The sequence below is a fragment of the Lycium barbarum genome, chromosome 12 (genome assembly GCF_019175385.1).
Source record: "Lycium barbarum isolate Lr01 chromosome 12, ASM1917538v2, whole genome shotgun sequence".
In the NCBI taxonomy this organism is placed as follows: domain Eukaryota; kingdom Viridiplantae; phylum Streptophyta; class Magnoliopsida; order Solanales; family Solanaceae; genus Lycium; species Lycium barbarum.
The window spans coordinates 5,381,324-5,453,412 of NC_083348.1; positions in this window are offsets into that span (position 1 = coordinate 5,381,324).

Below are 72,089 nucleotides of genomic sequence, written 5' to 3' on the forward strand. Positions count from 1 at the left end.
AGAAGAGTATTTGTTAACTTCTTCTATATTAGATCAGAACAATTCATCACATAATAAGTCAATCAATATCAAACTTAGGAATTTCCAACCACACCTTATGTCTGAAGCCCTAATCATGTTTCTCCTGTCGACTTCACAGCATATACAATCAACTAATAAAAGTTTAAACTCAAGTAGACCATAACCTACCTCAAAGCCGAACTAGAACAATGCAATCACTCCACAATAGCTTTCCCCTTTCGCAAAGCTTCCGAACGTTCAAAGTCTAGCAATCATAACACTAAGTGAGTAATGGATCATCTACTCAAACAAACAATAATTTGGGGAAGAGAACCCAACTACTTCTATCATTTTCAAATGGGTGAACTATCACTAAGTGTGAATTCATCATAAAATCAACCCCAACCATCATACTATTCCTATTCATGGGTTTTCTAATCAATCCAACCCTTTTACAAGTAGTTTTCTTATGCCAAAGTTAACATCTTTATGAAACCCTGAGTCTCAGTATATTATATTTATCCATTAGAACTTGAATTTATACCCTAGGAAATGATAATCTATAACCTTATATGAATAAACAATAATAAAATCACTAAAACTAGCTTTCTTAAGTTCTAGGGCTTTAGTCCTTTCATTCACCATTAGCGAACCTTAAACTAATCATGGAACTTAATAAGATGATGGAATGAACAAAGTAAAGGGTTCGGACTTACCTTTCAAGAGTATTTTAGCCCTAGCCTTAAGAAATTCTCCACAAGACTTCTTGGGAACTGTTTTGGAGTTATGTGGGGAATGGGTTCGGAAAAAAGAATATAAAACGTTGATTCTGCCTCTCGTCTACCCTTGCAGCGGTCCTGCTATAGCAGGAAATGTCCTGCTATAGCAGAAAATGTCCCATTGTGGCGTACCTTATTAATTCCCCCTGCCCTGCGGCTGCGGTCCCCTACCCCCTATGGCGGACTCACTACAGTGGTCCCACAACTGATGCAGCGGTCCATTTTGACCAGTAGCTCGGGTTCTTTCCACCAGTTTTCACCCAAAAAACCTAACACCAATCCGAGGCCCTACAGACATGTCACACCCCAAATCGAGGGGTATGATGGGCACCGACTTTATCGGTCGAGTACCACCTGACGTACGTTCCACATACTCAACTTATAACAACTACGATTAATCATATGACATATGTGTAACATGAAAGGGGTCACTTGCACGGAGAAAAGACCTAAGACAATAACATACATATGTATACGCAAGCCGACGAGGCTTCCACTAACACGAACATATGATCACATGGCCGACAAGGCTGCTACAACCACATCAGTACCAAAACTAAGGCCGACGAGGCCACACATAACATCTAAACATATAACAATTTCAATGAGCCTCTAAGGGTAAGCAAGTACGTAACATAACAGTCGAGACACCATACCCAAAGATATAGATAAAACATGTATATCATAGCATATCAAAACCGAGCAAGTTTGGAACAAGTGGAGCTTGCTGACTATCCGCTGAACTGTGCAAGCTTAAACAAAGGGACCTGCAACATGAAATGCAGCGTCCCACAGGATAGGACATCAGTACAGATAAAATTACTGAGTATGTAAGGCAGGAAATAATAACATAAGTAAGACATAGATATAAAATAATCGAAGTAACCTGAGCCAACTGAGGACGTGCAATATGCAATGCATGAGTTTAAAAATCACATGCAAGTATATACATATAGTACATCATATCATCCTCAACCCGCGTCCGGGGAGCATCATCATCGTAACATGCTCACTGCAATAGTGTGCACATCTACGTGCCTGCTCGACCGACTATAGTGCGGCGCAGTGTAGTAAAATAATGAATACATATATATACAATGCATGAGGAACTAATAGAAATGACATCTGGGCCTTTCGGAGTGACGTAAAGTCGATAACCTCCGAATAATGTTATGGAAACTCATATTAACATCAAGAAACCATTTAGTGAAGGTAATTTATCATAACCAGAATCAGTCAGATAATTAAAGCATTAAAATTTGAAGTACAAAGCATAAGAATGTAGTGAATTGTTATGGAATGCTCGTGTTCATGTTCTAGTTGGATTCGTGCCAAAAAAGACGGAAACGAACACCTTACTTACCTTATTTGTCTTCTAGTAAATCCCATCAACCGTAGCTCATCTCGTGCCTTATCCTATAATAACGATAACGGTTCTCGTTAGGTCAAGGAAGTACTAGGTATATCATGTATATCGGGGTGGTATACTTGTCTTATAATGACTCGTACAACATTTCCCCTATTTATCTCACATTCTCCATATTCAACACATCCACAATCATATTAAATTCCCCCCACAACACGACTTATAAAATTACCAAAAAGTCCATACAACAACAACATTAAAATACGATTTCCCGCCATTAATTTCGTATTTCTCATCCCACAATTTAGCTATGATTTAGATTAACTCAAATTCATCTAGAGGAGGAGAATTATTACCTTATTTGCCAAGAAATCCTCTTCTTCATCTTACTTCACTTCGAAGAAAACTCGGATTCAACAACACGACCAAAATGGAACAACGAGATCGAAGCGATGCACAAAATATGTATGTTGTTCTTGAGAAAAAAGATACTTTGCTTCTTTAATATTGTAGCTCATGCTGCTGCTTTGGGTGTTTAAACATATATTGTTGTCACTTCTTAACTATCACTTAACAAAAGGGAAGAAGAAGAGACATACAAACATATATATATATATATATATATAGCTTCTCCACCTAGCTGAAATGTTATAGAGAGATATATGATATATGTATGTATACTCTTTGATCTTGCACTTATATTTACTTCTCAAGAGATAAGACTTAAACCAAAGTGAGACATAAAATAGGTAGTGTATAGTGGGGTCGACTCTATAATGACTCATAATCATGGACTTGCCACCTAATCCTTGTATTTGCATAGCCATCAACCACTTATCCCCCTGATTACACATGGCGCCCATCAAATGAAAATTATCCATGTATTACTTATTAATGCCATAATTAATACTCTACTCTCACTTATCCCAACATTTAATTGATTACTCACATAATTAATTTCTTGATCTCAATCAATTAAATAGTAACCATTTTTAACACACTTTATGTACTCATTATTACAATCATGTGATAAAATACTAGGCCATAATCCTTTTGACACACACAATATATTATTTCCAACCATCATCATAACACTTTTAAGTTTGAATTTCGGGACTTCATCTTTTTATACACCGAGCTCTTCATTTGCATACTTGAATATGACCAAATTCCTCCGGGCTCGGGTAAATTTTCTTATGTTGCACGGTTCAACTTCCTAGTCCAAAAAAATACAGGGTATTATAGCTTTGACCGTATTTCATTCAAATAAATATTGAATGTCGATGAAACTTATTTTATTCGATTTGTTCGATGTTTAACTTATGACGAACTTATCGTACGACATTGTGAGGTGTAACAAGACACAAACCAAACATGCACATATACATAAAACACGCTACGGACTCACCCGCGGCCTCAGAATTCCCAACGGAGATCTAGTTTACTAAGTCACCCCTATAACGACCTAGCGGGTCGTTAGATCAGATACCAATTAAACAATTGTTCGTCCCCGAACGGACAAGGAAGAAAAAAATGGGAAAGGTACCTGACTCATGAAAAGCTAGGGATAGTTGTTGAGCATATTGGATTCGGTCTCCCAAGTAGCTTTCTCAACGGGACGGTTCTTCCACTGAACCTTTACTGACGCTATCTCTTTTGACCTCAGCTTACGAACATCTCTATGTTTAATAGCAATAGGCTCTTCCTCATAGGACAGATTCTCATCCAGCAAGACAGAATTCCAATGAATGATGAACGAACCATCGCCATGATATCTCTTCAACATAGAGACATGGAACACCGAATGCACACGTGACAACCCTGGGGGAAAAGCCAACTCATATGATATATCCCCCACATGATTGAGAATCTTAAACGGACCAATGAATCTCGGACTAAGCTTACCCTTCTTCCCAAACCTTATCAGACCCTTCAAGGGTGAGACCTTCAACAAGACTTGCTCTCCAACCATGAACTCAAGATCTCGGACCTTTCGATCTGCATACTCCATCGGTCTACTTTGAGCCGCCAAGAGCTTTTCCTGAATCACCTTGACCTTATCTAATCACTCCCTCAAAATACCTGTACCCCATGGCCTTACCTAAAATGCATCAAACCACCCAATAGGAGACCTACATCTCCTCCGATAAAGAGCCTCAAACGGGAACTTGTCAGTGCTCTAGTGGTAACTATTATTATTAGCTATGATTTAGATTAACTCAAATTCATCTAGAGGAGGAGAATTATTACCTTATTTGCCAAGAAATCCTCTTTTTCATCTTACTTCACTTCGAAGAAAACTCGGATTCAACAACACGACCAAAATGGAACAACGAGATCGAAGCGATGCACAAAATATGTATGTTGTTCTTGAGAAAAAAGATACTTTGCTTCTTTAATATTGTAGCTCATGCTGCTGCTTTGGGTGTTTAAACATATATTGTTGTCACTTCTTAACTATCACTTAACAAAAGGGAAGAAGAAGAGACATACAAACATATATATATATATATATAGCTTCTCCACCTAGCTGAAATGTTATAGAGAGATATATGATATATGTATGTATACTCTTTGATCTTGCACTTATATTTACTTCTCAAGAGATAAGACTTAAACCAAAGTGAGACATAAAATAGGTAGTGTATAGTGGGGTCGACTCTATAATGACTCATAATCATGGACTTGCCACCTAATCCTTGTATTTGCATAGCCATCAACCACTTATCCCCCTGATTACACATGGCGCCCATCAAATGAAAATTATCCATGTATTACTTATTAATGCCATAATTAATACTCTACTCTCACTTATCCCAACATTTAATTGATTACTCACATAATTAATTTCTTGATCTCAATCAATTAAATAGTAACCATTTTTAACACACTTTATGTACTCATTATTACAATCATGTGATAAAATACTAGGCCATAATCCTTTTGACACACACAATATATTATTTCCAACCATCATCATAACACTTTTAAGTTTGAATTTCGGGACTTCATCTTTTTATACACCGAGCTCTTCATTTGCATACTTGAATATGACCAAATTCCTCCGGGCTCGGGTAAATTTTCTTATGTTGCACGGTTCAACTTCCTAGTCCAAAAAAATACAGGGTATTATAGCTTTGACCGTATTTCATTCAAATAAATATTGAATGTCGATGAAACTTATTTTATTCGATTTGTTCGATGTTTAACTTATGACGAACTTATCGTACGACATTGTGAGGTGTAACAAGACACAAACCAAACATGCACATATACATAAAACACGCTACGGACTCACCCGCGGCCTCAGAATTCCCAACGGAGATCTAGTTTACTAAGTCACCCCTATAACGACCTAGCGGGTCGTTAGATCAGATACCAATTAAACAATTGTTCGTCCCCGAACGGACAAGGAAGAAAAAAAAGGGAAAGGTACCTGACTCATGAAAAGCTAGGGATAGTTGTTGAGCATATTGGATTCGGTCTCCCAAGTAGCTTTCTCAACGGGACGGTTCTTCCACTGAACCTTTACTGACGCTATCTCTTTTGACCTCAGCTTACGAACATCTCTATGTTTAATAGCAATAGGCTCTTCCTCATAGGACAGATTCTCATCCAGCAAGACAGAATTCCAATGAATGATGAACGAACCATCGCCATGATATCTCTTCAACATAGAGACATGGAACACCGAATGCACACGTGACAACCCTGGGGGAAAAGCCAACTCATATGATATATCCCCCACATGATTGAGAATCTTAAACGGACCAATGAATCTCGGACTAAGCTTACCCTTCTTCCCAAACCTTATCAGACCCTTCAAGGGTGAGACCTTCAACAAGACTTGCTCTCCAACCATGAACTCAAGATCTCGGACCTTTCGATCTGCATACTCCATCGGTCTACTTTGAGCCGCCAAGAGCTTTTCCTGAATCACCTTGACCTTATCTAATCACTCCCTCAAAATATCTGTACCCCATGGCCTTACCTAAAATGCATCAAACCACCCAATAGGAGACCTACATCTCCTCCGATAAAGAGCCTCAAACGGGAACTTGTCAGTGCTCTAGTGGTAACTATTATTATTCGCAAATTCTGCCAATGGTAAGAACTGATCCCAATGGCCACCAAAGTCAATCACACAAGCTCGGAGCATATCCTCTAAGATATGAATAGTCCGCTCAGACTGGTCATCTGTCTGGGAATGGAAAGTTGTACTAAGGTCCAATCTAGTACCCAATTCTAAATACAAAGTCTTCTTGAACCGGGATGTAAACATCATGCTCTATCGGGTATGATGGAAATAGAAACCCTATGCAGACGAACAATCTCACGAGTATAAATCTGAGCCAACTTCTGAGCAGTATGGGTAATCTGAAACGGTATGAAATGGGCAGACTTGGTCAATCTATCAACAATGACCCAAATCGAATCAAACTTAGCGAAGGTCTTCGGAAGACCAACCACAAAATCCATCGCTATCCTCTCCCACTTCCACTGTAGAATAGGCATTCTCTAAAGCATATCCCCGGGTCTCTCATGCTAGTACTTCACCTACTGGCAATTCAAACACTGCGTAACAAACTCAACGATATCACACTTCATCCTAGCCCACCAGTAGTGCTGCCTCAAGTCACGGTACATCTTGGTAGCACCAGGATGAATGGAATATCTAGAACTATGAGCCTCTGCTAAAATTGTCTTAATCAAATAGTCAACACGGGGAACACAAACATGCCCCTTGATTCTCAAGACACCCTCATCATCAATCATGGCCTCCTTGGCCTCATCACGCAAAACTTTATCGTAAATCTTACTTAAACTCACATTCTCGAACTTTCTGCCCTTAATCTGCTCCAGAAATGATGATCTCGCCTCAACACAAGCCAACACTCTGCCCGAATCGGACACATCAAGCCTTTTGAAACTGTTAGTAGGAGTCTGAACCTCCCCGGCCAACGGACGGTTTGGTATGATCAAACGAGTCAAACTACACATGCTAGTTGTTTTCCTGCTCAAGGCATCTGCCACCACATTTGCCTTGCCAGGATGATATAAGATAGTAATATCGTAATCCTTAAGCAATTTCATCCATCTCCGCCGCCTAAAATTAAGATCCCTCTGAGTAAACACATGATGAAGACTATGATGATCTGTCTCGCAACGAGCACCATATAGCTAGTGCCTCCAAATCTTCAACGCAAAAACCACAACTACCAATTCGAAGTAATGAGTAGGATAGTTCTTCTCATGAATCTTCAGCTGTCTGGAAGCATAAGCAATCACCGTCTTTTCCTGCATCAAAACAGCACCCAACCCAGAATGAAACGCATCATAATAAACAACAAAGTCCTTGCCCTCCATGGGTAAAGAAAGAATAGGAGCTGTAGTCAATAAAGTCTTGAGCTTTTAGAAGCTCTCTTCACACTCTTTGGATCACTGAAAAAGGTACTTATTTCTGAGTCAAACGGGTCAAATGTGAAGCATTAGAAGCAAACCCCTTCACGAATTGTCGGTACTAACTGGCCAACCCCACAAAGCTACGAATTTCTGTCACTAATGTAGACCTAGCTTAATCTCTCACTGCCTCAATATTTTTAGGATCAACCATAATCCCTTCCTTCGAAACCACCTGTCCCAAGAAGGACACGGACGCAAGCCAAAATTCACACTTACAGAACTTGGCATACAACTCCTTGTCTCTCACAACCTATTTTCACTAAGTCGTGCGGGCATCTACCTTTCCCACCTCGGTAGGCGAACCCTTATCCCAACAATCATAAACATAAGTGAAGCAGAAGAAAATAAAAATAATGTAAGCCTCACGATAATAATATAAATTGCGGGAAGTAGTGAAACAGAACCCCTGTACCGTGTCTAGTCATACAAGGGCTCTACTAAACTATAAGTCTGAATAATACATAAAATTCTCAATTCATGTCTCGAAATAGGAAGTGAGACAAACCAATAAAGAGGAATCTTCAGGCAGCGAACGTTAGCATGCTCACCCTGAATGGACTCAACAAAAAACTTGAAAATCAACCACGAGGAGATGAAGTGTGTCACACCCTAATTCCGCTAGGGTGTGATGGGCACCCGACCCTTACCTAGGGCCGAGCGAACCCTCAGACTCTTGCTGCACATAAAATCATGACAAACTTTTCAGATCAAATGAGATGAAATACATCGTAATTTTTTTTTTCCAGAAATATTCTTTCACGTAGCTTCCAAGCATAACGAATCAATAATCATACAAAATTCAGTACATAACACAGACCGACATTTTGGCTGACGGAGCCGCTTACAGACTGACAACCAATACCCACGACGCTGTCTGCAAAGTCTCTAACGTAATCCAGAAAGCATAACATACCAAATCTGACTCGGCAGCACTCCGGGAACAAATGGAGCTTGCCATCTGCACTGGAACATCTTCTATACTGTCTTCAACTCACCTGGGAGTACCTGCGCGGCATGAAACGCAGCCCCCCGAAAAGAGGGGGTCAGTACGAAATATGTACTGAGTATGTAAAGCATACAACACAGAAAGCAAAGTCACAACTGAAATACGATATATAGAAAGCGAGCACAATAGCCAGCATACTAAGGAGTCGTATCCGGCGTACAACAGGCAAAAGAAGTTCCGAAGAAATCAACACGGCAATCGGGATGACAAAATGTTTGCTTTCTTTTGGAAAACATCTTTGTTTCACACACATAGAAGAATCAACGCACAATTTCCGCGGCCATAAGTCCAGCGGTCACAATCACACATACCGCGGTCAAGTATCCAGCGGTTTTCTATCACAAGTTCGACATACCGCGGTCAAGGGTCCAGCGGTCTATGTCGGCATAATCACAAGTGCGGCAGACGCGGTCAAGGGTCCAGCAGTCAATGCCACACGTCCGGCATGACGCGGTCAAGGGTCCAGCAGTCAATGTCGGGCACGCCGCGGTCGAGGGTCCAGCGGCCAATATCACATATGCGCATATTCACATATCCGGCCCGGGACTCGGTAACACAGAAGATAACCAGACAAAATGCCAAATTATCACTTTCCAAACATAATCACACATGCCAGGATCATGCATCACACAGGACTCAGGTATACCAAAATCGTATATCGGAAAATAAAGAAAATAAGTAGTTTGTCCAGAATCTCAGGGTAAGATTTTTAAAAACGCTTTAGATGTCAAAAACATTTTATAATGCTCATGAAGGTGGTCATAACACCTATCATATAGTGAACATCATAATAACCAGGAGTTACCTGCGAACTCCAGACAAGAGTACATTGGCTAAAGCCGTACATCACATGTCAGGGTTTCGGTCCCCACAATTGGGTCAATAATCATTAAAATCCGTCTCGGGATAGATAAAATATCTCCCGTTTAGTAGTCGGAACAATAACCATGAGTTCCCTTGACTTACCGTACGGGAATAAGACAAACAGAACAATAAGAGAGGCATCGGGGATAGCGGGCCAAGTCGAGGCGGCGGACGAGAATCACGCCCATTAGACTCTACGGAGTCATCCAAGAAAGTTTTAGAATGATCGGGTTACATTTGTAAACGTTTTGGAAGTCCAACCACTTTTCTAGTAAAATGCACCTTTTATAATTCAATTCTATTGAATGAATAGTAACGAGAACTAATCTCGGGTTACGATGAGCAGGATGGTCCCCGAGGCCGAAATCTCAACCTAGTAGACCTAGGGCATGCCAAAGAAGGAAAGGATAAGCTTTACATACCTTTCGCGCTACTCACGCTTGTCCAAACTCAATCTCCGTTTCGCCCAAAACCTACAAATGGTCATTTTTACCAATTGTCAACTATAAGGCTTTTGGTATTCAATCTTTAACTCATCACTTGTCTACAAAAATTTGGGCAGCATTTCCCCTATAAACTCGTCTATCCGAATTTCCAATTGCTCTCCTATTGACACAGAAATACCAACAATAACATATGGACACAACCATATCTTCAATTCTTTTATTTCAACAAGAACAACAACATATCAAAACAGCCCCCAACTGTAACATAACGATGCCCGAAATTCTAACGAACACTTGCAATACACCAAGCAGCCCATATGCACTTCTTATACCTTATTTCATGCAATATTTTCAGAAAATTTCAGGGAAATACAACAGCAGCCACTCGACACCACATCATCTACTCATGTGCAATAAAACCACATTATTATCTCTATAATCCTTACAACAACCCACAATAATTTAACTCCAACTCTAACCATTAAATTCCTTCACTCTCCTCACATATCCATGATTACAACAACCAAAATATTAATTCAAATCAGTCCATAAATTTCAATTAAAACAGCCCCTCACCCATAAATTTCAACAAAACAACAAACGAGTTTATAATGTTGTTTTCTCCGTTCTAATTCGTTAAAACTCTAAATAAACACTTTAATAACATAAAAGGAATTTTATAAATACCTTATCAGAAGCTCCACCACGAAAATTGCATCCCCCAAGACCAATATTTATCTCAAATTGAAGGCAACGCAACGTACAACGTTTTTCTCTTCATGAGCTTCGGGATTCGGAGCTCGGATTTTGATCAAAATGGCTTCCTTAGCCTAGGATCTCTCTCTCTCTCTCTCTATAATGTTTTTGGAGGATATTAGCTGAACATGATCAGCCCTCAAGTGAATTTTCCATATATATTAACGTTAATGGGCCTCATGGGCCGAAACATTAGTGTTTGGGTCGGGTCCAAACTTGCTGCCCTGCCAGCCCAAATTGCATCGTCATTATTTCCTTATCCAAATATCATTTTGACGAGCGGTTTGTTGCGTTGGAAACTAGACTCGATGAACTTCATTTTAGGATTTTGAACCACCTTAAAACTCCTAATATACTAGGAGATATGCCCCCAACAATATGGGCTAAAAATCTGCTCCGAGATTTTACTGAAGTTGTTCCGATTCATTTTGTTTAGATTCGTTTATCTTCTAATCCTCTTCCAACTCTCATGTAACCTCTTATACATACATATACATACCCATATACATACATAACAATCCATACACGTCTCGAAGGGTCCGGAGAATCACCATAACCTTAAACGTAACTGGAGAACTTACGAAGCTTCGACGAAACTCCAATCGCAAAAATATATTCATATCTTTTATCCATCTTCTATATCATTACTAATAATCTCAAATACTTTAAAAGGGCACTCACATTACCTCATATACGCTCATAACGCGATTTCAAATCCTTTAGGTTACGATGTCACCTCGGGATACTTAAGGCAACCATATATATAACGATATTCTTACTAACTCGATTAATTTTCCTTGAACTTTCTTAACTCATTTTTTCTTGTCTTAATTAAAATAGCACAGACTCTTACGGGGTGTAACAAAGTGAAACCTGGCAGTGCTCTGCATCCATAAAAGAATGCTATAAGTGTAAGTCAGTACAAACAACAAGTACTGGTAGGTATCATAGGCCGACTCACACTAGCTAACGTATATGAAGACAATAAAGTAAGAATAATACGTAAACAGTAAAGTACATGTCATTACTAAACAAGTATCCACAATACCAATCACAACCTATGTTATAGAATCTAAGCCCAAATGTTGCAAGCTTCAGAATAATCACCCAAGACCAAACTATGACTACAGTATTCCGTTCCCATTTAGTCACATACAAGGATCCCCACACAATCCATATCAAATTCAAATCACGCTAAGCACATAAAAAAGACAACAAAATGCAATAGAAATATATGCCAAGTCTCAGTGCATCAACCCTGAATCTATCAATCACAACCAAATCACGCATCTAAACCAAATTGTGCCAAGTCTAAGAGATTTCAATCCCAAGTCCATATCATAATCAATCAAGAGAGATGATAATATGTAATGCAAGATGTATATGATATGTATGCAATGCATATACTCGTACACATGTACTCCGACAATGAAACCTGAAGTCCTGGAAGCACAACCCATAGGGGACCCACGAATTCCATGTACTGGTTACTCCGCACACAGCCCAGAGGTGACTCAATGTGCAATACTAGTCACTCCGCACACAGCCCAGAGATGACTCAACATCCAATACCAGTCACTCCGCACACAGCCCAGAGATGACTCAATATCCAATATATGTCAGATAGATAAGAATTTCCACATTAGTCACTTTGACACAGCCCAAAGATGACTCAACGTGCAATACCAGTCACTCCGCACACAGCCTAGAGGTGACTCGTACCAATATGTTTTAATGCATCTGTATTTCCTTCTCATTTCCCATCATTAGTACCATATCAAGGCAATATCAATATATCATGGAAATGAGTATGAATATAATGCAAGTGTAATAACAATAAACCAAATCAATCCCAAATAGTACCGCACATGGGCACACAAGTAATATTAGCAATAAGGCCACAACAGATTCACAGTTCTTATCTCAATATCAACAAAGTAAGGTACCACAGTATCATAATCACGATATATCACTAACCATCAATATCCTATATCTCAACGTGGCGACGAGCCAACAAGTATATAAAACATACAAGTCAACAACGCAACGGGGTGGCTAGCCTCCAAATCATACAACAAGGACCAACCTAAGGCAATAGCCATCCCAAAATTCATACCCGAAGGTTTACATGCATTCTCCGACAATATCATCTAAACATACGCTTCGCTAATCGAAATCTCACCATAAGGTAAACCGTAACCAACCTAAAAAGCCGAACAGCAAACTCGAACGATCAAACCTTAGTCTTGCCCTTCCTCTGTGCCTCGTTACAGTGAACGTCTAATCATACCTGAATAGGGAATTAAAATCAAGAAGAATCAATACTCCCAAACTTATTTCTTTTTAAGTCCCAAACCCTTGCTCATGGAATGGGGAAAATGTGGGAATTCGAAGGTCAATCATAAAATTTGTACTCTAGGTGATCAATTCCCATCAACAATTAGCCAATTTAACTCATAGATTTGAGAAATTCAGATTCTAGAAGAAACCCCCAATTTTGGGTATAAACCATAACTTTAATTTCACAAATTAGGCACTAAAATTGGATGATTCATGTTAAAATAGTCATTACCCATCAATTCCATGCTTAACAAAGCTAAATCCACAAATAAATAAAGGTTTTATAATCACAAGTCCATTAGAGAAGTAAACCCCAAAACCCACTTAGTTCTCATGATTTTAGAGACTCTAGCATGAATTAATGTTAAACTAGGTGGAATAATGAATCATGATTAAGGAATAGTGCTAGAAGGACTTACCTCAACGAGTTTTCCCCAATAATCTCTAGAAAAGCTCCCAAAATGCTCTTATGCTGAATAGGGAAATGAATGGAGGACTTAAGGGTTTTATAAGAAATTATATGCAGAAACTGCCCGTCGCCCGCTTCCGCACTCACTCGACTGCTATAGTAGTCCCGCTTTAGATCTACAGGTACCGCTTCTGCAATCCCTCAGGAAATATAACACACCGCTATAGCGGCACCATTGCTGCAGTACTGGTGTCGCCACAGCGATACACCAGAACCAATAATATTCATAACTTTCATAAACTCAGTTCAAAATCCCGACTATCACCCAAGACTATCTGTTCACAAATCAAATATGCAACTTTACATAAAAACACGCTACGAACTCACTCATGGCCTCGGAATTCTCGTCGGGGTCTTGTTGACCAAGTCAACCCCCGATACCTCAAAACTAACTTTCCAACCCAAGTCCTAAAATGCACCCGAGTGAATTGGGACCCGAACCGAATGTACACACGGGTTCTAAATAACCATTCGGACCTCTCAGAATTTATGAATTTTTTATAAAGGTCAGTTGACCCAAAAGTTAACTTCGAGTCAAACATTTTTCAGTTTAAGTCTAATTTCACAAAAACCAACCTATTTCGCATCCGATGACCTCGGAAATTGTACCACCCATCCCCGTAGGTCAAATATACGATGGTAAAGCTTGGGAAAGGGTCAACGGAGTCAAACTAGCCGTAACGACCAAGCGGGTCGTTACATCAGATACCAATTAAACAATCGCTCATCCTCGAGCAACAAGGAAGAGAACGGGGAAAGATGCCTGAGCCCGCAACAACTAGTGATATCTCGAACACATATCGGGCTCCTCCTACTAGGAAGGATTCTCATCGCTCAGAACTGAATCCCAATAAATGATACAGGAACCATCAGAATAGTACTTCTTCAACAAAAAATCATGGAAGACCGGATGAACACCTGACCTGTCTGGTGGGAAACTAACTCGTAAAACATAGGGTCAATACAACAGGTAGTCTTGAATAGGCTAATACACCTCGGGCTCACTTTCCCTTCTTCCCAAATTGCATGACACCCTACATGGGTGTAACTTTCAAAAGAACCTGCTCGCTCACTTTACCAGTCACAACTCTCTAAACTTAGCTCAAGCTCCAATTCTCATATCTCCATATTTGAATTTCCCTCAAAACTGATTCTCAAATAAATGAATTGCTTTTGCTCGAATTCTCTAATTTGATAAACCCGTAATTCTGAACACAATCAATAGGTCCCAAAAACAATTTCCCCAAACCAACGCAATCCTTCGAAATATGGCCACAAACTATAGCCTATTCAACCGGGAAGATATTCTGATTCCTCTAACCTTTCCATCGCACTTGCTAAAGCCCTTTTTTGCACCGCGATTTCTTAGAAACACATGAACACACACACCACAAACCTGAAACCATGACTTATTCTCGCTAGAAAGAATCCTTGATTCATCTGAGTTTTCTATGCAATTCCATCAAAACTGATCTTACTGACAGCCAACTTAGCTAGTTCCAAGTCTTCTTAAACCTTCAAATCACAATACAGGAACCATACCATTGAATATCTCGTCTAACAAAGTCCGTCAGAACCCAAGTGATCACTATAAAGACCTCTCGCACAACAGTTCCTCCTCAAATTTGTACTAAGCTCATAGTAAACCATTATTCTACCTAAGTAACGGTTCTTAGAAAATATCATCAATTCCACTAGAAAACCCTGAAAAAGCTCGGTAAATATCATACCTCAAATATGAGCCGAAACGCATCGAATCCTTAAATATCTTCCGGGAAAAATAAACATAGAACATTAAGCTTAACTCGAACAACGTTGACCCTGAATGAATGCATAATTCTCGAATACCACCAATAGTCATTTGAACTGACTTCGAATTTTCGAAACCAATCACAGTCCTATCACACATCTGTGGTGGCCAATTCTAATCTTTTCCTCACGCATAAAAAACCATGTATGTCACCCTCGGCTCCAAAAGCTAAGTCCTATCCAAGCTGTCAACTTAGTACCAAAGAGCTGTACCTTACGATTCCATTCTTCATGTTTCTTAACCTTTACCTAATACGCAAATCTGATACACTTCGAACTTTTCGACGTAAAAACTGTAGCCTCATGCAATGTACCTTTAACCATCAAATCTCCCATAGTATCACCTTGATATGCCCGTAAATTGTTTGAAAGTATCCAATCTTACAACTGGCGCTCTAAATCTCACGCAATTACTCCCAAGTCTTTAATAACGAAAAGCGCTTAGCCAAACTGTCCAGTCAATATTACTTGCAACATAATATATTACCACGAGTACGGTCTCATCTCGAGAATATAACTCTATCCCTCCCATAATAGGGATTTCCACAATTTCTTTCTCTTAAGCCATATTACTCATCTACTGAAGAGTGTGACGAAGTTACCCAACTGTGCACTGCACAAGCCACTTCCATAAGCATTAACATGTTGGTTACCTGAAACTTGTTTCCCACTAATCGTTGATCACAAATCCTCACGACACCTCGTCATATCGCTTGGTCCATTTCTGTAGATATCCTTCTCTAAGCATACTCAACAATCATACTCATCTAAAACGTGTAGGACAACATCACCACCATCTACTGACCCAAGTAGTCCCGAAAATGTACCTTATTCTTATCGATTCTCGATCAACTATGCCTTTTCTTAGCTCTTTAATTCCTTAATTCCCATCAGATCACAATCACTGCCACCGTCCAATCATCACTCGAACCCATCCATAGCCTATCGGATAATCTCAAGTCTCGCACACCAGCCATCCATCCTGGAGATAAGATCAGACCACACACTCTACACATTAGAGTTTCCTTAGCGCTTACAACTATAAACCGAACACTCTCTAAATCCAGCTTATCACATAACAGTCTTACTAATATCCTCATGTATCCCACTGAATCGTCCTTGCCCGAATTGTCTTACTCAATCTCCGAAATGTTATCCTAAACTTAACCTAGTTAACTCATCATTGATCTACCATTTCAAGCGTCTTTATTTACTAACCCCTTACTCGAACTCCTTAACGTTGCTAGTCGTCGAAGAATCACCTCTTACCTCATTTATCGAATTTGAATACCTCTAACCACTCGCATGACTATCCCTTTTATTCAATCACATAAGTCGAGTAATAACACCACTAGTAGTGGGATCTAGTCAAATTTACACAATAAATAGAAGGCCCCCAACCTTAGTCCAACATTAGGTGCAACACCTGATTACCTCTTGAGTACTAAACTTTTAAACTGGCCCAACACTGATTATCGTTCCATTAGTTAATCACTGGCCCTATTAGCTCATGACACAATTGAAAATTCCAACTCATCCTTAAACTCTCAAGCCCACTCGTCACTGAACAATCACAACCAAGCTCTTACATCACTAATTCTCGTTTCAATGATTTCCTTTTTGCCCTTAACCTCAAAGACACCAATCAACCTCATCGGTCACACTTTTTACTGAAGATTATAATATAATGCCCTCGCAATCCAAACATGACTCAAGTACCCATACTACCTTACCTCAAGTCTTACGAACTTTAATCCCCTGAACTAGATAGCAAGATGCCTCATTATAATCCTTTAGGTCATGTATTTCATTTCAGATCACTTTTATCACTATCAACCAACAAACACTCAAATCCACTCGATCCTTTAAACTAATCATCCCTTTAAGCCGAATGAACCGCCAATAATATCAATATTTCCCCCCAAATCTAAGTGAAACAACCAGTAACTCCTCAAGTCATTAACTCTTCACATTCGCCCATAATTGAAGTCATTTCCATCAGTCGATTACTAGCTCCTCAGAAGCTACAACTCAGTCAAATTTACCGATGAAATGATGTGCCCATAGCATTCACATAATAACAGAGTAGTCCTTTAACATCTACGAGTTAATAACAAGAATGACTCTTTAGCACCATATCCACGAGATATCACGTGAATCTGCAAGTACAGTCTCTACCAAACCCTACCTAATCATTCCCACGAAATTCAATCCTCCATAGTAACTATAGCCATATCAGCACTACCATCAGTACCATTCTGTCGCGCAGAAATTCACCTACCCTTCCACAATAGAAAAAAAAAATGTGCCCTCGTACATCCCACAACCCTATCCTAACAGACATGGCAGACACCAATTTTCCCTTTCTAAATCGATCATCATCGAGCAAACCACTATTGTTAAGCCATCAATTCACTTTGTCACTTCCGAGCACCCAACACTGAAGCATAGAGATCATATAACCCTCTGAACTATCTTTCCCATTTCTCATGATCCCCCACAATAAATGAGTCTAATCGCGACTCTACTCGACAACCGAGTCTAATCGCGACTCCACCTAATCGAATCCTTGGGTCATAATTAGAGACTGAACTTGATCATGTGTTCGAATCAGAATAAGACATCTCATACCATACCACAACACAGCATAGATCAACAATTAGCATCAGAATATAAGGACGGATTTCCATCTTCCGAGGATGATTAAGATAGTTTAGATACCAATTGGAATCGACTAGATACCAATTAGAATGAAGTCGTATGAAAGAATGAAAGAATTGGAAGTTTCCTAAATGTCTTATAGCCTCTCGCAAATAAAGTACGGAGCTAACCATATAGATCCACGAGACTATACCAGACACGCTCTTGTATTACAGAACGGGTAACCTAAGCCTCTAATACCAACTTGTCACGACCCATTTTTAATAAGTCGTGCGAGCACCTACTTTTCCGACCTCGGTAGGCGAACCCTTATCCCAACAATCATAAACATAAGTAAAGCGAAAGAAAATAGAAATAATGTAAGTCTCACAATAATAATATAAAGTGCGGAAAGTAGTGAAATACAACCTCAGTATCGTGGTCTGGTCATACAAGAGCTCTACTAAACTATAAGTCTGAATAATACTTAATAGTCTCAATTCATGTCTTGGAATAGGAAGTGAGACAAAGTAATAAAGAGAAGTCTTCGGGCAGAACGTCATCATGCTCACCCTGAATGGACTCAACAACAAACTCAGAAATCAACCATGAGGAGATGAAGTGAAACCTGGCAATGTTTTGCATCCATAAAAGAATGCAGTAAGTGTAGGTCAGTACAAACAAAAAGTACTAGTAGGTATCATAGGGCAACTAAGACTACCTAACGTATATGAAGACAATAAAGTAAGAATAACACGTAAACAGTAAAGTACAAGTCATTACTAGACAAGTATCCACAATACCAATCATAACCTATGTTATAGCATCTAAGCCTAAATATTCCAAGATTCAGAATAATCACCGAAGACCAAACTATGACTACAATATTTCGTTCCCATTCAGTCACATACAAGGATCCCAACACAATCCATATCAAATCCAACAACAATCCAAATCACGCTCAACACATAAGAGAGACAACAAAATGCAATAGAAATATATGTCAAGTCTCAGTGTATCAACTATGAATCCATCAATCAAAACCAAATCACGCATCTAAATCCAATTGTGCCAAGTCTCAGAGATTTCAATCACAAGTCCATAGCATAATCAACTAAGAGAGATGATAATATGCATGCAAGATTTATATGATATGTATGCAATGCATATACTCGTACACATGTATTCCAACGACGGAACATCACGTCTCGGCAGCACAACATAGGGGACTCGTGAAGTCCATGTATCGGTCACTCCACACACAGCCCAGAGATGACTCAACGTGCAATACAAGTCACTCCACACACAACCTAGAGTTGACTCAACATCCAATACTAGTCACTCCGCACACAGCCCAGAGATGACTCAACATCCAATACTAGTCACTCCGCACACAGCCCAGAGATGACTCAACATGCAATAACAGTCACGCCGCATACAACCAAGAGGTGACTCGTATCAATATGTCTCAAAGCATCTGTATTCCTTCTCATTTCCTATTATCAGTACCATATCAAGGAAATATCAATATATCATGGAAATGAGTATGAATACAATGCAAGTGTAATATCAATAAACCAAATCAATCCCAAACAGTACCACACAAGTAATATTATCAATAAGGCTACACAATAAGCATAACAGATTCGCAGTTCTTATCTCAATATCAACAAAGTAAGGTACCACAATATCATAATCATGATATATAACTAACCACCAATATCCCGTATCTCAACATGGCGACGAGCCAACAAGTACATAAAATAGATAAGTCAATAACGCAATGAGGTGGCTAGCCCCCAAATCATACAACAAGACCCAATCTAAGGAAATATCCATCCCAAACTTCATACCCGAAGGTTTACATGCATTCTCCGACAATATCATCTAAACATATGCTTCGCTAATTAAAGTCTCACCATAAGGTAAATCGTGACCTGCCTAGAAAACTAATAGCAAACTCGAATGATCAAACTTTAGTCTTGCTCTTCCTTTGTGTCTCGTGATAGTGAAAGTCTAATCATATCCATATAGGGAATTAGAATAAAAAAGAAACAATACTAACAACTTTATTTCTATTCAAGTCTATCACAACCCAATTTAGCTAAGTTGCGCGGGCACCTATCTTTCCCACCTCGGTAGGCAGATTCTCAACCCAATAATAGTAAAAGTATAGACAAATAATTCGATGAGCAGAAGAGATAAAATCACGTAAATCTAACGATGATAATATAGAAAATTACGCGGAAGTAAGGAAAATATACCCAGGTTCTAGTCTAATACAGACAAGAACATCTAATTAAAATCTACAAGTCAGAATATCAATAATACATCAAGTCTGAGTATATCTTGGAATAGAAAATAAGACATAAATAAAGAAGAATCTTCAAGCCAGCGGACGTCTCATGCTCACCCTGTAGACACTAAGCAAATCTTAGAGCGACTATCAGCCACGAGAAAAAGAAGCAGATCCAACTTGGAACTCTGCATTCATAAAAGAATGCAGCAAGCGCAGGTCAGTACAAAACCATAGTACTGGTAGGTATCATAGGCCGACTAAGTATAGCTAACATAATTCAAATAATAAAGCAAGAAAGCCAGATAAATCAACAAGTATAAGTCAAACACAATCAGAACCAAGTACACGTCATCACCTAGGTGGAAGCATCTAAACCCAAGTGTGCCAAGTCTCGATATATCCAATCCGAACCCAACAACATAAGTAAATCACAAGATCATCACATTTTAATCCATAATGCATTGCAATGCACTAATGTATGAATGCAAATGTAATGTAATGTTGTGTACACATGTACTCCGGACGAAAGTATCGACGTCCCAGTAGCACAACCCATGGGGGATTCGCGAAGTCCATGTATCTCACTCAATCCACAATTTCTGGACAACCATCGAATATCGGACTCTCACATCACTCCACTCAATCCACGATTTCGGGACAACCATTAGATATCGGACTTCTCATATCACTCTCATGCAAACTGAGCCCATCTTATCACAGTGTTTCATGAAGTATTAATAATGTATCAACAGTATATCATGAGAGGTGAGAATGCGTGCAATATATGAATCAACATCAATAATCAGATCAATATCACAAGTACCAAGCATGGGTACGCTAACCAAATCATGGAAGACTACACAAGTCATATAGAATACTATCCTTGTATCAACGTCAACAAGTGAGGTACCATAATATCATTAACAGATATATCAATAGTCTCTGATATCTACTATCAGTACGCGGCATCAAGTTAATAACACTAGAACAAATCAAGTCACAACACAACAGGGTGGCTTGCCCCAATCACACAACAGGGCCCAACCTAAGACAATATTCAACCCAACTTCACACCCGAAGGGTTACATGATTTCTCTGACAATATCATCTAAATATATGCTTCGTTACACGAAGTCTCACCAAGGGTAAGTCATAACCTACCTGGATGGCCGAACAGTAATACACCAACAATCACTCCTTAGCTGAGCCTCAAGATCAAGAAATTCTAGGCATATTCGAAATCTATATTAGAAATCATGAAGATCGATACCTATATTGCTATCATTCGAATTACGTCAAAACCAACCCTAGAATTTGGGGAAACGGGGCCCACAAGGTCAAAACAAGAAATTCGGGGGTAAATTATCCAATTAAACACTAGGTGATCAAAACCAATCAACTAATTGCTAAATTAACTCAAGGATTCATCCAATTTCAAAATCCAAGCAAAACTCCCAATTTTGGGTATAAACCCTAACTCGTAGGTTCAAGAATTCAACACTATTAAGGGAAGATATATGATTAACAACCTTAGATATATCATAATCTAGCATAAACCCAATTAGTTTCATCATTTAAAAGCCTAGATAGAAAATCCATCAAACCCACTTTTAATCTTCCATTACTAACAGACTAACAAGGAAGGGGGATTCTAAAATGATTAGGAATAATGAATTAGCAAGGAGATTAGAAGTACTTATTTGGGGAAAGGGTCAATAGGGTCAAACTAGCCGTAATCACCAAGCGGGTCATTACATTGTGTCTCAGCAACCCAAGAACCACTCTCAAGTGTTTTTCATCATCTTCTTTACTCTTCAAATATAACAGGATGTCATCAATAAACACTATCACAAAGGAATATAAGTATGGCTTAAAACTGCCATTCATCAAATCCATAAAAGCGGCTGGGGCATTAGTAAGCTCGAAGGACATAATAAGAAATTCATAATGCCCATATCTGGTCCAGAAAGCTGTCTTAGGAATATCCTCTGCCCAAATTTTCAACTGATGATAACCCGATCTCAAATTAATTTTTGAAAACATTGAAGCCCCCTGAAGTTGATCAAACAAATCATCGATATGAAGGATGGGGTATTTATTTCAGATAGTGACTTTATTTAACTAGGGGTAATCAATGCACATCCCCATAGTCCCATTTTTTTTTCACGAACAGTACAGGAGCACCCCACGGGGAGACACTCGGACGAATGAAACCCTTACTAAGAAGATCCTGAAGTTGTTCTTTCAATTCCCTCAACTCTACTGGTGCCATCCGATATGGCGGAATAGAAATAGGGCGGGTCCCTGGATCTAAGTCAATGCATAAATCAATGTCAAGGTCCGGTGGCATGCCCGACAAGTCTGCGGGAAACACCTCTGCAAACTTACGCACCACAAGGACTGACTCAAGAGATGGACCGTCAACACTGGTATCACGAATATATGCCAAATAAGCTAAGCACCCCCTATCCACTAGCTTTTTTACACGAATAAAGAAAATAATTTTCTTTGGGGAGGGACTAAGGTTACCCTTTCACTCAAGTTTAGGCACCCCGAGCATAGCTAAGGTGATTGTCTTGGCATGACAGTTCAGAATTACATGATAAGGAGTTAACCAAGTCATACCCAGGATAACATCAAAATCTATCATATCTAGAATCACTAAATCAACCCAGGTGCCATACCCCATAAGAGTGACAGTATAAGATCGAAAAACTCTATTTACAATCACAGAGTCTCTAACTAGAGTAGATACATGTATAGGGGCATCAAGAAAATCACAGGCCATATGAAGACCCATAGAGAAATATGTAGACACATAAGAAAATGTAGAACCCGAGTCAAACACAGAAGCCATCCGGTGACAGACTGAGATGTTACCTGTAATGACTGCATCTGAGCCCTCTACCTCTGTCCTTCCAGGAAAGGCATAACAATGAACCTGTCAGTCAGTAGCCTGCGCACCATTGTAATCAACCTGTCCTCTCTGAGCTCCGCCCCTATCGGGCTGAAGTCCACCTCTACCAGACTAAAACTCGCCTCTATTAGCTGGGAGCCACCTATACCAACCGTGCGACCGCCACATCCAGACTGAGCACAGTTACCCCCATAAAATCCTCCCCCTCTACCTGATGTTGAAGCTCTAGAAGCCTGAAACTGAGTACCCTGGCCACCTTGCCTAAGTCTGGGACAATTTCTCTTGAAATTCCCCGTATGACCACACTCGAAGAATCTGCGGTCTAGCGTCGGAGGCTGAATAGAAACGGACGAAGCCGAATAACTGCTATAATTTGGAGCTCTAGCCTGCAAACCCCCTGGCTGACTGGAATAGTGCTGACTGGCCCCTGATGGGTCTTCAACTAAGGCCTACATGGCCGACTGAATAGGGCATCCTGAATAGACCTGGGAACTCTTGCCCTTAGAGAAAGAGCAACTAAAACTACCACCCTTTCGGGCCTTCTGCTCCGCGTACTTGTTGTAACCTTCCTACCTAATACCCTCGACAGTCCTAACATGATCCACCACTTCCTAAAAGGAAGCACCTATTGCTGCGAGCTGAAAAGCTGACAACTAAAGAGCAGTGTTCAAACCTTTCACAAATCTCCTAACCCTCTCCTTCTCAGTAGGCAGAAGTTGGACGACATAGCGAGACAACAGATAGAACCAAGCCTCATAAGCAGCCACAGACAGATTACCTTGCTCAATATTATTAAACTCATCACACCTGCGGTCCCTCAAAATATGAGTAACATACTTGTCTAAGAACGCATGATAAAATTGAGTCCATGTTACCGGGGGTGGTCCCGCTGGCTTGCACTCTACAAAAGCCCTCCACCATAACTTGGCATCACCCAAGAGCTGGAAGGTCACAAACTCAACACCATACTTCTCCACTACCCCCATCTTATGGAGCCTCTCATGATAGTCCATAATGAACTCGTAAGCATCCTCAACCTCAGTGCGAAAGAACTCAGGAGGCTTCATCTTAGTGAACCTCCAGAATAAATCATGCTCATCCCCGGTCAACACCGGACCTCCCACTGGTCTAGGAAATGCCTCCAATCCTGGAGCCTTATCCAAACAAGAAGCCACAGCTGCAGCATGCTGTAACCCCGGAGGACGAACTCCGCCTTGAGCTGGATCACCCACTCTGGCACCCTGAGCACCTGGAATAGATAGTAACATACTTGCCTTTGTCAACCCTTCAGTAGGTTCAACACTCGAACCATCACGTCTGACAACACTGGATGAGCTATAATATCAAGCTGGACAGATTCTGCTGCAAACTCTGCTGCCTCATCTAGAATTACCTGAGGCTCAGGAGACTCAGCATGGACCTGACCAGCCACAGGAACCCCGCCCTTGGTTGGTGCTGCTGCTCCCCTGCCTCTGTCATGGCCTGGCCTCCACCACGAACTGCGGCCCCCGCGGCCTGCCCTCTACCATACGCTGCGGCCCCAGCAGCCGACACGAGTACCTTATTAGCTATTGCTGTCGCACGAGTCCTCATTATTTGTGAAAGAATAGAAAGAAGAGTCAAATACCAATTTGAATCATCCAGGTACTAATTGGAAACAAGTAACACAAAAGAAAGAAAGAATTTGAATTTTCGTAGCGTCCCATAGCCTCTCGAAGATAAGTACAGACGTCTTCGTACTGATCCGTAAGACTCTACTAGACGTGACCTTATACTATGAGATCGACGAACCTAGGGCTCTAATACCAACTTTGCCACGACCCAAGTAGTCGTGAGTGGCACCCACATAAGTCCCCTAGTAGGCGAACCATCTACTTAACCAACCACCCAAACAATTACCAATTACTTAACCCTTTAAAATAAATCAAGACTATAACAAAATAATACTCACCCAAATGTCTGGTCATGCCATAAATAAATAATCAACGCAGAAGTCTAACTATTATAACCCCAAAATCTGAAAGTCATCGTACAAGGACTCTAAAACACAAACTGTCTAAGAAAATAATAACTCGCTGAAATAAATAAGTAATGCCTGGAATAGAAATAGACATCAACAAGAGAAGATCTTCAGGCGGCTAGGCATGGATAAGAGCTCGCCCTCAAATCTGTTGGAAACTGGCCTTACGCTAAATATGAGGTCTGGTAGATGTCGTTGGATCAAAATCTACACTCAAAAGAATGCAGCAAGGCAGTATCAGTACAAACACTATGTACCGGTAGATATCATAGGCCGACTAAGATTAGTATCATGCATAAAATCATAAAATCAATAGAATAGACTGATAGGCACAACAACACATAACCATATGAAACTATCAATAAGAATCATCCAACACCAAAAATAATATAAGCCCACACAAATAGCAATCAATAAGAGTAACTCAACCCATGTCATTACCAACACAAACATAACGTACAAAAATATCCGTAGACACATGCTAAATGGTATTGTTTTCCCAAGTAGCCATATCCTGCAGGGGACCCATGGTGTCCATGTTACTGACCTCCGATCATGAGCCCATAATTAGGCCACATCCTCACCCCCTGTCAAATGTGCCTTTTCATATTTATATGTTCTTTCTCATTTCAATGTATTTCTGTTCTAATAATCAATAGGGAATGTGAACAATCAATAAATCAATATCAAGGAACATAAGTCACCATGTCACAAGTCATATCAAGACTCAAAATCAATTCATCAATAGCATGAATAAGGGATTACTTCAAGTCAACAAGAAGAGTATCCATTAACTTCTTTTTTATCATATCATAACAATTCATCACATAATAAATCAATCAATGTCAAACTTAGGAATTCCCAACCATGCCTTATGTCAGAATCCCTAATCATGCTTCTCCTATCAATTTCATAACATATACAATCAACTACTCAAAATTTAACTCAAGTAGACTGTAACCTACCTCAAAGTCGAACTGGAAGAATGCAATCACTCCGCAATAGGTTTCCTCTTTCACAAAGCTTCAAAACATTAAAAGGCTAGCAATCATAACGCTAAGTGGGTAATGCATCATCTACTCAAACAAACAACAATTTGGGGAAGACAATCCAACTACTTATACCCTTTTCAAATGGGTGAACTATCACTAAGTGTGAATTCATCATAAAATCAACCCAATCATCACATTATTCCCATTCATGGGTTTTCTAATATATTCAACCCTTTTACAAGAAGTTTTTTTATGACAAAGTTACCATCTTTATAAAACCCTAAGTCTCAATACATCATTCTCATCTATTAGAACTTGAATTCTCACCCTAGGAAATGATAATCTATAACCTTAGATGAATAAAAAACAATAAAATCACTAACACACTCATTATTCAAGGGTTTCTTAAGTTCTAGGGTTTTAGTCCTTTCATTCACCATTAGCGAACCTTAAATGAATCATGGAGCTTAATAAGATGATGGAATGAACAAAGTAAAAGGTTGAGACTTACCTTTCAAGAGCATTTTATCCCTAGCCTTAGAAATTCTCCAAAAGAGTTCATGGGAAATATTTTGGAGTTATGTGGGGAATGGGTTCAGAAAAAAGAGTATAAAATGTTGTTTCTGCCTCCCGTCGACCGCTGTGGCAGTCGACTTCTCGCTGCAGCAGTTACGCTATGGCGTACCTTTGTAATTTCCCCCACCCTATGGTGGTCTCGTACCCACTACGACGACCTGCTACAATGGTCCCACAACCGCTGCAGCGGTCTATTTTGACTATAGCTCGGGTTTTTCCACTAGTTTTCACCAAAAATCCCAAAACACCAATTCGAGGTCGCACAGATGCAAACCAAACATGCACATATACATAAAAACATGCTACAGACTCACCCGCATTCTCAGAATTCCCAATGGAGGCCTAGTTTAATAAGTCACCCCCATAACGACCTAGTGGGTCATTACATTTTTTATTATTAGTTTTAGCGTGTTGTTTCTTAAAAAAGCTTTGGTCTATGTTATGTCATATATTATCTTTTACTTCTTCCGTCACATGTTGTATTTGACTGATCACAAATTTAAGAGTATATTTGGGCAAACTATTGAAATCAACTCATTTTGAGAAGTATTATCATCTTTTTATGCTTGTTGAAGAAGTGCCCGATCTAGATTGAGTTCATCTGAGTACTAAACACCGGATCTGACCTATCAAGTCATCTAACCAAAGAGATCAAAACCAAATATCGGGTCCAAACAAACTGAAAGAAAGAACACTTCGTCAAATATCGATAACTCATTGTGAAGCTACCTATAAATTATTTCATCAAAGGTAAAGTGAGAAGTTTAAGTTAAACTGCTTTTAAATAAGTATAAGTACACCTTCTTCTTCTTTAGACTGACAAAAAAATAGAGTACCCTCGACAAATTGGAACATAGAGAGACAATATCAAATAAGATTTTCTTTCTTCAATAGCATCTTCAATATATTCATGCTAATAGTCCATAGGCAGGGGCGGAGCCAGTAAGGGCCTAGGGCGTTCATCCGAACCCTCTTCGATGAAATATTACAAATATATACAAGGTTAAATTTATTTTTTGTGTATTTATAGTAGATGTTGAATCCCCTTGTCTTTTAATCGAGCTTAAATACAAGTACAAATTAACGAGTAGAAAACAAAAGAAAAGGGAAAAAATATAGATGACCTTTGTCACGGCCCAAATTACTAAGCCATGAAGGCACCAACTCCAACCAAGTCGGTAACCATCCACAACCCGTTATAACAATTTAATAAGGAAATTCAGGCAAAAAAAGTCATTTTTAAAGTCTTAATAAAGTTGTTAGTCATAAAACATAAGGAGAGTGTCACAACCCCAAAAATCTGGTGTCACTAGTACAAGAACCGACTAAATGAAAGTACAAATCTGGGATACAACTAGAAATACTATCCAAAAAAGGAAAAAAAACATAAAGTAAATGATAGAGGGAAAATCCAATGCTACGGATCATCTCATAACTCACCCCAAACTCTCCAGATGGCCTCCTCAATGACCAACATAGTCACGAGCTCCACTAGTGATGGGCACAGAATCTACACGCAAAAAGGGTGCAACAAATGTAGAGTGAGTACGAGAAAATAATGTGTACTCAGCAGCATCGTCGACCGTCCCTAACAAAAATGGAGATGAGGGTTGGTCTATGAATATTACTTCCAGATTTAACCACTATTCATCCATAATAATAAGCACAATAATCTCGGGTTACAAGCCTAGGTAAAAGCTTCTAAGTCCTCAAGTCCGTCAAGTAACCAAATGAGCATTTAAGACAAACCAGACAACAATTCAAGTAAGTCATACAACAAGGAACCAGTGAAATAACATGATATGCAAATGTTATATAATACAAGACGTTTTCCATCACCTGGTACACACACATTCAAATACTATGAATCGTGACCTGTGGGGGACTCGCAAGGTCTATATAGCAACCAAAAATCATTTCCCTTCGGGTTCCTAGCCTCTTTAGGCTTCCAAAACATCAAACTCAGCCCGTAGGCTCACATTATCTGTTACTTAGCCAATTTGGCTCATTTCATCAGCATCACTCCGCTCGGACCCTACACATGTATCCTGAAATGCATGTGAGATACTATAATAAGCATTAATATGACATGCACAATAAATAAGTAATCACGCTAAGCAATAAACACACAATCTTTAGCTCTTTTCCACTTTCAAACGAGTATTTAGGAGTGATAGGAATACATAATCACAAATGAGATAGGTAGTAAGCATAAAAGCAATAAATAAAGGACCTCATATCCCAATCACTGACACATATCAATCGATGCTATCAGCTAATGCCTAAAGCATGGCATTTAGATCGGACAATACAATGAAAATTACACAAATAACCATAACATGATACCGCTGCCCGCTACAAGTGCGCATCACCTCACAAGTATCGTGACCTTCTTAATTTCCCCATTATTCCCTCTTATTAATCCAATCAGACCAACCATCACACGTTAATTAAGGTCATAAAGTATCAGCTTGCCAAAATAGAAGTCCATTAGTCACAACGCAACCTTGCCCTTACGTAGAGCCTCTGAATGATCCCAATCTATCCAAACACAATATTTACAGAAGAATATGAGTCAATCGGTACCCATATTGCCACATAAAATATTCGGGTCTAGAAAATCAACCCAAACCCCCATTTTAAACCCTGAAGGTCAAAAACCGTAATTTCGTTGTATACTCGGTTCAATATGGTCAAATAATTATTCCAGGAAGTTATACGAATCCAATAATATCCATGTTGCAATATTTTAATTTCGGAGTTAAAAGTCACTCGCAATAGGATTCCGAGCCCCGAAGGGTAAAATGGAAAATTCGCCTCAAAATTAGTCTACCCTTGACCCAAGGAGTCTAAATTCCAAAAAGAAACAAAATCCAACCTCAATTTGATATTCAATTAAAGAAATCCCCAATTCCAACCTAGGGCTCATAAATCCAATTCCCCCAACCTAAAATCATGATTTCTATGATGAATTTCCCTAATAATCGATGATATAATAGTAAAAGGATGATTAGAGACTTACCCGATTGATGAGTCTTGCAAACCTTCTAAAAAATATCCTTAAACTGAGGTCTCAAGTCGAAATATGTGAATGAATGGTCTAAACTCAAAAATGGGGTTTTAACTTTCCACCCAGTCATCCATTAAATGCGATCGCGGGATCCATCCATATGATCGTGGGACCACAGAAAAATCCCCTCTCGTGATCGCGAGCAAGTGCCTCACGACTACATCGACCAAACGAACTGAAGCTCGTGATCGCGCCACATGGTATCGCGATCGCGATCAACAACACTAGCAGCAACTGAAACCAGAAAATTCTGGTTTTGCCAAATCCCGATCTAATACCTGAAACTCATCCAGAACACCCTAGATACAAACCAAAGATGCATTCAATCATAAACATGCTACGAACCCACTCGGCACTCTAAATTCCTAAAAGACTAGATTTTTAACAAAAGGTCCAAAATACCCCCCGAGTCCCTCAAAATAGAACCAATTACTCAACCAAGTCATAATAGACATTATAGAGCTAATGGAATCGATGAAACTTTCAAAAAGACTCATTTACCCCCAATGTTGACTTTGGTCAAATAATCACTTAAGAACTTCTAAAAATCCCATTTTCTTACCCAAATCTCATCTGAATGCCTCAAAAATTGTGCCAACCATCCCCACGAGTCAAATATACCATAAATAAGATAGGGGAAGGATTTTTTATGGGTAAAATAGGTAAAAAAACAAAAATGACCTAAGGGGTCGTTACATCATCCATCACTTAAACACATGTTCGTCCTCGAACATAAAAGAGAAATGAAGTACCTGAATCATTGAAAAGTTGGGGATATGTACTCTACATATCCGACTCTGTCTCTCAATTAGCCTTCTTGACCAAAGAATGCCTCCATTGAACCTTTACCGAAACAATCTCCTTTGACCTCAACTTCTGGGTCTGTCTATCTAAAAGAGCAACTGGCGCCTCCTCAAAGGTCAAGTTCTGATCAAAAAACACTGAATCACATGAGAACCATCGGAATGATACTTCTTGAGCATGGAAATATGAAACACGGGGTAAACACCCAACAAGTCAGGAGGCAAAGCCAACGCATAGGCTACCTCACCAATACGTTGAATCTCAAATGGACTAATGTACCTAGGGCTAAACGTGCCCTGCTTCCAAAACCTTATCACACCTTTGATGGGTAAAACCATTAACAGATCTCACTCACCCACCATGAACTCCAAGTCACGAACCTTCCGATCCGCATAAATCTTTTGTCTACTCTAAGCTGTGAGTAGTCTCTCCTGAATCAAATTGACCTTGTCCAAGGAATCCCGCAACAAGTCTGTCACACCCCAATCCTAATAGGGCATGATGGGTACCCGACCCCTTACTCAGAGTCGAGCGAACCCGCTGGTTCTCGTTATGTTCATAACCTCACTGGACTCTTAAATCACGAAATGAAATGCATAATGAAAGCTTTTCAAAAACATTCTTTTCGTCATTCTCAAATCAAGTAAAATCTGTAATCATATGAAATTTGTAACATAATTCATAATGATATGTCGGCTTGCAGAGCCACTTACAAGACTGACATGCTATATACGTGACTCTGTCTGCAAAGACTCTAACATAAATCAAGATACCATAACATAGATACTCTGACTCGGCAACACTCCGAAAGGAAATGGAGCTCGCCAATCCAGCTAGAACATCTTCTAGCAATATCCTCTACTCATTTGTATACACCTGCATGGCATGAAACTCAGCGTCCACAAGAAGGGACGTCAGTACGAGAAATTTACTGAGTATGTAAGGCATGAATAATACCATAAGATCATGGTAAGAGACGTAAAGCATAACATAGAGTAAGGAAATAACCTGTACCTCTGTCTGCCTCTTAAGGCGGATATCATGCATGCTAACTTTACCTTTTGAAACAACGTATAAATATTTACAAGTAAACTACCCGACCATATAGGTACGGTGTAATGTTGCCCGACCATATAGGTACGGTGTAATGTTGCCCGGCCATTTAGGCACGGTGTGATCATCATTAGCCGCGTCCAGGCCTCCCGCGTCCGGGGTAATCATAAACTGCCCACTGCAGTGGTGTGTCTGCCTGGCCGCCTATTGGACGACGTGGTGTTATACTGCCTGGCCATGTAGGTACGGGGTTATACTGCCCAGCCATGTAGGCACGGTGTTATACTGCTCGACCATGTTGGCATGGTGTTATTAAAATACATACATAATTATAAAGCATGCATGAGAGCCTAAGTGAAAGCTACAACTCTATCGGAGTGACGTAAGGTCGGTAACCTCCGATTTATGTTATGGAATAATCATCATCGATATATCTCACCTCGAAGGAACAATTCATGAGGTGAGACCAACAACAATGAGCAAATCAAGGAAATCATGAAATAAATTCGATAATCTCATAATAGCATTAAAATCATAAGCTTTGGAACTTCTAGAATCAAAATCATCGTCATCATGCGCATCATAGAAAACATCTCATCTTCTTTATCCTTATAAAGCATACTCATTTTTAGCATCATAAGAAACTCTTGGAATCATGAAACTTTAACTTTTGAGGATAAAGACATTATGGAAAACATCTCATCTTTAGTATCATAGGGAGCTTTTAAGAATCATGAGTTTCTAACTCTTGGAAATAAGAAGGTTATGGAAACGTATGTGGAATCACAACATAAGAATCATGCCTTTGAAAGAAGGGAGCTAGCCTTAACATACCTGGAAGCTCAGTTCTCGACTTTCCAACCTACCTCTTGTCTTGAAATCTACATATAAAACCATTCATTCTATTGTTGGGCTCGTTGTTATATACTTATCCTAAGCCTCCAAATAAATCTTTCTTGAATCTGCCGAAATTTCGGCAGCATCTCCTCTATTTATATGCCTAGCCCAAAATCTCAATTTAGCAGCCAACAACAACAACAACAATACCAACATCAAAAACATCATTTCCAACACCAATATGTACCATAAAACAGCCCACACGCTGCTTTCCAACTTCCATAACTAACAAACTTACTACACGATTGTTTAGCGATTTTATCTCCGTAAATAAGCCTTAAATAATACCAAAAGAGAAAGATTCATACCTTTTTTCTTGTTAAAACAGCAATATCCTCAATATCCACGCTAAAATCCACCGCAAAACAATACTAGAATCACAACCATGCGTTACCCGGACCTAAACCACCACTCCGATACTTGAAAATTTCTCACTTTTGTTTTCCTCCCTCTTTCTTCAATTTTTTGGAAATTTCTGGGCCAAATCTGGTGAAAAAAAAAGAGGGTCTTACCCTTTTTATTCGGGTCAAATCCGGGTCGGTTCACTGTAGCAGTACTGTAGCACGCATTTCTGTTCTGTCAGCTGAACTTGTAACGTCCATAATTCTCTACTCCGATGTTCTATCGACAAGAGGTTTGTTGAGTTAGAAACTAGACTCGACGAACTTCATTTTTGGATTTTGTTTCACCTTAAAACACTTCATAGGCTAAGAGATATGCGTCCCCCAATTTGGACCAAAATATTTTCACACAAAACATTACCCATCCTTTCTCCGAAGTCGTACTACTTCATTTCTTCCACTCATTTCCTTATAAAACCTTCCGCTATCTCTTATATACATCCTTCACTTATTAAATATACTTAATAATTCTTGCTCCTTATATTCCATGGTGGTTTTACTTAACCCTAACTCAACGTACTTATGTTTCAAATTTGGTAAGTGCTCTTCGAAGATACAGCGTGTAACATCCTTCCCCCCTTAGAAACATTCATCCTCGAATGTTTAAACTAGTCTCGTACTCTATCCGTGATCCCATTCTCGAGTACATCCCTTCATCAGATTATTCTTCCTTTAATGCTATCATAATCGATGCACTATTGCATCTATTTTCTACGACCTGATCATTTAGTTGTCCAGCTCGTGCTATTTTGTAGTCTCCCTTTACTGGGTGATCATACCATAGTAAACATCGTAGTTATTCCAATATCTTGTCAATCTTTGCCCCCTTCACTGGAATATCGTTCAATTTCTTTTCTTCTTCACGAATTATTTTTAATCCAATCTCAAAAGATACCCTTCAATCACTCTATTCCTTTGCTAACTAACCCTTAGATCTTATTAAACTCGCTTCTACAAAAATTCTCACTTCAAACTACATCTGTTTTTCATATCTGAGTGCGTTAAGAATCTTTGCACTCTATTCACTAGCTTTCTCCTTATGAGTCTTACCTTACGGTGCCTTCAAAACAAATCCACACTTCGATCTTCAATCCTTACTTTCCATTTTAAGCCTAATACGTTCCTTTCATCGATTCACTTAATGTCCATACTGAAATGTATAACGATAACAACTATATCATTTCCGTATAACTCTCACTTTTCGTTTTAGGGTCTATACTTGTCACATCTTAGGATTCGTCATTTCAATCTCTACACTTATGCTTTCCTTACTTGCTTCCCCCTTTTAGGGTCTTACTTATATCATTCGCAAATCCATTACCTCACCTTCAATCTTGAATTCATGTATCCCTTTCCTCAATTCCCTTATTATACTGCATCATATTCATGCCATTTCCCATAATTTATAGTTGCAGTAATTCATGTGTGAAGTAGTAAAATACTCATCTTACAGTTGTGTAATTCAGTAGTACAGCCAACGTAGCAATCCAAACAAGGATGTATTTTGCTTAGCTCAACCATTAATTATGAGTCAATGTGTACTTCCGCTCCAATTAACAACTCTATCCCATAGGGATACTCAAAATAATAGTATGTCTAACCGTCTATACCGTCCATGTAGTGTCACTTATCCCATTCTTCAATAGTCAACATTCACTGGTAGCGTCATCTTCCCCTTTTCTTTCCATCTCAAGTTATTTCTCTCTTTCCCGTAATCGACTTACAGTAACCGTAAATGCATTTCCCTTAAGCCACTATCTGTCTTATCAAGGATCTAAGTCTCATGCGCAACTAATACCTCTTTTACGTCATACTCTTTTATTCTTGTGTTGTACTCAGCATTGATTTCAAAGACAATCATAATCATATCCTTACTTGTTATTGGTGATAACCTTACTTTATCGCTTTATCGTCATGTGGTGAAATCGTAACTCATAGCCACATTTTTCTTTCCAGCTTATTCCTTTATGTACTTTACTTGTTCTGTCTTAGTATAGGGTATCCGTAGGAGACGCATCTTCCTTTTCTCATAATACGACTACTTCTTAAGCTTGTGTACTTCGCATGTTTCCTTTTCTTTCTATACCCATACTTACTCCGTTTTATAATTAATCCTTTATTCCTCGCACAAGGAACCCTATTATTAACTCGGTACCGCTTTGTCCTTCAAAATATATTACTTCTATACAATCCATTCTTCGCTTCCAACACTTATCCTACTCATTCCCTCTGATCCTTATTATGCTGATCTTTTTCCTAACAATTGTTCTATTTAGTCATTCATCTTTCCATAGTCTTAGTCCTTTACATCCAGCCAAAATATCATTCATGATCTCGATTCTCCGCCACTACTTTGCTATGTCACCTTTCTCTGATTTCTTTTTCGAGTTGACTTCCTCTTCCCTCATGCTTGCTATCACTCCTGTCATTGCGAAACCTCTATGTTGAACTTTCCCTAACAAGGTCTTATAAGCTTTCTTATCCACTGCTTCATGGCTCGCTTATTGGTTTCACACTTGCATTCACTCTCTATTCACATAGAACATGTCACCTCTTTAGTCGTTTCCTCGCTACACTTTACTTACTTTGTATTACAGTTCTTGCTACGTTCTCATTATATCCCAATCATAATCAATTCTATAGTGTACCACTTCTTGATCTCATTCGTAACACTGCTTATAAAACAGAATAAACCTCGTGGAGTAAGCATACTTAACCTATAACTCTTTCTGATTGACCCTATTACACTTACCACATAAGTTGTCTTACCAAGTTATTCACATTCGTTACAAACCTTTGTATTCTATGCCCCTGTCTATGTCATGCTGTTACTTCATTTTACTAATTGACTCGTCGTATTTCATTTGTGGTTATCCATCCCAATCGATACTTCAGTATCACACTCCATTAAAGTTAACATTTCTCTTTTTAAATCATATTTTAGTACTACCAATCTTCCTAATTTTCTCTGGTATTTCTCTTTACCATTAATATCATTTCGTGTAATCATCCTTACCTTCCTCTTTCCTTTCACTTCTGGTTATCTTTTAATGTTTCCTTTCCTTTTACACTCTAGTTCTGTCCTTGGTCTTCTTTGGATCTCGATTTCGTTATGTTCTACTTAGCTTACTCAATGATACTTTCATAGCTTGCCTTATGTCCTTTCACTCTTATCATTCCTTAAAATTCTAGCTTGAGTTTCCTTGCACTTTCCCTCAATTCATCTGTAATATCATAGGCGTATGTCCTTCGCTTATCATCCTACCTTTGGCCTCAACTCTTCGCATAGTCCCTTCATATTGTATCGCCTTATTAATGCAACTCTACTATTCCCCTCAATCCAACTTGTATACAACTATCTCCATAGCTTCGACATCTATAATATGTCAAGATTAGGCCGTATCTATATGCGGTAATACTCTTTAACTTGACTTAAATGTATAACTAATCCCATAATCCTTTCGATACTTTAATATCTTTGAATTTGTCATAATAACCTTTTCTTCGTATCACTCACCTTCCTCACAGATCATTCTTCAGGCCTTGCCAAATCCATAACTCCTCTAAAGTAACACATCCCACTTATTGTCTATCTACGATATTTCCTTTTCACGCTTCTTCCTGTTAGGTGTACCTAACCAAATAACCTGATTTTGAAAAATTCTGGCAGAGTCTCCTTTATAATTCTTACTATCCAAAACCCGCATGCAGCAAATACCAGCAATGCCTCACAGGGCATATATATATATATATATATATATATATACACACACACAACATATCCTAGCCACCCAGGGCTCCCAATTTCCGGTAAAAGAACAAAGATATCAAAACTTACCTCATATATCACACCTCGAGATGTACCTGATCCTTTAGCGATCTGCCCTGTTATATCTTCTTGTTTACCTTCCCTTTTCATTCTTCATCTTTACATCTCAATCATACATGCAATATTCTTACCTTACCTGACACACATCCTTCGTGCCATTGCTTACCTTTGTACTGATTCATTCAATTGTCCAGTTCACAAACTTATGACTGAACTCATCATCAAGAGATACATTTAATCAATTCCTCTACTTGTACTTACACTGACTTACCTCTATGTCAAACGATCCATTATATATATATATATATATATATATATATATATATATATATATATATATATATATATATATATATATTCTGAAAACGTAGCCCCAACGAAGTGACTTACCTCTGTCACTTCCCATATCATCGCTCACTTTCTCCCGTCGATACTGTGCTTCTGCTGAGATCAAAGGTTAGTATAAAGAATCTCATTTCCTATGACTTGGCTCTATCGCACGATCTTAGATGTGGAAGAAGAGTAACCACCCTAGATGCCCCGTAGCCTCCTGTTTATAAATGTGGCGCGCTTCACACCATAAACAAGACTCTACTAGACACGACTTTGCAGACAACCCCTAGGACGAACTGCTCTGATACCAATTTGTCACACCCCAAACCTGATAGGGCATGATGGGCACGCGATCCCTTACTCAGAGCCGAGTGAACTCGCTGGTTCTCGTTATGTTCATAACCTCACAGGACTCTTAAATCACGAAATGAAATGCATAATGAAAGCTTTTCAAAAACATTCCTTTCGTCGTTCTCAAATCAAGTAAAATCTGTAATCATATGAAATTTGTAACATAATGCATAATGATACATCGGCTTACAGAGCCGCTTACACGAAAGACATGCTATATACGTGACTCTGTCTGCAAAGTGTCTAACATCAATTAAGATACCATAACATAGATACTCTGACTCGGCAACACTCCGATAGGAAATGGAGCTCGTCAATCTAGCTGGAACATCTTCTAGCAATATCCTCTACTCATCTGTATACCTGCATGGCATGAATCGCAGCGTCCACAAGAAGGGACGTCAGTATGAGCAATGTACTGAGTATGCAAGGCATGAATAATACCATAAGATCATGGTAAGAGACGTAAAGTGTAGCATAGAGTAAGGAAATAACCTGTACCTCTTAAGGCAGATATCATGCTTGCTAACTTTACCTTTTGAAACAACGTATAAATATTTACAAGTAAACTACTCGACCATATAAGTACGGTGTAATGCTGCCCGACCATATAGGTACGGTGTAATGCTGCCTGGCCATTTAGGCACGGTGTGAACATCATTAGCCCGCGTCGAGGCCTCCCGCGTCCGGGGTAATCATAAACTGCCCACTGCAGTGGTGTGTCTGCCTGGCCGCCTATTGGACGGCGCGGTGTTATACTGCCCGTCCATGTAGGCACGGTGTTATACTGCTTGGCCATGTAGGCACGGTGTTATTAAAATACATACATAATTATAAAGCATGCATGAGAGCCCAAGTGAAAGCTACAACTCTATCGGAGTGACGTAAGGTCGGTAACCTCCGATTTATGTTATGGAATAATCATCATCGATATATCTCACCTCGAAGGAACAATTCATGAGGTGAGACCAACAACAATGAGCAATTCAAGGAAATCATGAAATAAATTCGATAATCTCATAATAGCATTAAAATCATAAGCTTTGGAACTTCTAGAATCAAAATCATCGTCATCATGCGCATCATAGAAAAAATCTCATCATAGAAAACATCTCATCTTCTTTATCATTATAAAGCATACTCATCTTTAGCGTCATAAGAAACTCTTGGAATCATGAAACTTTAACTTTTGAGGATAAAGACATTATGGAAAACATCTCATCTTTAGTATCATAGGAAGCTTTTAAGAATCATGAGTTTCTAACTCTTGAAAATAAGAAGGTCATGGAAACGTATGTGGAATCACAACATAAGAATCATGCCTTTGAAAGAAGGGGCTAGCCTTAACATACCTGGAAGCTCAGTTCTCGACTTTCCAACCTACCTCTTATCTTGAAATCTACATATAAAACCATTCATTCTATTGTTAGGCTCGTTGTTATATACTTATCCTAAGCCTCCAAATAAATCTTTCTTGAATCTGCCGAAATTTCGGCAGCATCTCCTCTATTTATATGCCTAGCCCAAAATCTCAATTCAGCAACCAACAACAACAACAACAATACCAACATCAACAACATCATCTCCAACACCAATATGTACCATAAAACAGCCCACACGCTGCTTTCCAACTTCCATAACTAACAAACTTACTACACGATTGTTTAGCGACTTTATCTCCGTAAATAAGCCTTAAATAATACCAAAAGAGAAATATCCATACGTTTTTTCTTGTTAAGACAGTAATATCCTCAATATCCACGCTAAAATCTACCGCAAAACAATACTATAATCACAACCATGCGTTACCCGGACCTAAACCACCACTCCGATACTTGAAAATTGCTCACTTTTGTTTTCCTCTCTTTCTTCAATTTTCTGGAAATTTCTGGGCCAAATCTGGTGAAAAAAAAAAAAGGGTCTTACCCTTTTTATAAGGATCAAATTCGGTTCAAATCCGGGGGGTCACTGTAGCACGCATTTCTGTTCTGTCAGCTGAACTTGTAACGTCCATAATTCTCTACTCCAATGTCCTATCGATGAGCGGTTTAATTTTTTGGAAACTAGACTCGATGAACTTCATTTTAGGCTTTTGTTTCACCTTAAAACACTTCATATACTAAGAGATATGCGTCCCCCAAGTTGAACCAAAAATTTTCACACAAAACATTACCCATCCTTTCTCCGAAGTTGTACTACTTCATTTCTTCCACTCATTTCCTTATAAAACCTTCCGGTATCTCTTATATACGTCCTTCAGTTATTAAATATACTTCATAATTCTTGCTCCTTATATTCCAAGGTGGTTTTACTTAACCCTAACTCAACGTACTTTTGTTTCAAATTTGGTAAGTGCTCTTCGAAGATATGGGGTGTAACAAAGTCTATACCCTAAGGCCTCACCTCAAATGCATCAACCTAACCAACTGGAGAACGGCACCTCCTACCATATAATGCCTCAAACGGTGCCATCCTGATGCTTGAATAGACGTTATTGTTGTAAGCAAACTCTACCAAAGGAAAGAACTGATCACAGTGACCACCAAAATCAATCACACAGGCCCGCAACATATCCTCAAGGACCTGAATAGTACGCTCAGACTAATCATCAGTCTGAGGGTGAACTGATGTGCTAAGCTCCACTCATGTACCCAACTCCTTCTGCATTGATCACCAGAAATGAGATGTAAAATAGTCCCTCCATCCGAAATGATAGAAATAGGTACTCCATGCAAACGAACTCTCTCAGATGTAGATTCTAGCCAACTTCTCTGATTTGTAGGTAGTCTGAACTGGTACAATATGAGCTGACTTAGTCAAACAATCCACAAATGACCCAAATGGCATCAAATTCCCAAAAGTCTGGGGCAATACTACCACAAAGTCCATAGCAATCTGCTTCCATTTGCACTGGGGTATTGGCATCCTGTGAGTGAGTCCACCCAACTTTTGGTGCTCGTACTTCATTTATTGACAATTCAAACATCTAGCCACAAATCTCGCAATGTCCCCCTTTATGCTGCACCACCAATAATGTTATTTCAAATCTTGATATATCTTTTTAGCTCCCAGATGAATAGAGTACCTCGAACTATGAGCCTCTTCCGTGATCAATTTTACATCCCGTGTTTTCGTGTGTTTGAAAACCTGCAAGTTAGAAGACATAAGTAGGGGAAAAAGAGGTTACCCCCAAGCTTATAAATGGTTAGGATGAAGTCCCAAAATTATTTAAGACTCGAAAATGGAATGATGGTGATTGGAAATAATATTTTGTGTGTGTCAAAAGGGGACACGGATTAATGCTATATCACATGATTATGATATTGAGTATATGAAGGTGTTATAATTCATTAATATTTAAGTGAATTGAGATCAAGAAATTAATTATGTGTTTAATTGTATAAATGAGAAATTGTAGTGGAAAATAAGAAATTAATCGAGACTAGTGGATAAATATTTTGTGGACTATATTATTAGGTGGCAGTATGAGGAAGGTGACATACACGCATATGGTGAGGTGTCACCTTGTGATAAAGCATGCATGCCCCATTTACATGTTTCAAAATGGAGAAGTCTTCGTAAAGTCACTAATTCCACTAATATTTCTTTGACTATTCATTTTTGGAGTTTAGGTGCAACAACTCCACCCATGTATCTTGCTCAACAACATGGCATACATATGTATATATAGCAACATGACTTACATATTTATAAGCAACAACGTGATCATGAATTTAGGAGATCAAAGTATAATTTTCATCAAGGACAACATACGGGTTTTGCGTACCGCTTCGATCGTTGTTCCGTTTTGTCATGTTGTTGAATTCGGGATTTCTTTGAAGTGAAGTAAGCTGAAAGAAGAAGGATTCTTGAAAAATAAGGTAAGAATTCTCCTCTCCTGGATATATTTAAATTTGTCCAGGTTATGGCTAAATTGTGTGATGAGAAATACGGAATTAATAGAGGGAAATCGTATTTTTTTTATGTTATTTATATGGACTGTTTGGTAATCTTATAAGTTGTGTTGTGGCAGGACCTTGATATGATTGTGGTTGTATTGGTTGTGTTGAATATGGAGAATGTGAGATAAATAGGGAAATTGTTGTCTGAGTCATTATAAGACAAGTATACCACCCCGATATATATGATATAACAAGTACTTCCTTGGCCTAATGAGAATCGTTATCATAATTATAGGATAAGGCGTGAGATGAGAAACAGTTGATGGGATTGACTAGATTGCAAACAAGGTATGTAAGGTTTTCGTATTCCTTTATTCTTTGGCTTGAATCCAACTATGCTTTTAACTAACTATCCACAAAGAAATTGCTCCACTCATGCTTCTAATGCTTCTTGTGTTTCACTTATGATGATGTTAATTGATTCGCTCCATTGGTTCCTAGTCTAAATGAATCCTAGATTATGTTGATGTTAGTTTACATACTATATTTGAAGGTTACCGACCTTGCGTCACTCCGAAGATTCAAAATGTCTTTCATGAGTCCAGCATATAATATATATATATATATATATATATATATATATATATATATATATATATTACTACATCAAGCCGCGCTATAGTTAGGCGGGTACGGCACCTATTGCTCAACCACTGATCAGTTGGGTATGACCACCGAGCCTCACATGGCCGGGTACGTTTCTACCGAGTCCTATTATGGCCGGGTACGTTTCACACCGAGTAATATATTATGGCCAAGTACGTTTCACACCGAGTCTTGTTAAGCCCGGGTACGTTATGATGATGGTGTTACTTTTACTTATGTGTGTATGTGTGTATGTGTGTGTATATATATATATATATACAATCATGATTTTAAACTATAGCATGCATTGTGTATATTTCTTCTTCTACTACATTTCCTTGTTAGTTGTTGTACTCCTGCATTACATACTCAGTACTTTCATTCGTACTGACGTCCCATTGTAAGGGATGCTGCATTTTGTGTTGCAGGTCCTAACAGGCAGTTGGAGGACCATCTTATTAGGCTTGCACAGGTTAGTAAATAGTCTACAAGCTCCACTTGTTCCGGACTTGCTCGGTTTTGGTATGCTACGATATACATGCTTTATCTATATCTTTTGGGTATAGAGGGGCGCTGTCCCGGTCGCTATGTTACGTTTGTGCTTACTCCCAGATGCTCATAGATAGGTGTTATATGAGGCCTTTTCAGCCTTAGTTTGGTACTGGTACTATTGTTGTGGGCTTGTTAGCCGTGTGATCTTTTGTAGGCATTAGTAGCAGCCTGGTCGGCTTGCATGTATATATAAAAATTACTGTGTTGGGCCTTTTCTGCGTGCAGGTGATTCCTTTATGTTACACATATGCCATATGGTTCCTCGTAGTTATTATAAGTTAGGTACGTTGAATGTACGCCAGGTGGTACTCGGCCAGTAACGTCAGGTGCCCGTCATGCCCCTCGGTTTGGGGTGTGACAATGTGGTATTAGAGCAGGTTTGTCCTAGGGATGTCTATGAGTCGTGTCTAGTAGAGACTTGTTTATGGGTGTGTAGCATGCCACACTTATAAACAGGAGGCTACGAGACATTTAGGGTTGTTATAGACCTGAATTATAAGAAGTCCCTTCCTAATATTCCTTACACGATATGTTGATCCCTGCGACTAAGATACAAACGACTAATCAGACATTCGACGGGGGGCTGTGGAAAGAATGAAGTCATAAGGACTCAGTCTGAACTCATGTGTATGGTAAAAAAAAATGAATTTAAAGCCTTCATCAGACCATGCGTGCATGAGATGTGCAAGCATGAAATTAGAACATTAGAATGTAAGCATTCACCTCATTTGTGTGTGGGAGAAAAAGGGTTAGGAGGACATCAGGAAGAAAGGTAAGAAGTTTGAAAGGCAAAGAGGTAAAGTGCAGAAGGTACGAGCTACCGAGAAAGGAAGATTTGCAAGTAGCTGAAGCTCAGACGAAGCAATACGAGTGGTACGGTTCTGCTTCCAACAGTGATAAGAGCATAGTTAGAAGTACTCAATTCAATTACAACCTATGGACTTCAGCGAATGCGACTTAAGGAAGGAATGGGATTTCAGAATCTAGTACGGGTTATAGAAATCATTAGCATTAGGGTCAGTGGTAGGATTGAATGGTATTGTCGAGGAACATGTTTGTAGTCCCCCCCCCCCCCCCCTCCCTCCTTAGGCAGTGTATATGCATAGCGTATTTAAGGATGATATAATCAAGCACGACTACTGAAGCATTAGGCTACGCAGGGGGCTAGATAGTTGAATCTTTGTTCATGGGATGTGCACTCGCCTCGGTATGACTTGTGCTACCAGTAAAAGAGACGAAGTAAATAACCAAAGGACAAGCTTGGCTAAGGAGAAGAGAAGCTATAAACGAAATGACATCTTATTGGGATTTTGCAAAACAAAATAAGAGGGTAAAGTTAGTAGAGGAAGGTAGAATAAGTGAAGTGTAAGGAATAGATATAAGAAGTGAGTGAATATCATAAGATAGGCGTGACAGTGCGATAAGACTCATGGTCAAATAAGAGAAACAGGCAAGATGAGGCAAACAGTGCGATAAGACTCATGGTCAAATAAAAGAAAAAGGCAATAGGAGGAAACTATCGGGAGTACAAGGGATGCAAGTCACGAGGCTATGCCTTCATTATGAAAAGTAAACTGGCCACTTAGGTAGGAGTTATAAGCAAACCAACTTAGCACCCCAGCTTAGGAGATACCAATAGTGCATAAGTTAAACTGAATACGAGTTAGGATCTCGGGAGACTTCGATAGTAATGGGCATTGCAACATTTTCCAGCAAGCAATTAGGCTGTGAAAGGGGCGTACGATAGAAGAACGACCCCTGAAAGTCAATAAGGATGACCACCCTAAGATACGCATCGTGAGTAGAAATTAAGTTCATTGAGATCAAGACCGCTAATTGCAAATAAGTGGCACCCTATGCGTGTAAATGATTCAGCAGTTCCCAATAAGTAAAGGTTAAAGTAAGGCGAACGATAAGTATCAGACGTATGAAGAATTGGTAAAAGTGAAAAGGTAGCAATGTGATGCTATAGGGATAGAATGTTCGGGCATGAGATATTAGCTATTCTCCCAAGGTGGAGATAATGCAGTAAAGCATCGAGATGAGATTATAGAAATGCTTAATAGCATAGTGGCAATAAGAATTGCAGCTAAAGGTGAGAAGCGGATGAGATAGTAGTAGTTTAAGCCCTACCAATGTGCCTAAGCTTTAGAATGATAAATAAGTGCGAGCGCTAGGAAGGAGATGGTAGTAAACTTGGCAGGGATACCGATGATAGTACGTACAGTTAGGCATTGAGAACTTGGGGATTTATGAAGAATAAGCGAAGCCGAAGAGATAAGGCTCAAGAGGAGTTCTTTGGAAATTAATGTTTAGAAGATAGCTCGACCCGAACAACCAACAATTGACTTGTGAAGAGCCTAGGTATGGCCAGACGAGAGGTCACATATGAGCCACTAGACCCTATGGGACTACATAAAGGATTCGAGTGCATGAGATTTCAGTTTTGCAGGGCACAGTTGCAACCCCAAGGACACTTTAATGAAAGTAATGGCCACTAAAGTTCAATATGCGTGCTTTAAATACATCATTGATCTTAAGATACAAGGTAAGCATTTAGATTTTATGGTTGAGGAAACACTATTAAAATAAGGGAGAAGGTGAAAGCAGCTGGAGGTAATTATAGGTGGTTCAACTCACCTGAGGTGCTACGAAAAGCTAGCAAGTTAGCATGACCAGGGAAGCCCTTCTAAATGTATATCATGGAGGAGGTAGCTCGAGTAATTAAAGAATTATAATATTGAAATCCTATGTCGTCCAAGCAAGCTAACGTTGTACTTGATACCGTCAGTCTTAAATCTGTGACCAGCCTATCCTACTTAGGCCGAGAAGGGGAAGTTATCCAAGTTACGCCAATTAACTACTTAGGAGTTAGATTGCTGAAATCAGAATATGGTAAGTGTTGTCATTTAGAAATACGACACCATTATTTGTTAAAAAAAAAAGAGGGGGGTGGAGGGAATAAGAAGATCCTTCCTTGATTTGTGAGTTAAAGAAAGAAGTATGGTGGAATGAGGTAACAACATGTGAGATAGAGAAAAAGATGAGGTTCTGAGATGCCAAGTCAATTATATATTGTAGATGTAGTGGGACTACGACATTAAATCATGGTAGGGATACACTACTCTCTTTATCCTAGTCATCCAGGGTTAACTGAGATGTACTATGACGTCAAGAGAATAAATCATATGGATGGTCTTCAGATGGGAACATAACCCCTCCTTAAGATGAATTATATAGATGGCATGATTGTTAATGAAAAATTGGAATATTAGGAGAACCACTCATATAGTTAGAGTCGATTGGTGTCTGGTTTAATAGATACGTTCCGGAGTCTCTCTAATGAATTCGAGATGATTACTTAAGGTAAATCATATCGACAACATTAGGCAATCATTATGGATCTATAGTTCTCAACTTAAGGTGAAACATGTTGGTGGCATTCGGATTATCATTATTGGGTTGTAGAACGCCCCTAAATACGAATCTTATCGACATAGATGAACATAGTCTTCCTATAGGATAAGACGAATGTCAGATGAATAGAGTACAAGTTGGAAGGTACCAAATGAGGAACCTAGAGTAGTATGTGCAAACGTCTTCATGTGTGAAGATAAATAGGCCACGAAGTGAGGCTAAAAAAGTTATGTGTCCTTGCCTAAGTGATCACATTTAATACAACCTTTCATCCATGGACAGATGTTCAAATGGAAGGTCTTGTGATGTTTACATTTGATATATGTTGACTGTGTAGGGACATGTATATATATGATATTTGTATGGACCTACAAAGCACGTAGGTTGGGTTTTGGTTATTCACAAATCTTGAATAGTTCCCGATTACAGGGGAGGCTCTGTCAAAATTTGCATAAGATTACTAATAAGTTTACCCTCCCTATACACCTCTACATTCGAGGACGAATGTTCCTAAGGGGGGAGGATGTTACATCCCGTGTTTTCATGTGTTAAAAAACCTACAAGTTAGAAGACATAAGTAGGGGAAAACGAGGTTACCCCCAAGCTTATAGGTGGTTAGGATGAAGTCCCGAAATTATTTAAGACTCGAAACTGGAATAACGGTGATTGGAAATAGTATTTTGTGTGTGCCAATAGGGGATATGGATTAATGCTACATCGCATGATTATGATATTAAGTATATGAAGGTGTTATAAGTCATTAATATTTAAGTGAATTGAGATCAAGAAATTAATTATGTGTTTAATTGGATAAATGGGAAATTGTAGTAGAAGACAAGAAATTAATTGAGACTAGTGGATAAATATTATGTGGACTATATTATTAGGTGGCAATATGAGGAATGCAGCATACACTCATATGGTGAGGTCTTACCATGTGATAATGCATGCATGCCCCCATTTACATGTATCAAAATGGAGAAGTCTCCATTAAATCACTAATTCCACTAATATTTCTTTGACTATTCATTTTAGGAGTTTAGGTACAGGAAGTTCACCCATATATCTTGTTCAACAATGTGACATACATATGTATATACAGCAACATGACTTACATATTTATAGGCAGCAACGGGTTTTGCGCACCGCTTCGATCGTTGTTCCGCTTTGTCATGCTATTGAATTCGAGATTTCATCGAAGTGATGTAAGCTGAAAGAAGAAGGATTCTTGGAAAATAAGGTAAGAATTCTCCTCTCCTAGATATATTTAAGTTGTCCAGGTCATAGCTAAATTGTGTGATGAGAAATATAGAATTAATAGAGGGAAATCGTATAATTTTATGTTGTTGTTGTATGGACTGTTTGGTAATCTTATAAGTTGTGTTGTGGCTGAGATTTGATATGATTGTGGTGGTGTTGGTTGTGTTGAATATGGAGAATGTGAGATAAATAGGGTAAAAGTTGTCCGAGTCATTATAAGACAAGTATACCACCACGATGTACATGATATACCAAGTACTTCCTTGGGCTAACGAGAACCATTATTGTTATTATAGGATAAGGCGCGAGATGAGCAACGGTTGATGGGATTAACTAGATTGCAAACAAGGTATGTAAGGATTTCGTACTCCTTTATTCTTTTGCATGAATCCAACTATGCTTTTAACGAACTATCCATAAATAAATTGCTCCACTAATGCTTCTAATGCTTTTTGTGTTTCACTTATGATGATGTTAATTGATTCGCTTCAATGGTTCCTAGTCCAGATGAGTCTGAGGTTATGTTGATGTTACTTTACATACTACATTAGGAGGTTACCGACCTAACGTCACTCTAAAGATTCAGAACGTCTTTCATGAGTCCAGCATGCATATATATATATATATATATATATATATATATATATATTACTACATCGAGCCGCGCTATAGTCGGTCGAGTACGGCACGTATTGTGAAACTACTGATCAGTTGGGTATGACCACCGAGCCTCACATAGCCGGGTACGTTTCCACCGAGTCCTATTATGGTCGGGTAAGTTTCACACCGAGTCCTATTATGGCGGGTACGTTTCACACTGAGACCTATTATGGCGAGGTATGTTTCACACCAAGTCTCGTTAAGGCCGGGTACGTTATGATGATGATGTTAGTTTTCTTTATGCATATATATATATATATATATATATATATATATATATATATATATATATATATATACACACATGATTTTAAACTACATCATGCATTGCATATGCTTCTTCTTCTACTGCGTTTCCTTGTTAGCTATTGTACTCCTACCTTACATACTCAGTACTTTTATCCGTACTGACATCCCATTACACGGGACATTGCATTCGTGTCGTAGGTCCTAACAGGCAGTTAGAGGACCATCTAATTAGGCTTGCATAGTTTATCGGATAGTCTGCAAGCTTCACTTGTTCCGGACTTGCTCGATTTTGGTATGCTACTATATACATGCTTAATATCTTTTAGGTTGGTGGGGCCCTGTCCCGACCGCTATGTTACGTTTATGCTTACTCTTAGTGGCTCATAGACAGGTGTTAGATGCGGCCTTGTCATCCTTAGTTTGGTACTGGTACTGTAATTGTGGCCTTGTCGGCCATGTAATCTTTGTAGACATTAGTAGCGGCCTGGTCGACTTGCGTGTATATATATAAATTACTATGTTGGGCCTTTTCTGCGTGCAGGTGATCCCTTTATGTTATACATATGTCATATGGTTCCTCGTTGTTGTTATAAGTTGAGTATGTTGAATGTACGCCAGGTGGTACTCGGCCGGTAAAGCCGAGTGCCCGTCATGCCCCTCGATTTGGGGTGTGACATCAATCTAGTCAAAACTTCGACCCGAGAACAGATATGCGACCCTTGATCCTCAAAACCCCCTCATCATCAAGAATTGCCTCTTTTGCCTTTCCCTTAAGCACCTTGTCATGAATCATACACAACTTTGCACTATCAAATTCATAGGCTCTAATCTGCTCCTACAAAGAAGACTTGTAACACTCCATAAATTCGGGTTAGGTATGAATGTGTTAAATGAGTATTAATGTGACATTTTATCCATATAAAGTCCTATCGGGATGAGTTTGGGTGGAAATAGTTTCTTTAAAGCCAAGACGAACAGTGAGGTGCATAAGATTTGATAAAGTCGACTAAGTTTGAAGTAGGTCTGACTTCCAGCCTATAGACATGAAAATCCGTTGAGAATTTGAGAAAACTTAAAACATGAAAGTTGAGATCTTTGAAAAAACTTTCCAACCATATATGGTGGACCTCGAACAGAGCTCTGTGATAGGAGTTATGCCTATTTTACTGAACATCCTCAGTCATCGGGATACCGCGCACAAAATACCTATCTCTGAATCTTTTATGCCTGGTGCGATGGGCCCGTGATGGACAACCATCACATGGTAAGTGATGCACGATGGTCTTGCTACACACGGCATTAGCACGACCCCATTTTTCTGCTTTCGAACTATATAAGCTTCTAACTCATCAAATACCATCCCCACTTTGTTTTGGATGACTTTTTGGGAGAAAAAAATCCTAAGGCTTCCCCAATACATCTAAAGTAAGTTCTTGATCAATTTATATCATTACTATATCAATCTAACATCAAATTAACCCTAGTTCATCCTTAAAAACCATAGAAAGAAATTGAAGGAGACTTTGGGAAACCTCTTGAAGGAATGTTCTTTGATCTTTACTGAGATTAGTTAGAGGATTTAGATTAGTATAGGGTATTTGAAACAACAAGCATCCACGGGTGATTCATGGGGGAATTCAAGAACACGTTATTTGGGCTCGAAAAAGCCCTAGTTTTTCGATGAGGGTAGGAATTCATAGAATTTGGTTAAAGCACTAAACTTTATCATTAATAATCATTGTAGAGCAATTTCTTGAACTTAGAGGAACACCTACAAGCGTGAATTGAGGCATGCCTAGATTTCAAAAATCTTCTTTGAAATGTGTCACCTTTTCAAAACATTTTGATATATGTATGTATGCTTTGAAGAAAATTGTTTGAAACATGTCTACTTTTAAGAGTGTTTTGAAAACATCATTGGTTTTTGAGAGTCCTCTTTTGATTGTTTGTATACTTTGAAACCCTAGTTTGGTGGTTGAGCTTTGTTGAACTTATTTTCGAATTAAAGGTGATATTTGAACAAGGTCATACGTGTGTAGGGTCAAGCCCGCATCAAACCTCGACGAATTATACTATTGTATGAAACGTGTTTTGACCCGTTATGGGATGATTGAACTTATTTTCTAAAGATTGAAGCTTTAAACGTGTTTTACCTTTGAATGAGTTTTCTTGAACTTGAAACTGAATAAGGTTTCTAAATTGATTATGACTTGAAATACCTCTGTTGTGAGAAGATGATTTGAGAAGTGAATTTAGCTATAATCCATGATTGATGATTCGTTTAATATGACATGACTTGTATTTGCTTATGTTTGGGCCTTTATGGGCAAGTTGTGCTAGTCCAAAGAATGATTAGCCATTATGGATCCTAACATATCACTTTTGAGTATAGTTGTATTAATCCAGAAAACGATTGACCTCCGTGGGAAAATAGCCCCGATGTATCTATTTATGTGCTAGCCCATAGGACGATTGGCCTCTGAGGGATGATAACCCTAGTGTATCAAATGATTGTTCGCCCGTGAATTGGCATGTATTAATTCTTTGGTTGCCCATAAGTTGGCTTGTTGATGATTTCGGGTTCGTAAGTGAAAGACTTGATATGCTACATGGTAAATGATTTAAACTCGATGTATTTTTTGTTATTTGTTTCTCTATGATTCTTTTCCTAAGTTGGATGTCGTACTCTATCTCTAGATTTTAAATTGTTTCATGGATACTGCTTTATTCATTTTACAATCTTATTTTGATTTTGTTAACTATTGCCCCTTAGACACTCACTGAGTATCCAGTACTCAGGCATACCATTATTATTTTTTATGGTGTGTCAGGTAACGTAGAAGAGCAGGTTCGTGATACGCGAACAGAATAGGAGAACTTACGGCTTTCTGGATTGTTTGGTGAGCCCACATGCTTGTTCATGTGACACCGCCCTATCTTTATTTAGTTATTTCAGTTTCTGGGCTACGTCCCAAATTTAGACACTGGTTTTGTTTATCTTAAAAGCTGCATAGATATTTGTCAGATTGTGGATAGATGTTGAAAGCCTCGTATGACTTATTTGGGTATTTCTACGCCTTACGACTGACAATTTTATATTAGACTTCCACATATTTAATAAGTTTGAGCATGCTTATGTTTAGCTATTTATGACTTGTTTTAAATGAATGTTGAAATACTATTAAAAGAGAATAGAAGTTCATTAATTTTATAAGGTGCTTAAGGTCCTTCCGGTGGTGTTCATAGAATCGAATGCACGTTACGCCAGAGTCGAGTTTGGGCTATGACAAGACCGTGCCTCCACACAAGCCAGAACCTTACCAGGTCCTGAAATATCAAGTCTCACCATACTATTTGCCAAAGACTGAACATCTATAGCCAAAGGTTGCTCCCCTACCTGTAACGATGTTAGGCTACCCATACTCATTGCCTTTTGATTCAAGTCATCCGCCACTATCTTTGCTCGGATGATAAAAAATAGTCATGTAATAGTCCTTGAGCATATCTAACCACCTCCATTGCCTCAAATTGATAACTCTCTGATTGAAAATGTGATAAAGGCTCCGATGATCGGTGAATACCTCACAATGCACACCATAGAGATAGTGCCTCCAAATCTTCAAATGCAAATACTACCGCTGCCAACTCCAAGTCATGAGTGGGGCAGTTCATCTCATGCACCTTCAACTATCTCGAAGCATAAGCTATCACCTTCCTTTTTTGCATAAGAAACAACCAAGCTTGATCGATGAAGCATCACTACACATTAAAGCCCTCTCCCTTCACGGGAAGAGTCAAAATCTGAGTTGTAGTCAATAAAGTCTTGAGCTTTTGAAAGCTCATCTCACACTCATCTGACACTGAAATGGTACATTCTTCTGAGTCAATCTGGTCAAAGGAGATGAAATAGATGAAAACCCCTCTACAAAACGTCGATAGTAATTAGTGAGGCCAACAAACCTCCGAATCTCGGTAACTGAAGTTAGCCTGAACCAATCATGTACTGCCTCAATCTTCTTAGGATCCACCATAATACCATCCTTGGTCACAATATGACCCAAAAATGCCACATAGTCAAGCCAAAACTCACACCTCACAAACATAGCATTTAATTGTGTCTCCTTTAGAATTCCAAGCACGATCCTCAAATGTTGTTCGTGTTCTCCTCTACTACGAGAGTAAATCAGAATGCCATCGATGAAAACAACCACAAAGGATTATAAGTAAGATCTGAAAACACTGTTCATCAAGTCTATAAAGGTTGCTGGTGCATTGCTTAGCCCAAAATACATAACCAGAAACTCATAGTTACCATAACGGGTCCTGAAAGCTGTCTTAGGGACATCCTCTACCCCAATAATCAACTAGTCGTAACCAGACCTCAAATCGATCTTGAAGAAGATTGATGCACCCTAAAGCTAATCAAACAAATCATCAAAGCAAGGAATAGGATACTTGTTCTTGATGGTAACCTTCTTTAACTATCGATAGTCGATACACATGCGCATAAACCTATCTTTCTCTTCACAAACAACACCGGAGCACCCCAAAGGGGAATACTAGGTCTAATGAACCGCTTACGCAACATGTCTTGCAACTGTTCTTTCAATTCTTTTAACTCGGTTGGTGCCATCCGATATTGCGAAATAAATATGGGCTTGTTGCCCGGCTTCAAATCAATGTCGCGATTCGGTGGAACACCTGGTAGGTCTGTCAGAAACACCTCGGGAAACTCCCTCACTATTGGTACTGACTCAAGTAGAGGAGTATCGGCACTCGTATCCCGAACATAAGACAAATAAGCTAAGCACCCTTGTGAACCATCCGACAAGCCTTAAAGAACAAGATTACTTTTTTCGGTGCATGACTAATAACACCCTTCCACACCGACCTAGAGACTCCCGGCACAACTAAGGTAACTGTCTTGGCATGACAGTCCAATATCGCATGATAAGGGGACAACCGATTCTTACCTAGGATATCAAAATCTACCATGTCCAGAATCATCTAATCAACCCAAGTGTCATACCCCATTAAAGTAACCACACAAGATCAATACACTCAATCCACCACTACAGAATCCCCAACAGGAGTAGACATACTAACAGGGAAGTCAAGCGACTCATATAACATATCCAAACCAGAAGCAAAATGAGTAAACAAATAAGAGTATAAAGAGCCTGGATCAAATAATGTCGTAGCCCACCGACGATAAACCGAAATAGTACGTGTAGTGACTGCATCAGAAACCTCTATCTCTAGTCTACCTGAAAAATCTTAGTGTTGAGCACGGCCACTCTCGGCTTGAGAACCTTCGATACCACCACCACAGCTTTTCTGAGCACCACCTCTACCCCTCTGCGCACCACCTCTAGCTGGCTTTGCCACTGACCTTGGTGGAACAATCTAGAACCTAAGTGCGGGTCACTCTATCTAAGTCTGGGGCACTTCCTGAAATGCCCCTAAGTCACCACACTCCTAACATTGCTGCCGTGCCATAGGCTGCTGAGATTAGCCAGAATAACTGGAATGGTAACCTCGATCTCCAGGTTGAGAATAAGAACCTTGAGAACTGTGCCCTAAACCATGAGTACCCTGACCCGAAGAACCACCTGTCAAAGTCTGAATCACTGCCTGGACTAGTCTACTGAATCGAGGACGATAACCTCTACCATGATGACCCCTACCTCTAGATGAGGTACCACCATAACTGCCAAATATGCAGGGCTTCTTGCTCAACCTAACCTTGAACTCCATAACTGTGAGTCGAAGTGTATAAGGTAGCCCCGTAATAAACTTCCTAATCATCTCAGTCTCATCAGGTAGAACAGTCAAAGCATATGAGACAAGAAGTGAAGCAACACATACTCAGTCACAAATATCCCATGCTACTCCGAACCTATCAAACTACTCACGCCTCTCATCCCTCAAGCTAAAGGGAACCCACTTCTCCAGAAACACGCAAGAAAACTCAACCAAAGTATGTGGATACGACCTAACTGGCCTAGTCTCAATAAGAACTCTCCACTACTACTTGGGGGGGCCAACCGTTTGAAATTCTACAAAGTCTACCAACCAGGAACTGATACGCTCAAATTACACCTATTAATGGTATAACGCGGACGTTGTCAAATATAGTAACCCAACAAGGTTGGGGTCGAATCCCACAGGGAATATGGTGTGAAAAGTTTACTAAAGTCGTAGGATGCTAAGTTCTAGGTCTAATGTCTTAATCCGATGATTTTGGTAAAAGTTGGTTTTTCTATAACTAATTGCTATCTATTGCTTTGGTGGAAATTTATGGTAAAAGAACTAAGGTTTTGTCCCCGCTAGATAAGGTGTGTGATTATGGGTATTGATCTTGATATACATCTAATGGATCATTATATGAATGCACTTAATCTCTATATGAATCCCTACTATTTCCCAATAAATAAAGATTATCTCTTTCTATGATTTTCCCAAATATAAGAAAGTAACTATGAAGAACGATTAATCATATCAAGTAAATTCTTCTTATTCCTAAGTGAATTTATTAAACAAAGTTTAAAGCTTTGAGTCCTTGTCAGTTATTCTTACCAACCCTAATTATTTTTCCAAATAAATCAAGGTTTATGGCTTTAATCAATGTTTGCAACCATTAATTATGAATGAAGAATAACTAAACCCTAATAATCCATTATGTGTATATCAATCACAAACCCAATCACCAAACACCCATCATTGGGTTTACAACCCTAGTAAGGGAAATTAGCTACTCATAGAGGAAGAAGAACAATAAGAAATAATGGGAAGCATAATGCTTACAATTGATTGATTGGAATTGAGAAGTTACTTGTAATTGTTTGTAATCTCCAAAAGAATTCAAAACTATGAGTAACCAGTGCTAGGGAATATAAAAACTGAATTTTGTAGTAATGTATTTACAAGAAACCTAAACTCGGGTATTTATAAGAGTCCAAGCCGTGCAAAATAGGATTGGCAAAATTGCCCTCGACGGACAATGTACGGACCGTACATTTTATACGGTCCGTAGAATCAGTGAAGTCTTCCGTAAAATCTCTCCAGTTATCAGATTACACGATCCACTTTTACGGACCGTAAATATTATACAGTCCGTATAATTTGCCGTAAATCCTCTTCTCTTTTAAGACTCTTCTGGAACCAACATACGGTAAGTTTTACGGACCGTAGATATTATACGGTCCGTACTTCTTCCCGGACTTCTACTTCCAGTTTGACCCCTTTCTGTTAAGCTTCTACGCTTGATTTTACGGACCGTGAATTTTATACGGTCCGTATGTTCTTCCGTAAGATCCGGCTGCAGTTAGTTTTCTCTTCTTTGCACAACTTTTTACTCCATTTACATGACTTGCTCCCGAAATACGTTAAACATCTGCAACATGTCACAAACACATCAAAAAGACCAAAACATGCTTAAAAACAAGTAAAACTCATAGCCAAAAAGTAATGTGCCATAATTTCACGGCACATCAGGAACGCATACGCATAATCAGCAGAATGCCCATCATACTATGATGGCTTCATCTTCTCAAACTTATCCCACTACTTATGCTCCTTAATGGTCATATTGGGATGGGAAACTAGGCAAATAGCAACGCCTGAACTGGAAAACCCTAAAACTGAGGAGCCACAACAACAACTGCCTGTGCCTCTGAGATCCTATACCCCGCAACAACCATAGGATCGGGAGTCTGAGCTCTAACTCTGGTTTGAGACTCCTCTGGATTAACCGGTAGTATGCCCGTTGGGCCATACCCTCAAAGAAGCTCAAGATACACACTAAAGTGTCCTAAAGAATAGGAGTAGCAGTGAATCCAGTTGGTTCCTGGATGGGCCCAACCTCATCCGCCTGAAATGGCTCCTCCTCCGGAATCTCCTCTGGGTTTGGAGTCACATCCCTAGCATAGGCCTGAGCAGCAGTTGGTGCTTGGGCTTTAACTAGAGTAGCAATGTGGGCTCTATCCTTGCCTCACCCTCAACCACGTCCCCTTCCTCTCCCATGAGCAACAGCGACAGTGGGCACGGGTGCAGGCTCTTGGTCTCCAACTGCAGTCGATCGTGTCCTCACCATCTATGAAATGGTGAAACAAAGAAACTTTTAGAATCTATTAGAATCATGTATGCATGATAAGGAATGAAAGATTAGAGTTATTCTAGGTGTCCTATAGCCTCTTGGAGATAAGGACAGAGCTTATCGTACTGATCTGCAAGACTCTACTAGACATTGTTCTTGTACTTGCGACACCGATGAACCTAAGACTCCGATACCAATTTGTCAGGACCCAAATTACTAAGCGTGAAGGCACTAACTCCCACCAAGTTGGTAAGACATCCACAACTTGTTAGAATAATTTAATAAGGAAACTATTGCGGAAAAGAAACCATACAAATTATTTTTAAAGTCCTAATATAGCCGTTAGTCATAAAACATAAAGAAAGTGTTACAACCCCCAAAATCTGGTGTCACTAGTACAAGCACCGGCTAAATGAAAGTACAAATCTGGAATACAACCCCAAATACTGTCCAGAAAAGGAAAAGACAGAAAGTAAATGATATAGGGAAAATCTGGTGCTACGAATCATCTCATAGCTCACCCCGAACTCTCTAGATGGCCTCCTCAACGACCAACGTAGTCACGAGCTCCACTAGTGTTGGGCACAGAATCTGCAAACAAAAACGGTGGATCAAGTGTAGAGTGTATACAGGAAAACAACGTGTACTCAGCAGTATCGTCGGCCGACCCTAATGAAAATGGAGGCGAGGGTTGGTCTACGAACATTACTTGCATACTTAACTACTATTAGTCCACAATAATAATAAATAATAAGAACAATAATCCCAGATTACAAGCCTAGGTAAAAGCTTCTAAGTCCTTTAGTCCTGGTTAGAAACTCTCAACTTGCCTGAATAGAAGTCCAACAGTCACAATGCAGCCTCTCCCTTACGTAGAGCCTCCGAACGATCCAATCTGTTCAAATACGGTATTAACATAAAAATATGAGTCAATCGATACCCATATTGCCACATTAAAGATTTAGGTCTAGAAAGTCAACCCAAAACCCCGTTCCAAACCCCGAAAGCCAAATCGTACATTGCATACTTGGGTTCAATATGATCATATTATTATTCCAGAAAAATTACAAATTCAATGATACCCATGTTGTTATACTTTAATTCCAGACTTAAAAGTCACTCAAAATAAGATCCCGAGCCCCGACGGGTAAAATGGGAAATTTGCCGCAAAATTAGTCTATCATGAACCATGGAGTCTAAATCCCAAAAAGAAATCAAATCCAACCTCAATTTGACACTCAATTAAAGAAATCTCCAATCCCAACCTAGGGTTCATAAACACAATTCCCAAACCTAATATCATGAATTCTATGATGAATTTCCTTAATAATCAATGATATAACAGTAAAAGGATGATTAGAAACTTACCCGCTTGATGAGTCTTGTAAATCCCCTAAAACATCTCCTTAAACCGAAGTCTCAAGCTCCAAATATGTTAATGAATGGGGTAAACTCGAAAATGGGGTTTCAAGTTTCTGCCCAGTCATCCCTAAATCGCGATCGTAGGACCCATCGGGACCATGGAAAAATCCCCTCTCGCAAGCACGAGCAAGAGCCTCATGACCGCGATGAATAGATGAACTGAACCTCATGATCGCGCACGTGGCATCGTGATCGCTATGAACAATGCCAGCAACAGCTGAAACTAGAAAATTCTAGTTTTGCCATATCCCGATCCAATACCCAAAACTCATTTGGAACCCCCCGTACACAAACCAAATATGCATTTCAATCATAAAACAGACTACGAACTCGCCGGCGCACTCCAAATTACCAAAAAAGGTCATCTTGACCCGATGTTGACCACGGTCAACTCTAAATCCCATAAAACTAGATTTTCAACTAAAGGTCCAGAATACCCCCCGAGTCCCTCGGTAACCAAACCAACGACTCAACCAAGTCATAATCGACATTTTGGACCTAATGGAATCGACGAAACTTGCAAGAAAAATCATTTACCCCCTATGTTGACTTTGGTCAACAATCACTTCTGAACTTCCAAAATTTTCATTTTCTTACCCAACTCTCATCCGAATGCCTTGGGAATCACGTCACCCATTCCCACGAGTCAAATATACCATAAAGAAGCTAATGGAAGGATCAATAGGGATAAAATAGGCAAAACAACCAAAACGACCTAACGGGTCGTTACACCTTTTGGCTCACCTATCAAATAAATCAAGTGGCGGGACCGATATAGCCATAAGTTAAGTTTGTGTGATGAGCCTGGCCTTTGTGATCCTTAAAACTGAAATTATTGTATTTTTTGAAATTATGAATTCATATAAAATATTTATTGAAATTTTGATTGATTTTTGCAGACATCTTTATATACTTTGCCCGAAAATAATGAATACTGATGAAACCGTTGTTGAATAAGTACATATAATTAAACAGTTAAAGTTGCCCATTTCATTAAAAAATATGGGCAGTCAAAATATTTTAACAGTAAAATTTACAGAGTGACAAAAAATACGTAATAAGTACTTAGCCATGTACTTGGAAATATCGTATTTGTCAATAAAAATGTAGGCCTACTTTCATACTAAATATATTTTATAACCTCTTTAGAGTATTGATGGAACATAATAAAACATTCATATTGGCTTGCCCTATGGAAAAAATTGAACTTTAAACAAAAAAAAATTATTCAACCATCTAAAGTCTACCTAAACACTAACATGATGAATGACCTGACATCTAAAATTTGACATCTCAATCACTTATACTCCTATTTGCTTATACACATTTCACATATAATCAGTTATTTCAATATATGTCATAAAGAAAATAATTATTGTGACTTTATTGTTTAATTAATTATTTGTGACTTTATTGTTATATAGTATAATTAATAAAGTTGAACATGAAATTAATCACATGAAAAACATATTATATTAGTACATTATTTATCCTAGTAATAAAGTTTTTTCAAGTTTAGTTGCATGCACTTTTATTCTCATAAGAATCCATATACCCGTTTATACACAGGCGAAGCCAGAATATAGTTTACGAGTTCAATTAAACTCAGTAATTTCAATATCAAGAAAAACAAATTCTTAATAAATTCATTGAATAAAACTTCATCTGTCCCGATTTATGACATTTTCGCTTTTTAAGAGACAAACTATGTAAATTTTGACTAACATTTTAAAATATAAATTTTTATCATATTTGATATGAGAAGAAATGCAACTTCTAGTCTTTTCATATAGTTTTTGAGTATCTAAATTTTAATTTTAGTACAGGCTCAAACTGTTACACCATGTAGTTTTATACATTAAGATTCATCGTATGTTAGTTGCCATAGTTTTTGACGTCGGGACTGTTTTTGAGGATAAACGAGGTTGGACATGCTTAACTTATGCTTATAAGGGTTTAAGTTCATTTTTGGTAAATTACGGAAGGATTAGAGAATAAGTGAATCGAAGTGGAAAGGTTCGTCAAAAGTTGTTTCTGAAAAATATAAAATATAGACCGTATAATATGAGATATGGTCCATATTTTTGAGATATGGACCGTATTTAAGGATTTTAAAACTTTCCAGAGAAGACAGTTTTGGAGGTGGTGTTATACGACCCATTATACGGACCATATTATTTTATACGGCCAGAAAGTTGGCCGTATAATATTATACAGCCAAGAATACGGACCATATTTTTAATGGCGGTGGAATTTTTCTAATTTTATATATCACGACCCCTCTTCATTTTTAAGACATTTGAACATAACCCCAAGTTCAAGAAAGCTCTAGAAACCTCTTCAAACCTATTCAAACACTTCTCCAATCATAAATCAAAGATCAAAGTGAGAATTAAAATGCTTAGGATTTCAAAGTTGGGTTGAACCTTGTCTCTTCTTCTTGTAGAAGCTTAGGAGGGTATCGCAAGGTGAAGTGATCTTGGAATTGAAGTGTTTTTGGAGTTCTTGAGGAAAGATTTCATCTTATTTCCATGTTTATGAGTTTATGGGGTAATTATGCTAAGATTGGAGGGAAAGAAATTGGAGGAAAGGCTCAAACATGAATTTGATCATATTTTGAGTTGTAATTTAACTTGAGCTATGATTGTTAGCGTGTTTTGAGCATAATAATTTATGAGGGATAATAGTAATGTTGAGGAATGTGTTGTATACAAGTGTATATGGTGGTATATCTTCAAATGTTGTAAATATAAGTTTAAAGGAGATCATATGGAGTTGGTATGTAAATTGTTGGTTGGGGTGATGATTATGAAATAGGGGAAAGGCTATCCATTTCACTTTGGAATCGAGTTATCATTATACAAGCTCCATCTAAGTCGTATATGTATTCTTTGTTGTAAGAGTGGCGCTCTAGTGGTGATAAGCTTGTTGTTGGACTGCTTAAGGTATGTTAAGGTTGTCCCTTTCTTTGTTTTGGCATGATCATATTGATACTAACATATAAGAATATCTTTCATAATGACTTCATTCCAAGAATTATTAGAAGCTTATGTTCTTGATCTTCTTATGATTACTAATCTTGTCTCATGATTATTGATCTTGTTTATGGTTGTTGATCATATCTTATGGTTATTACTCCTTCAAGGTGAGATATGTCGACGATGTTAGCTCCATAATGGTAATCGGAGGTATACCGCCCTTACGTCACTCCGATAGAGTTGTAACATTTCTTTGAGCTCTCATTCATGCTTTATATATATATATATATATATATATATATATATATATATATATATATATATATATATATATATATATATATATATATATATATATATATATGTAGCTATTTTCTGGCACTGAGTCGCGCTACAGTTAGCCGGGTACGACACCTATTGTGCACAACACTGTAGTTGGGCACGGTAACACCGAGCCTATTATGGCCGGGGATGATGGCATCGAGCCTTATTAGGTCTGGGGATGGTATTATGACAGTATAACTTATATATAAGTATGAAAATGTATTTTTTAAAAGGAAAACATGCATGTCATCCGTCTTCAGTGGCATTCAGATGTCCAGGTTGTTTCTTTTTATCTCACGTTACTTTCATATAATTATTATGTTTTTCTTCATGCCTTACATACTCGGTACATTATTCGTACTGACGTCCTTTTATTTGTGAAGGCTGCGTTCATGCCCGCAGGTAGACAGGGGACGGTTCAGACCCTTAAACTGCCTTCTCAGCGATTGTATAGGAACACTCCACTTGTTCAGGAGTTGCAGTTCAGCTTGGTATGATTCTTTTGTGTACATTCGGGCATGGCGGGGTCATGTCCCTTCCTTATTATATTTTGCACTCTAGTAGAGGCTCATAGACAAATATGCACAGTTGAGATGTTCTACGGACATCTCCGTCTTCATTTTGTTGTATCATTATTTGATAGCCTTATCGGCTTATATACATTGTTTTAGTTTGATTATGTATGTATATATATATATATATATATGTATATATGTTTGGGCTTGTGTCCTTCTCAGTTTATGATATCTATCAGTTAGTATCATGGCCCACACTCAGGCATGATTATGTAATGCATGTATGTCTTGTGGTGCTAGGTAGGTTAGATCCGGGTACCTATCATGGCCCTCCGGTTGGGTCATGACACAAATCATATTACAGTAGTTCATCCTAGGGTTGTCTACGAGCCGTGTATAGTAGTCTTAGTTATGGGTGTGTCATGCACCACACTTATAAACATGAGGCTGCAGGTCATTTAAGAAGATTGTCTTTCTTTCTCATCTTAGATCGTGCGATAGAGCCACGATTATGAGGAATCCCTTTTCCTGATCATGTGTTGTGATTTCAGTAATGCCCGTGACGAGGAAAGCTTCAACGACCCAGAAGGGCAAGTCAGTGGCCGGCAAGAGAACTGGTCGGGTACCACCTATAGAGGTTGAGAAGGGCGAGCTCCAGAATGAGGTTCCATCTCAGACCTCTCATACTTTGCCCGCTCTAGTGGAGCATAGAGGAGCTCCAGCCCCAGCCCCAGCCCCAACCCCAGCTCCAGCTCCAGCACCCCTAGTTCCTCCACCCGATGCCTCAGGCTAGGAAATGCGAGAGGCTATTCAATTGTTGACCCAGTAAGTAGCCGCTCAGTCCCAGCATCAGGGCACGGGTTATGGTGACAGGGCTGTTAGTGCCAGAGTTTGAGATTTTATTTATTTTGACTCTCCAGAATTCTTTGGATCGAAGCCAAATAAAGATTCGTAGAATTTTATAGATGGGATGTTCAGGACGTTGCGGGTGATGCATGCTTCAGACACCGAGTCAATAGAATTAGCTTCCTATAGACTACGGGATATTGTTGTTCATTAGTATGACACCTGGGTGTCATATAGAGGAATTACTGCACCCCAACCCGTGTGGCAGGAGTTTACAGATGCCTTTCTTCGGTAGTATTTTCCGCTAGAGATTCGACGGAGCCGAGCTGATAGGTTCCTGAACCTTATACCGAGAACATGAGTGTTCGAGAGTACAGTCTTCACATTAATTCATTGGCTAGATATTCTCTAACTATTGTAGCGGAGATGGAGGATCGTGTTTACCAGTTCATGAGTGGATTGGGACCCCACTTGATTGATAACTGTATGACGGCCTCTCTTCAGATAGGTATGGATATTTCTCGCATTAAGGCATACGCTCAGAACCTTAAGGAGCATAGACAGTAGCGGAGGGCTGAGCGTGAGTATGATAGGGGTTATAGTAAGAGAGCCAGATCTTCAAGTGCTGTCAATTAGTTCAAAGGGGTCAGAGGCAGCAGTATCCTAGACACTCAGCCCATTCAGCGACTAGTGCACCTCCATAGTTCACAGGTCAGAGATTTGATCGATCTACTTATTCAGGACCAGGTCAGGGTTCTAGAGCCTCAGGTTCCCAGTATACAGATGAGTTAGGCCAGATAAGGCCATTTTACCACGATTTACTCAGTCTAGTAAGTTACATGCTGGATACTGCCACTTGGGTTCAGATGTTTGTTATGCTTGCGGTCAGCCAGGCCATATTATGCGTGAGTGTCCATCGAGGGGTGGTAGAGGTGTAGCTCAACCTACAGGATCAGCAGTTGGTTCGTCATGTTTGTACACCCTCCGAGCCAAGGCTCTCAGGCATCAGCAGGCCGTGGTAGAGGTAGAGGAGGAGTGTCTAGCTCAAGCGGTCCTCAGAACCGTATTTATGCAATGGCTAGTCGACAGGATCTCGAGTCATCACCTGATGTAGTCACAGGTATATTATTAGTAACTTCCCATGATGTATATGTATTGATTGATCTAGGTTCTACTTTGTCGTATGTTACTCTTTGTGTTGCTGGTCAGTTTGAGGTGAAACCTGAGTTGATTAAACTTTTTGAAGTGTCTACAACCGTTGGTAATCTAGTGATAGCTAGACGGGTATATAGAGGTTATGTAGTTATAGTCTGTGATCGTCATACTATGGCAGATTTGATTAAGTTAGATATGGTAGATTTTCGATGTCATTATGGGTATGGATTGGTTGGCTTCTTGTTAAGCTAATATTGATTGTAAAATGAAGATGGTTCGATTTCAGTTTCCAAGAGAGCCAGTTCTAGAGTGGAAGGGTAATACAATATCGCCGAGAGGTAGGTTTATTTCCTATCTCAAGGCAAGGAAGATGATTGCGAAAGGATGTATTTATCATATAGTCCGGGTGAAGGAGAAGCAAAGCCACCGACCCTTCAGTCTGTTCCAATGGTTAATGAGTGTCCAGCTGTGTTTTCGGACTAGCTTCCAGGTCTTCCGCCAGAGCGGGAAATTGGATTTGCTATCGATGTTTTACCAAATACTAAGCCAATATCTATTCCTCCTTATAGAATGGCACCTGTTGAGCTGAGAGAGCTAAAGGAGCAGTTGAAGGACTTGCTCGAGAAAGGTTTTATTAGGCCTAGTACATCGCCGTGGGGAGCGTCTGTGTTGTTTGTAAGAAAGAAATATGGCTCATTACGAATGTGTATTGACAACAGGCAGCTGAATAAGGTGACGATAAAGAAGAAGTACCCCGCTTCCGAGGATTGATGATTTATTTGACTAGTCGGAAGGTGCTAGATGTTTTTCGAAGATAGATCTAAGTTCAGGGAATCATCAAGTTAGGGTCAAAGAGAAGGACATTCCTAAGACAGCTTTCAGGACCAGATATAGCCACTTTGAGTTTTAGGTGATGTCATTTGGCTTGATTAATGCTCCAGCAATATTTATGGATTTGATGAACCATGTATATAGACCTTTCTTAGATCAGTTTGTGATTGTATTCATTGACTATATTCTAGTCTACTCTAGATCAAAGGCAGAGCATGCGGATCATTTGCGTACAACACTCAAAGTTCTTTAGAATCGTAAGTTGTATGCAAAGTTCTCTAAATGTGAGTTATGGTTGAACTCTGTGGCTTTCTTGAGGCATATTATATCAGAACATGGTACTAGAGTTGATACGTAGAAGATAGAAGCCGTAAAGAAATGCCCTAGACCGACGACACCGACAGAGGTTCATAGTTTTCTGGGTTTGGCAGGTTATTACAGGAGGTTTGTAGAGGGTTTCTCTTCTCTTTCAGTGCCTCTAACGAAGTTGACCCAGTAGACAACTAAGTTCCAGTGGACAAACGCTTGTGAGCGAAGCTTCCAAACATTAAAGGATAAATTGATTTCGACAACAGTCCTGACACTTCCAGAAGGATCTGAGAGCTATGTTATTGTCACGCCCATTTTTACTAAGTCGTGCGGGGACCTACCTTTCCTACCTCCGTAGGCGAACCCTTATCCCAACAATCATAAAAACATAAATAAAGCAGAGGAAGATAGAATAACGTAAGTCTCACGATAATAATATAAGAAAATGTAGAAGTAAATGAAATACACCCCACTATCTGGTCTTATCATATAAGAGCATCTAACTAAATACTACAAGTCTGAATAATAGTAATACATCAATAGTCTCAAAAATCATGCCTCAGGATGGAAATAAAGACATAATAAAACAAAGAGTCTTCAGGCAGCGAACGTCCTCCTGCTCACCCTAAAAGATTCGAATCAGCAATCCTCGAATATTAGCCACGAGGAGTAGAAGTCGATCCCACCTGGTACTATGCGTTCATAAAAGAATGCACCAAGTGTAGGTTAATACAAACAACAAGTACTGGTAGGTATCATAGGCTGACTAAGACTAGCAAATGTATATAAAGACAACAAAGAAAGATAAACACATAAACCAACAAGTACAAGTCAACACGAATCCATATCCACAATACCAGTCATCATTTATATTATAGCATCTAAACCCAACTGTGCCCAGTCTTAGTATAATCGATCCGAACCAGTACATCACAATCATATCACAACAAGTCATCACCTATATTATATCATCCAAGCCCAACTGTGCCAAGTCTCGGTATAATCATTCTGAACCAGTACATCACAATTATATCACAACAAGTCACAAGAAACCAAAAGGTACAATGCAATGCAATAATGTATGTAGGATGAATGCAATGCGTATGCACCGTACACATGTATTCCAACGATGGAACATCACATCTCGGCAGCACAACCCATGGGGGACCCGCGAAGTACACGTACCACTCGCTCCGGAAAGTGACCCCGGATCACAAGCACTCTCTCAATCTCGGCAAGAAACTTCGGGCATCGTACACTCATTCATTCTCGACAAGAAACATCGGGCAGCGTACACTCAGTCTGCTCCAGTAAATGATCTCAGATCATGAACTCTCATCTTTCTTTTACGCTCTCCGGCAGAGACCTCGGAGGCTACACTCTCTCACTTATCATCATCAGTACCATAGCCATGCAATATCAATGTATCATGGAAATGAGTATGAATATGATGCAATGTAATATCGACAACTAATTCAATCCCAAACAGTACCACGCAGGGCACACAAGTAATATCAATAATAAGGCTATACAATAAGCCACAATGAATCACAGTCTCATCTCAATATCAATTAAAGTAAAGTACCGCAATATCATAGTCATGATATGTCACTAGTCACAAATACCCAATGTCTCAATGTAGAAACAAGCCAATAAGTAAATAGGTCAAGATAAGTCAATTAACACAACGGGGTGGCTAGCCCCCAAATCATACAACAAGGCCCAACCTAAGACAATATCCAACCCAACTTCATACTCGAAGGTTTACATGAATTCTCCGACAATATCATCTAAACATACACTTCGCTAATCAAAGTCTCACCATAAGGTAAACCATAACCTACATGGAGAGCCGAACAACAGAGTCTCCAATAATCAAACCTTAGTCTTTCCTTTACTTTGAGCCTCGATACAATGGAAGTCTAAACATATCCGAATCATGAAATTAGAGTCAAGAAAAAATATCATTCAAACCTTACTTCTATTCAAGACCCAAATCCCAACCTATGGAATGAGGTTTATGAACTAGAAAGATAGAATAAGGAATCTATAAGTCTCAACATGAAATTAATATTCTAAGTGATCAATTCCCATCAATTATAAGCTAGGAGAACTAACAAATCACTTAAATTCGGATTCTAGGAAAAACTCCCTAATTTGGGTATAAACCCTAACTTGCAATTCTATAAATTCGCCACTAACTTGGAAGGAATCATGCAATAATAGACTCTATTCATTAATTTCATGCTTAATGAAGCAAACACAATCAATAAATCAAGATTTAATAGCCTAGAATGAAGAACCCAATGAACCCTCTTTTAATCCTCAAGCTCTTAATGAAACTAGCATGATAAATGGATTCTAAGGTGATTAATGGAATATGGAATAGCAACGAAGGTGGAAGGACTTACCACAACGATTTCCCCCCAAGAAATGCCTTAAAATACTCCCAATAGCTCTATTTTCGGAATGGTAATGAATGAGGGACTTAGGGCTTTTAACACTCATTTAATGAATCTAACTGCCCGACACCGCTTCGGCACACACTCTACCGTTTCAGTGGCACCCCCTCTAGGGTATCGTGACCGCTTCGGCAATCATGACTAAATCATCAGACTGCTATAGCTGCAGAGTCACCACTAAAACGGTACCGCTGTCGCGGTCCTGGTGCTGCCATAGTGGGCACCATACACCAGAATCCCCCTAAGTTTCACAATATCAACCCGAAGACCCGACTATCACCCGAGGCCATCTGCTCACATACAATATATGTATACATACATAAAAACACGCTACGAACGCACTCGTAGCCTCGGAATTCCCAACGGAGTTCTTGTTGATCGAGTCAACCCTCAATATCTCAAATCTAGCTTCTCAACCCAAGTCCCAAAATGCACCCAAGTGCATTGGGAACCGAACCGAATATACACACAATTTCTAAAAGACTATCCGGACCTCTTGGAATCGACGAATTCCCAAAAAAGGTTCGTTTACCTAAAAGTCAACTTTGAGTCAACTTTTTTTGCTTTAAGCCCAAATTTCCCACAAAGTCACCCAAATCAAATCCAAAGAACTCGAAAAGCCTGTCAACGATCCCCTCAAGTTAAATGTAAGCTAAAAAGGCTCGACAAAGGGTCAAAAGTATCGAAAAGACTATAACGATCAAACGGTCGTTACATCACATACCAATTAAACCATCGTTCGTCCTCGAGCAATGAAGGGAAAAAATGAAAAGTACCTGAATTGGCAAACAACTAAGGATATCGGCTACGCATGTCAGACTTAGTCTCCCAAGTGACCTCCTACTTGCGGACCTGCCTATCCAAAATCCCAATAGGCTCCTCCTCGTAAGTCAAATTCTCATCAAGCAATACTGAGTCCCAACGAACAATAAAAGTACCATCGGCATGATATTTCTTCAGCATAGACATATGGAAAACTGTAGGAACGCCCGCTAACCTGGTGGCAAGGCCAACTCATAAGCAACATCGCCCACTCGATCAAGGATCTTAAATGGCCTAATTAACTTGGACTCAACTTACCTCTCTTCCCAAATCTCATAACACCCTTCATGAGTGAAATCTTCAATAGAACCTGATCACCAACGGCGAACTGTAAATATCGGACCTTCCAGTCTGCATACATCTTCTGTCGACTCTGAGCAGCCAAAAGCTTGGCCTGAATGACCCTCACCTTCTCAAGAGACTCTCTTAATAGATCCGTACCCCAAGGTCGAGCCTCAAATGCATCAAACCAACTAACCGGAGATCTACATCTTCTATCATACAAAGCCTTAAAAGGCACCATATCGATACTCAAGTGATAAATGTTGTTGTACGCAAACTCTGCCAATGCCAAGTACTAATCCCAATGACCACCAAGTCTATAACGCAAGCCCTCAACATATCCTCGAGCACCTGAATGGTTCGCTCAAACTACCCATCGGTCTGGGGGTGGAAAGTTGTACTAAGATCCACTCGAATACTCAACTTATCATGAAAAGCTCTCTAGAAATGGGAAGTGAAGATAGTACTCCGATCGGATATGATAGAACTGGGAACCCCATGCAATCTCATAATGTCATGAATGTACAACTTGGCTAAGTTCTCTGCAGAATACGACACCTGAACTGGAATGAAATGAGCGGACTTAGTCAACCGGTCAACTATCACCTAAATCGAATCAAACTTACCCAGGGTCTTCGGAAGACCCACAACCAAATTCATAGCAATCCTCTCCTACTGCCACTCGGGAATGAGCATCCTCTGAAGCACACCACTGAGTCGCTAGTGCTCATACTTAACTTGCTAACAGTTACCACACTTAGCCACAAAATCGGTTATATCTCTCTTCATATGGCGCCACCAGTAATGCTGCCTCAAGTCCCGATACATCTTCGCCGGCCCCGAATGAATGGAATATCGAGAGCTATAGGCCTCAGCCAAAAGCAAATGAAACAAGTCAAAAACACGAGGAATCCACACCCCCCTTAATCCTCAAAGTACCCTCAAAATCAATCATGACCTCATTGGCCTCACCTCTCAGAACCCTATCTCGAATCTTGCTCAACTAAGCATCCTCAAACTGATAAGTCCTAATTTGATCTAATAAGGACAATCTCGTCTCCACACAAGAGAAAACTTTGCCTGGGTTGAAATATCAAGACGAACGAAACTATTGGCCAGAGTTTGAACCTCCATGGCGAACGGACAATCGAAAATAACCAAATGGACTAAACTCCCCATACTCATGGCCTTGCGACTCAAGGCATCAGTAACAATATTAGCTTCCCTGGATGATAAAGAATAGAGATGTCATAGTCCTTTAGGAGCTCCATCCATCGGTGCTTCTTGGAATTAAAATCTCTCTGGGTAAACACGTGTTAAAGGCTACGGTGATCGGTGAAAATCTCACAATGGACACCATACAAATAATGCCTCCAGATCTTCAAAGTGAAGACCATAGCTAACAACTTTAAATCATAGGTAGGGTAATTCTTCTCATGTATCTTCAACTGACGAGAAGCATAGGCTATGACCCTTCCCTCCTGCATCAAAACAGCACCCAAACCCACACGAGATGCATCACAATAGACTGATAAATCCTTACCCTCTACGGGCAATGCTAGAATTGGGGCTGAAATCAAAAGGGTATTGAGCTTTTGAAAGCTCTCCTCACAATCATCGGACCACTGGAGGGGAATATCCTTCTGAGTCAATCTGGTTAACGACGAAGCAATAGAAGTGAAACCCTTCACAAATCGGTGGTAGTAACTGGCCAAACCCACGAAACTACGGATCTCAATCACAGTAGTGGGCCTCGCCCAATCCCTCATAGCCTTAATCATCTGACGATCAACCATGATCCCGTCCTTAGACACAACGTGGCCCAAGAACGCCGCAGACTCCAACTAAAACTCGCACTTTGAAAACTTAGCAAACAAACTATTCTTCTTCAACAAACCAGTTACAGTGCGAAGATGGCTCTTATGCTCCTCTCTACTCTTGGAATAAACCAAGATATCATCAATAAACACAATCACAAAACATTAGTAACCTTGTTCAGCTGGCGATAATCGTTGCACATCCTCATAGATCCATCTCTCTTTTTCACAAACAACATAGGAGCACCCCAAGGGGAGACACTCAGTCTAATGAACCCCTTGCTTAATAATTCCTGCAATTGCTCCTTAAGCTCTCTCAATTCGGTGGGTGCCATCTGATATGGCGAAATAGAAATAGGGTGGGTGCCCAGATCCAAGTCAATACAAAAGTCAATTTGCGATCAGGTGACATACCCGGTAGATCGGACAGGAATACCTCCGCGAACTCGCTCACAATGGGAATTGACTCAAGGGGTGAAAATGCACCATTAGTGTCACGCACATGAGCCAAATAAGCTAAACACCCCTTGTTGACTAATTTCTTTGCCTGGAGAAAGGAAAAAATCTTCTTCGAAGAGGGGCTAAGAGTACCCCCTCCACTCAAGTCTAGAAATGCCTGGCATGGCAAAAGTGACTATCTTGGCATGACAGTCCAAGATTGCATGATAAGGAGAAATCCAAGTCATACCCAAAATAATATCAAAATCCACCTTATCAAGTATCATCAAGTCTATCCACGTGTCATAACCCATAAAAGTAACCAAGCACGACTGATAGACTCGATCAATCAGAACAGAATCTCCGACTGGAGTAGACACATGAATAGGTACTACTATGCTATGACAAGTCAAGACCCAACCAATAGCATGATATGCATAAACATACGAATAAGTGAATCCAAGATCAAATAATACAGATGCTGCTCATTGTCGGACAGAAACGGTACCGGAAATGACAGCATCTAAGGCCTCAGTCTCAGGTCTACCTGGGAACGAATAACACGAGGCCCCACCACGATCAGACTGTGATCCACCTCTCAAACTCTAGGACTCACCTCTACTGTCCTGGGACCCACCCCTAGAAATCTGTGGACTACCGCGGCCTGACTGAGCGCTGCCTTTCGAAGAAGCACTACCTCGGCTACCTGAAGCCATCGGGGTCCTCTGGGGATGATAACCCTGCTTAGGTCGCTGATAATCTCGAGCATAATGACCAAGCGCTCCACACGTAAAACAAGCCTTAGGAGGTAGAGTCTGAAGAATCAAAACTGAAGACCCGGTTGGAACCATTCTATCTACTGGTCGAGAATATGAGCTCTCAGAAGCTCTCTGCCTAGACGGCCTACTAGAAGAAGCCTGCAATGCTGACTACATAGGGCGGTCGGAATAAGACTGATACTGCCTCGAAGACTGTCTGGTGCCCCTCGAGCTGGAACCACCATAACCCCTAAACTGTCGCTGCCTCTTCTCACTAACCCTACTAAATGTGCAGGACTTAGCAGCTCGACTAAGGAAGCATGCTCAATAATGGACTGAAAGGAAGCACCAATGGCCTCAAGCTGAAGGCATGGAATCTAAAGAGCCGTAGAGAGCCCACCAACAAATCGTCGAATCCTGTCGGGCTCATTAGGAATCAGGGGTACTAAATAAGGGTCCAAATACAAATAGCAAGTCACATAAGCATCAACGAACAATCCCCTCAACTGCAAGTGAAGGAACTCATCTCTACGTGCCTCTCTCAAGGCTCAAGGCACATACTTATCAAAGAAGGCCCGATAATAGTGTGTCCAAGTAAGTGGAGGAGAACCCACTGGTCTACAAGAAATGAAGTACAAGTGGAGGAGAACCCTCTGGTCTGCAAGAAATGAAGTACCTCCACTAGGTCTTCGCATCTTCGTGAAACTGGCATGACACATAATCGACCACGTGGGTCTGAATAATCCCCTTCCTGTGCAACAACTCATACATTTACAATATAAACTCAAATGCATCCTCTCCAGAAGTACCAGCAAATCTCGGCGGCTCCATCTTCCGGAATCTCCCTACCAGCTCCTGATCAATTAA